This window comes from Dermochelys coriacea, chromosome 2 (genome assembly GCF_009764565.3).
Source record: "Dermochelys coriacea isolate rDerCor1 chromosome 2, rDerCor1.pri.v4, whole genome shotgun sequence".
In the NCBI taxonomy this organism is placed as follows: Eukaryota; Metazoa; Chordata; order Testudines; family Dermochelyidae; genus Dermochelys; species Dermochelys coriacea.
In genome coordinates this window covers 11,787,232-11,859,320 of record NC_050069.1, presented here as the reverse complement: position 1 = coordinate 11,859,320, position 72,089 = coordinate 11,787,232, and the positions used below count along the sequence as shown (strand labels likewise).

Sequence of the window (72,089 nt, the reverse complement as noted above, 5' to 3'; positions counted from 1 at the left end):
CTCCTTCAGCGGCAGTGAACAGAAAAGGGTAATTATTGAGTGATCCATCCCCTGTTGTCCAAGCCCAGCTTCTGGCAGTCAGAGGTGTAGGGACACCCGGAGCACGGGCTTGCGTCCCTGACCATCATGGCTAATAGGTTCATCAATGGCTATCCTTCATTAACTTCTCTAATTCTTTTTTAAACTCAGTAATACTTTGGGCCTTCACAACATTTCCTGGCAATGAATTCCACAGGTTAACTATGCATTGTGGGAAGAAATACTTCCTTATGTTTATTTTAAACCTGCTGCCTATTAATTTCATTGGGTGAACCCTAGTTCAATTGTTATGTGATGGGGGAATAACACTTCCTTCTTCACTTTCTCCACACAGTCATGATTTTATAGACCTTTATTATATCTCCCTTTAGTCATCTGTTCTAAGATGTAGAATCTCTTTTTAATCTCTCCCCATATAGAAGCTGTTCCATACCCCTTAATGATTTTTCTGTACCTTTTGTAATTCTAATATATCTTTTTTGAGATGAGGTGACCAGAACTGCACAAAGTATTCAAGGTGTGGGCATACCATGGATTTATATAGTGGCATCATGATATTTTCTGTCCTATTATCTATCCCTTTACTAGTAGTTCTAACATTGTTAACTTTTTTAACTGCCACTACACCCTGAGCAGATGTTTTCAGAGAACTACCCATGATGACTCCAAGATCTCTTGAATGGTAATAGCTAACTTAAACCTCATCATTTTGTATGTATAACTGATGCTATGTTTTCCAATGTGCATTACTTTGCACTTATCAACATTGAATTTCATCTGCAATTTTGTTGCTCAGTCATCCAGTTCAGTGAGATCCCTTTATAACTTTTCACACTGAGCTTTGGACTTAACTATCTAGAGTAATTTTGCATCATCTGCAAATTTTACCACCTACCTGTTAACCACCTTTTCCAGATCATATATAATTTATGAATATGTTGAACAGCAGAGGTCCCAATGCAGTTTCTTGGGGACCCAGTTATTTACCTCTCTCCACTGTGCAAACTGTTCATTTATTCATACCCTTTGTCTTCTATCTTTTAACCAATTAGTGATCTATGAAAGGACTCTACCCTTTGTCCCATGACTGCTTATTTTGCTTGAGAGCCTTTGGTGTGGGACCTTGTTGACCACAAGAATCCAGAATCTGGGGTTCCAGAAAATCTTAGATGTCTTTCAAAAGAACAGTTTTTGAATTGTTTTATTTACCTTCTGGTTTCTGAGCCTTTAGGGTACACTTATTTCACCTCTCCAAGCTTTTCTCTGCCACCATAAAGGCCAACAACTTACTTTTTTTTTAATGCATGCTAAGAGTCTCATGGATCTGCTATTGAGTCCAGCTTTTGAGGTTTTCCAGAAAATCAAAAATCACTTGACTTGTGATCAGGTTGTGCGAGTTAGCAACAATGTACTATCATGTTTACCAGGATAACATCCCATACCTATGTGTTCAAGCGCCCCACCCTTTAAAAATTAAAAGAACCTGCCTCAAAAAATCTCTTCTCCCTCCACCCAAACATGAAATGGGTTCCAAAGCAGGAACACAGTATTCTATGGGCACAAGATCTAGAACTAACAATATTTAGCCTTAGACTAATGTAAAGTCCAGTATTTTCTGAACCAGTAAGGCTATAAATAGATGATGTCTCCTGTTGAGAGCAGTGATTCCTACTCTCTGCCTCTAGTCTTCTAGTCAGGTAAAATGCAAGATACTGGTCTGTAATATCACAGCACTATAACTCAAGGAGGATCTTACCAATATTTTAAAAAAGTTCTAATTATTACTAATTTTCTCTCCTATCACTGATATAGCTGGACAGATGGTAATTAAGGTAACCAGGATTCACATAAGTGCTGTACCCATGAAATATTTTCTAACTTTTCATTCAATTTTAGAATAGGTCTTCTGCAAGATGGATGGCATATGCAAAGTACGAGGGTAAGGGCTGCTTCTGAGTAATGGGGTCTTCCAAAATGTCAATGACATTGTAATGGTCTGAAAGAAAACCTACCACCTCTAGACACACACATACAGAGCTCCTCTTATCCCACATATTTGGTGATGATAGCCTGGTGGTAATTCTCCTCACCTCCACTCTGACCACTAACTAATCTCCACCAAGATCATTCTAAATTTCCAAACTTGCAGCTTCAAACAATGTCCCACATGAAAAAAAAAATCAGCCTGCTATAAAAATGCTTCTTTCACAGCGTGGAATTGCCCCATTAAAATTTCATTGAGCCTAGGATGAGCAAGATTCAATCATGCACCAACTAGTTTGAAGTCCAATATCTCCACAACCCTGCAATGCTAGGAAATGAAAGTTTTTCCAATGGCGCTGAGGACATAGGGCACGTAGGGGGTACATGTTAAGGAATAAAGGAGGCCATCTGACAGCAGGCTGGTGGGTTAAGTTAGTTTCAGGAATTCAGACAGAAGTCCCATCCTGCTCAATTCTTCTCAGGTGAGAAACTTCAGCCTTTTATAATTAATTTTTCATGTGGGTTTTCTATGCCACAACTAGAGAGAAATATAAAAAGAGGCTGAGCTGGATGTCTGGGTCTATGGGCTCAGCATTGTCCAGTTAGAGCCTGAAATATTTATCATGTTTTTAATTGAAATAAAATAAGAGATAGCAAGTAGCTATCTATAATCAACACGAGGATTCCCTTATGAGTAGAGCTGGTTGGGAGTTTTCGTTAGAATAAAAGAAAAGGAGTACTTGTGGCACCTTAGAGACTAACAATTTATTTGAGCTTAAGCTTTTGTGAGCTATAGCTCGCTTCATCAGACAAAGTGAGCTGTAGCTCATGAAAGCTTATGCTCAAATAAATTTGCTAGTCTCTAAGGTGCCACAAGTACTCCTTTTCTTTTTTGCGAATACAGACTAACATGGCTGCTACTCTGAATTCTGTTAGAATGATTTTCCCAGGGAATATCAAGATTCTGCAAAACTAAAGTTTGTCCATGGGAAATTTTTGATTTTGCCAGAAATATTTGATTTTCCATCAGGGAAGGGAAAAAAAAACAAAAGAAGTAATTCATGTCAGGTAGATAAAACCAAATCAAAATATCTGGCTTTATTGACCTGACCTTAAATATTTTGTTTTGAATAAGTTCAGTAAAACATTAGACTGCATGGCTTATTAGTACATTGCCTTATGGGAGTTGTAGTTCAGGCCCCCATTCTCTCATAGGGAACAGACTCCCTAAAGGGCTACACATGACTCTGGGTGCATGATGGGAGATGAGACAAAAGCAAGTGTTGAAATGTTGGCATATTCCCTTGGACAGAAATTCTGAATTTCATGCATCTCTACTTGTGAGTTTGTTCCAGCTCCAGCTACAACTTCCCCTCAGGGCTGCAGGGACCAAGTAGGGGTAACCCTGCAGAGACTCCAAGCCACCAATGACAGCTATAGCTTGGACATTCAGGTCAGAGAGTACATCTCTGCTTCACACCACATACAATCCCCACCTCCCTGCAGACAGTATGGAATCACTAAGTGGAGGAGGTGGCATTGGCAGCAGCCAGCTTCTCATGCCCATGCTGGCAGGAAGGTAAGAAAGGACAGCCCAGGGGCTCAGAGAAGAACAGACTGAAAAGTAGAGCTCAAAGGAAAGATGGAAAAGTTCCCCGCTGTGTCCCAGTCACCCCTTGAGCCTATTGCCCCAGACGCTAATGTTCCTCTCCCCCACAACACTTTCCCCTCAGCCTGTTCCCCCTTGAATTCCTGCAGTGTGCAAGACCCCACACGGGTCACACTTTTCCATAAGGATAGGCCACATGGCCCCAGCACCTCCTCGGCTGAGACATGAGCTCCAGCACTCCTGTTTCTCGCCATGAGCTCTGCCCAGCAAGTCCCATTGAGATAGATTCCTGTTCAGAGACTTTTATCCTCTACAGGGACCAATGCATATCAGCAAGTAACTGCAGCAACTCCATTGCAGCCTTTTCAAAACAGAGTAGGGTTTATTAGTCAACTGGAATACAACACCAGGAAGTCCTTAGCTTAGCATAGGGCAGCAAAGGTTAAGACATAGTCCATACTGGCTAAAGCCAGGGCTCTATGCTGCTGTAGGAACCATCTTGCTTTCCTTTCTCTCTTTGTTCCTTTGTCTAAGGCCTTGTCTACATGACAGCGTTTTGTCGACAAAAGTCAGCTTTTGTTGACAAAACAGTGGGGCTATACATTACAATACTCCTTCCACCGACAAAACTCTCCTGCTTTGCTGACAAAATAAAACCACCTTGACAAGAGGTGTAGTGCTTTTTGCAGCAATGTTGTATGAACGAAGTATCAGCGTAGACACCGTGCTTGGTTATGTTGCTGTAAATGGCCTCCAGGAGGTGTCCCACAATGCCCATTCTGACTGCTCTGGTCAGCAGTTCTAAATCCACTGCCCTGCATCCAGGTACACAAGCATCTGCCCATCTCTCTTTTTAAAGGCCTGCGAATTTTTGAAATTCCACTTCCTGTTTGCTCATTGTCAAGAGCTCACATCGCATCTTTCCAGCTGACCATGGCGGCTCCATGCAGCAAATGCTCTCCCGCTTGGAGCACAACTGAGTTGTGGATCTGTTGGCTCTGTGGGGAGAGGAGGCTGTACAGTCCCAGGTCCACTCCAGCCATAGGATCTTTGATACCTACAGTCTGATTTCTTGTGGCATGTTGGATAAGGGCTATGAATGGGACACGCATCAGTGCTATGCGAAGATAAAGGAGCTGAGGCATGTATACCAGAAGTCAAGGGAGTCAAAACCATTGCTCTGGTGCTGAAGACCTGCCACTCTTATAAGGAGCTAGATGCAGTAATCAGCAGCGACCCCACCTCCACCACCAAGAGCCCTGTGGATACTTGGGGGTGGGAAGGCTGAAGATAGCCAACAGCGGACTCAACCCCAAGGATGGAGTGATGGATGAGCTGGGACTGGCAACATGGTCATCTGGTACCATGCCAAGCCAGGACCTTTTCTCGACCCAGAAGGATTCAAGCCAGTCCCTGCACTCCGTCTCTGGTGTGCATGATGCAGGAGAAGGGAGCTCTGTTAAGTGATCTTTCTGAGTTGATGCTGCTCAGTTATGAGAGGTAGAGGTGTCCTTCGCTTTGTTATATGCTAGAAGTGGGTTAAGAGTTAGAAATGTACAAAACTAGCTGTATCTGCATGTGCTTCACGTTCCCCTGTGCAGCTATGCAGTGGGGCAGAATAGTGTGTTAATACACACGGAGATTTCATGGGAGTCCTCCCGAGAGATCTCTAGGAAACTTTCCTGGAGGTACTCGCCAATCCTCTGCTGAGGGTTCCTTGGCAGAACTGCTTTGTACCTTCCCCTATTGTAGAACACTTTCCCACACCAATCAGCAATCATTTGTGCAGGAACCAAAGTGGCACACAGCCGAGGAGCATAGGTACCCAATCTGAAGCCACAAGAATGCAAGAGATGCCTCTACTTACCCTCAGCAGCAAGGAGCTCTTCAACAATAGGGTGAGCAGGTGCAGAATGACCATTGAATGTGTGTTTGGCAGATTAAACGCGCACTGATGCTGCCTTTATGGCAGGTTAGACTTAAATTAGGAAAATATTTCCATGGTCATAGAGGCCTGCTGTGTGCTGCATAATATTTGTGAGGCTAAGGGTGAAAATTTCCCCCCGGGGTGGAGTGTGGAGGTGGATCACCTGGCTGATGATTTTGAGCAGCCAGATAACAGGGCCATTAGAGGGGCACAACAGGAGGTTGTGGGGAGGTGGTATTCAAATCAGGGACGCTTTGAGGTACCTTTTTGACAATGAGCTCCAGTAATGTGTCTTTCTATACATCACTCTGCCATGCTTTGTTAACTTGCCACTTCGCATGAAAATTTTGATGATAGCTTCCCAACCGTGATTTGTAATCCTCAATAGTTCCAACTGCCACTGTGTATTAATTCCAGCTGCAACCACTGTATGTAGGAGACAAAGATTGATTATCTTTCAGAGAGTATGTTTTTATTAAATACCAATTAACCACACACAGAAAACGTTTGGTGGAAAGGGAGATAAGAGTGCAGGGCAGTGTCTTGATGTAGGCTCTCATAGCTGGGTGTAACTCCAGCTATCATTTTGGAAGCTGTGGTGGAGTGAATGGGGTACTGAGATAAGCTGGGAAGATGCAAGGAATGCATGGGAGGAGTTTGGGGAGAGCACGCCAAGCAGTATCGGCTGCAGAGGAGGGAGAAGCCGTATGTATTCTGCCTGCAGCACGATAAGGCACTTCAACATCTTTGTTTGCTCCTCCATCACTTTTATCATCAACCCCTGGCCCTTTAAAATATGCTCCTGACTCTCCTTCCTGTCCTGCCTGTCTAGTCTGATTTTCATTTACAGTCTCTCTCCACGCCCTGTCTTCTTGTTTTTCTGCATCTGAGGATTGGAGCACCTCTCTAAACATGTCCTCCTTGCTTCTCCTCAGTGACTTCCTTATCTGGCAGAGGTGCTCCACTGGTGTGTAGGGGGTTCCCCTGAAGGCCACTTCTGCTGAAGCACAAGAAACAAACAAAAGCATGATATTTCGTGCACTCACAGCATCAAATCATGATAGTAAAATACACCTCATTTAAAATACAAATCAGTTTCTCACTGTCCCTTAGCTAGCACACAGCTCAGCGAATGCCCTAAACATGCTGAATTCGGCTGATGGAGGGCACACTCAAGATGGGGCAAAGGGTCTAGGCAGTTTTTTTAAGGAGACTACTGCAAGCGACTAGGGACAATATTGCAAATTGCCACCATTTTCCACAGGCAGGGGTAATTGAAGGTCATTTTCCACAGGAAGGGGTCTTCCTGCTGTCCAGATTTCCCATGTAAGGGCCAGGCAGCATTACAAGCCTTTCTTCCATGAAAGCTGCAGCAGTTAGAATATATTCATAACATTAAACCCAATGAAGTGTGAAAAGGCAGGTGCAGTCTCGCATACAATGCCCTCTTTTGGAACTGCAAGACATCCTTTGAGTTCACCTGGGTCTGCCTTAATATCTTCAGCCCTGGCTTACAGGAAGGGTTGAAACTACTATTGTTCTTCCTGTCTCCTAACATGGAAGAAAGGGGACATTCAATTAAATTGAAAGGTGGCAAATTCAAAATGGAAGAGGAAACACTTTCCCACTCAGTTGGATAATAAAACTGTGGAATTCACTGCCACCAGATACCGCTGGGGACAAGACTTCCATGTGATTCAAAAATGCAGTGGATAATTATATGAACAAATAACCAGATTTATAATAGCTAATGCTAAAAGAAGAGTTTTGGAAGAGATCTAAAACCTCATGTTTCAGGGTCTAAGCCAAGACCCTCACGGAGACAGATTACTCCCTATCTGCCTACTTTGGGATTTCGTGCACCTGCCTCAGACGCATCTGGCACGGACCACCATCAGACACAGCAGACAGGACTATATGGATCATGAGTCTGAACATCAGTATGGCAATTCCTAAATTGCACTATTTCTTTTAGGAATGTCTTGTGATTAGCTGCCACCTGTAGCAGCACTAGCAGAGGAGAACCTGTTGGATGAGGGATTCCCTCTTCCATTCCTGCCATCCATGTGGTGCTCTTCAGGTCCTGCACGGTTAAAGGCAGTTGATGGTTCAGCGTTCCTAAACCTGAATAGATTCTTCAGGCTCTGAAGCTCTTTGGACGCTTCAGATTGGTGGTACAATGACTTAGTGTAGGAACCTAGAGTCTCTCTATGGGATTCACAAACAGGTGTTAGAGAGTCACAACCATCTTGTCCTTGCTACTGGTAAGAGGGCTCTGGCTAGATGGGGAGGGTAGAGTCAAGGTGATCCTGATTTGGAAGAGGGTGTCTTGCTATAAAAGAGTTAAAAACCACTGTCCTAGCCTCTTGCTTCTAACTTCCAGGATTGTTTAAACCAAATGGGGAATGAGTTTGATGGGCTGGTCCTGGTCCCTAGATGACATTGTATTTTTTGTATCACAGATCTTTTCACATCACTGATCAGAGGCAAGCCAGAGCTAAAATATCCAGAGCGTTGCACACTGGAAAAGCAATGCCATGGCAGCACTATGGAGGAGGGCATACACACTGCCCACCTGTGTTATACCGGACTCTAGCCAGTGTGATGGTTATTAATTATTTTTATTACTGTAGAACCTACAAACCCCAGTCATGGCCAAGGATCTCATAGGGCTCGGCATTGAACAAGTCCATGGCAAAAGAACCCCACCTTTTCATAAACACTAGATTTTCATTCCTATTTTTTTTAAGAAGAAGAGATCTTCAGGCTTATCATTCTCATTGGTTTTTCCCTTCCTGCCAGATGTTGCATCTAATGACTGTTGCTGTCCTTGAGAAGACAAGAAGAGAGGCGACATTAGCTGGGTCAGGCTTTGAACTCCTCAATGCTGATGTCACAAACTGTTTGCTGATGAGGTGATGTGATGCTCTGTGACCCAGGGAAATAAGACTCTTGGCATAAGGAACAGAAGGTGAAGCAGCTTGGGAAACAGAGCGATCAGTAGTCTAACGACTCAAAATCTAGCTCATCTAAATGGTGCCGATTCCTGCATTACACACAAAAATTTGATCCCTAGCACCAAACAAGAGCCCTTGGCAGATTATAACATTTAATTTTGGACAGAGAATTTTTGTGTGTGTCTGATGCCTAGACTATTTTTATTGAACTGGGGGATTTATAATGTAAGTAACTTACACTGCTTTTGATAAGTATCGCTTTCAAATCGGATTATACTTTGCAGTCACACAATGTTCAGGGTAAGACCGTGTCAGACTGCAAGATAAAGATTCAAAGAGACTCCACCGTGCATTAGCTCTGGGGAGGAGCCAGGGTCGAAGAACAAGCATGAGTGTAAAGGACACCGGTGACAAAGGGGAGTTATGCTTTTTAATTCAGGCTCAGACAAAGAGGAGATTTATCAGATGTCCCAAGATGATGCCACAGACAGACAGGGATGTTTGTGCGACAGGCAACTGTTCCCGGTTGCTTGTGGCTTTCTGGCTCAGATCTGATCATCTACCTTTCTGCTGCTCTCATTCAGATCCTGAAAATATCTCCCACTTCCTTGCAATGGGTGAAAGGCTACTGCATTCACCTCTCTGCCAGGAACCATCCTTCTGGCTTTTTAATCGTCCTTTGGGTACTGTACATCTCCAATCAAAAAAAGCAGGCTGCTAGGGATCTGTGGATATCACAAACAACTATCTGTAGTGAGTGGGCCCAAAGGTTCCCCTGAACAGGACACTCACTCACCATTGCTAAGAGCATCTCGCTAGCTTCACAGAGAAGCCGGAATTTAAGATAGGGAAACAGAAATCTATTCTGAGCCCCTCCTGCATGTGGTTCATCACAGATACATCGACAGGGTGAGCCAGCCACAAGCTGCTGCTGCAACATCCTTGCAGTCAACCAAGGGTAGCAGCACAAGGAGAAGCGATGACACCAAGAAACTCCTAATGAGCTTGTCGCTGGGGATGGGAGGAGAGAAAGTGTCATTTCCCCCTGAGTTAAACCAAGGCTGTGTTATTCCAGGAGCTAGTGAAAGCCCTATCCAAAGGAGTGGTACTCTCCCCTCTCAGGCATCCCTTCGCTGCTCATCCTCTCTCTCTCTTCCATCTGTGCCCTTTGTCTGAATGGCAACACCCAGACTGTTCAGGGGACATCAGCCACAATGCTTACGCATCTCAGACAAAGACTGCATACACACAAGGACATGTTAGTGACAATCTCTCATCTTGAGACTGACTGATGACCTATAGCACAAAGTGTATCACTTGGATGTTATAAGAACACAAAGACTTCCCAGGTCATCAAGTCCAGTCCCCTCCTATTGCAGGCAACAGATCAAACGCACTGGGTTCAAGTCCCAACTCTGCCACAGACTTTGTGTGAGACCTTGGGCAAGTAACTTAACCCAGTGGTTCTCAACCAGGAGTATGCATCCTCCTGGGGGTACGCAGAGGTCTTCCAGGGGATACATCAACTGATCTTGATAGTTGCCTAGTTTTACAACAGGCTATATGAAAAGCATTAGCCAAGTCAGTACAAACTAAAATTGCATAGAGACAATGACTTGGTTATACTGCTCTAAATATAACTCAGTCTGGGGGGTTGCAATTTATTTTATAATTATATGGTAAAAATAAGAATGTAAGCAAATTTCCAGTAATAGTGTGGCTGGGACACTTTTGTATTTTTATGTCTGATTTTGTAAGCAGGTAGTTTTCAAGTTAGGTGGAACTTGGGGTACACAAGACAAATTCACCTCTTGAAAGGGGTACAGTAGTCTGGAAAGGCTGAAAACTACTGACTTAACCTCTCTGTGCCTTGGTTCCCTATCTGTAAAATGAAAATAGCGGTAATTTCTTTATTCCACCTATGTCTGTTTATTTTAAGATTGTAAGCTCTTCAGGGCAGCTGTGTGTACAGCTCCTACCATGATGGGACCCAGACCCTGGCTCAGGGCCTGCAGGAGTACAGTAATAACCATATGCTTCTCTTTCCAGCATGTACAGGATTTTTATATTTGTTGATTTGCTCCTTTATGGCTGTGTCAGAGAGTGAGTGTGATTGGAGGGGGGGATGAGCGCACAACGTTATTGAGGGAAATTATGTTTTAAAACTAGAGTTATTCATTTAGATCTGCATGCACGTAGACCAATCATCATTTCTCTTGTGAGAGACAGTCAACAGTCCAACTCTGCAAAGAGAAGTTTTCATTTTCACCTGCAGGAGAGAGCATCTGACAAGAATTGGAAGGTGGTTCTTCTGTTAATTACGCCTAAATCCAGTCCAAAATATGGCCAACAGTGTTTTCACAAGTCCAGAGATTGTTTATGAGAAACATAACATGTAGAGTTCAGGCTATTGTATTACCCCAGTGGATGCTGATGTCTCCTAAGACAGGGAGACTTCCAGAATTCACCACTACATCAGACAGCATCTTGATCAGAAAAGGAATACTTGTGGCACCTTAGAGACTAACAAATTTATTTGAGCATAAGCTTTCGTGAGCTACAGCTCACTTCATCGGATGCATTTGGTGGAAATACAGTGGGGAGATTTATATACAACACAGAGAACATGAAACAATGGGTTTTATCATACACACTGTAAGGAGAGTGATCACTTAAGATGAGCCATCACCAGCAGCAGGGGGGGAAAGGAGGAAAACCTTTCATGGTGACAAGCAAGGTAGGCCATTTCCAGCAGTTAACAAGAACATCTGAGGAACAGTGGGGGGTGAGGTAGGGGGGAGAAATACCATGGGGAAATAGTTTTACTTTGTGTAATGACTCATCCATTCCCAGTCTCTATTCAAGCCTAAGTTAATTGTATCCAGTTTGCAAATTAATTCCAATTCAGCAGTCTCTCGTTGGAGTCTGTTTTGAAGTTTTTTGTTGAAGGATAGCCACTCTTAGGTCTGTAATCGAGTGACCGGAGAGATTGAAGTGTTCTCCAACTGGTTTTTGAATGTTATAATTCTTGACGTCTGATTTGTGTCTATTATTCTTTTACGTAGAGACTGTCCAGTTTGACCAATTGCTGAGGGGCATTGCTGGCACATGATGGCATGTATCACATTGGTAGATGCGCAGGTGAACGAGCCTCTGATAGTGTGGCTGATGTGATTAGGCCCTATGATGGTATCCCCTGAATAGATATGTGGACAGAGTTGGCAACGGGCTTTGTTGCAAGGATAGGTTCCTGGGTTAGTGGTTCTGTTGTGTGGTTGCTGGTGAGTATTTGCTTCAGGTTGGGGGGCTGTCTGTAAGCAAGGACTGGCCTGTCTCCCAAGATCTGTGAGAGTGATGGGTCGTCCTTCAGGAGAGGTTGTAGATCCTTGATGATGCGTTGGAGAAATTAATACCAGCATTAACCCCCACTTGCCCCTGAAGAGGTTAGGTTTGCTCCCTGCCCCAGCAAGAAGGGAAAAGCTGGGCACCACCACCACTGCTGAGTCATTGATTCTTTTCTCTACACATCCTGGGTACCATGAGATGTGGACACAACACCCTCTGCCTCCTCCATGATTTCCCAAGACCTCTGTCTGCTGTGGGAAGCAACAGTCCAGGAGGGTCACCTGACAGAGTTTCCTGGGTTTCCTCTGTCCTTTACCATAAGGGGACAGGATGTCCCAGGATGGTCCATGCTCCCTGTCTCCATCATGGAGACACTAATCTTTATTTTCAGGGGTGCTGTGAGGAGGCTTAGTTAGCTAATGTTTATAGAGTGCTAAGTATTAATTATTAAGTCAGGCTGCCCCTGAAGGGAACAAAAGACTCTGCCTATCTGGAAAACAAGACAAACCATTCTTGGAAAACTCCCACAGCCTCTTTGACAGATGTGCAGTGTGACATGGCACTTGGGAAACTGGAACCATTTTTTCCTTTAAGTCTCTGGTGTAGAGAAACAAAGTCACATAACTAATTAAAATCACAGCTGGCTACGGTGCCACTGAACAGCACGATGCTTTGCAATGAAGAGCACAAAGCATTTTGCTTTGCTAAAGGACATTGTGCATAGGTATAGGATTTTCGAATGAAGGATATAGCTACCAATCAAGCACTACATATCTTTCCACAGATTGTTTGTATGCGCAGGTAGGGGTGGGCAAGTGGAGAGGGGTGCATATGGGGCAGAGAGGTGGGGAGAGGATGTATATTGCCTTTTGACAGTTATTGCTTCTGGATTAAGGTAGCAGCCAGAGGGCCTACTCATGTCAGGTCTCCATTATACCGAGTGCTATATGAGCAGAGCCAGAGACGCTCTACCATGAAGATTATACAATATTTAAAGAAACAAGAGCCAAACTTACTGTGCCATGCCAGCATTAGCTCTTCCTGTTTAATTCTAGGTTTCTCTTCTTAGATGGGAAGCACCTATTGGCATGAACCATGCACCCTCTCTCTCATCTAACGACCATATTTATATAATACCGATCACCACAGTAACTCTTCTCGGCACAGCGCCAATTATCTTGTCAGTGCTCAAGAACTAAAGAGACTCATCACAGCACTGAAGCCAGGAGATCAACCCGTCTCCTGGTGAGAGGTAGTTAGGCATTATAATCTTACCAAAGGATTTTTATAACATAGTTAGATAGGGCCTATAGCAGGCAACAACCCTGAACCAGCCTCTCCCAGCAGGCCCTTTAAATTACCCCCAGAAACGTTAAATGACATGTTCAGCAACCAAACTGTCTTTCTCCCCTGGCACACCTCCCCCCCGCCTTCCCCCCGGGGTGGAGTTCACACATACTCTTCTCTGCAATCTGGAGGTAGAATCCAAGTAATTCAGGCTCACTCACATACCAGCAGGCCTCTTCTATCAAGCATCTCCTCTGCTATGAGGGAATCATAGAATCATAGAATCATAGAATATCAGGGTTGGAAGGGACCCCAGAAGGTCATCTAGTCCAACCCCCTGCTCAAAGCAGGACCAAGTCCCAGTTAAATCATCCCAGCCAGGGCTTTGTCAAGCCTGACCTTAAAAACCTCTAAGGAAGGAGATTCTACCACCTCCCTAGGTAACGCATTCCAGTGTTTCACCACCCTCTTAGTGAAAAAGTTTTTCCTAATATCCAATCTAAACCTCCCCCATTGCAACTTGAGACCATTACTCCTCGTTCTGTCATCTGCTACCATTGAGAACAGTCTAGAGCCATCCTCTTTGAAACCCCCTTTCAGGTAGTTGAAAGCAGCTATCAAATCCCCCCTCATTCTTCTCTTCTGCAGACTAAACAATCCCAGCTCCCTCAGCCTCTCCTCATAAGTCATGTGCTCTAGACCCCTAATCATTTTCGTTGCCCTTCGTTGTACTCTTTCCAATTTATCCACATCCTTCCTGTAGTGTGGGGCCCAAAACTGGACACAGTACTCCAGATGAGGCCTCACCAGTGTCGAATAGAGGGGAACGATCACGTCCCTCGATCTGCTCGCTATGCCCCTACTTATACATCCCAAAATGCCATTGGCCTTCTTGGCAACAAGGGCACACTGCTGACTCATATCCAGCTTCTCGTCCACTGTCACCCTAGGTCCTTTTCCGCAGAACTGCTGCCGAGCCATTCGGTCCCTAGTCTGTAGCGGTGCATTGGATTCTTCCATCCTAAGTGCAGGACCCTGCACTTATCCTTATTGAACCTCATTAGATTTCTTTTGGCCCAATCCTCCAATTTGTCTAGGTCCTTCTGTATCCTATCCCTCCCCTCCAGCGTATCTACCACTCCTCCCAGTTTAGTATCATCCGCAAATTTGCTGAGAGTGCAATCCACACCATCCTCCAGATCATTTATGAAGATATTGAACAAAACGGGCCCCAGGACCGACCCCTGGGGCACTCCACTTGACACCGGCTGCCAACTAGACATGGAGCCATTGATCACTACCCGTTGAGCCCGACAATCTAGCCAGCTTTCTACCCACCTTATAGTGCATTCATCCAGCCCATACTTCCTTAACTTGCTGACAAGAATGCTGTGGGAGACCGTGTCCAAAGCTTTGCTAAAGTCAAGAAACAATACATCCACTGCTTTCCCTTCATCCACAGAACCAGTAATCTCATCATAAAAGGCGATTAGATTAGTCAGGCATGACCTTCCCTTGGTGAATCCATGCTGACTGTTCCTGATCACTTTCCTCTCCTCTAAGTGCTTCAGGATTGATTCTTTGAGGACCTGCTCCATGATTTTTCCAGGGACTGAGGTGAGGCTGACCGGCCTGTAGTTCCCAGGATCCTCCTTCTTCCCTTTTTAAAGATGGGCACTACATTAGCCTTTTTCCAGTCATCCGGGACTTCCCCCGTTCGCCATGAGTTTTCAAAGATAATGGCCAAGGGCTCTGCAATCACAGCCGCCAATTCCTTCAGCACTCTCGGATGCAATTCGTCCGGCCCCATGGACTTGTGCACGTCCAGCTTTTCTAAATAGTCCCTAACCACCTCTATCTCTACAGAGGGCTGGCCATCTCTTCCCCATTTTGTGTTGCCCAGCACAGCAGTCTGGGAGCTGACCTGTTAGTGAAAACAGAAGCAAAAAAAGCATTGAGTACATTAGCTTTTTCCACATCCTCTGTCACTAGCTTGCCTCCCTCATTCAGTAAGGGGCCCACACTTTCCTTGGCTTTCTTCTTGTTGCCAACATACCTGAAGAAACCCTTCTTGTTACTCTTGACATCTCTTGCTAGCTGCAGCTCCAGGTGCGATTTGGCCCTCCTGATTCTTTCCTACATGCCCGAGCAATATTTTTATACTCTTCCTGGTCATATGTCCAACCTTCCACTTCTTGTAAGCTTCTTTTTTATGTTTAAGATCCGCTAGGATTTCACCATTAAGCCAAGCTGGTCGCCTGCCATATTTACTATTCTTTCGACTCATCGGGATGGTTTGTCCCTGTAACCTCAACAGGGATTCCTTGAAATACAGCCAGCACTCCTGGACTCCCTTCCCTTTCATGTTAGTCCCCCAGGGGATCCTGGCCATCTGTTCCCTGAGGGAGTCAAAGTCTGCTTTCCTGAAGTCCAGGGTCCGTATCCTGCTGCTTACCTTTCTTCCCTGCGTCAGGATCCTGAACTCAACCAACTCATGGTCACTGCCTCCCAGATTCCCATCCACTTTTGCTTCCCCCACTAATTCTACCCGGTTTGTGAGCAGCAGGTCAAGAAAAGCGCTCCCCCTAGTTGGCTCCCCTAGCACTTGCACCAGGAAATTGTCCCCTACGCTTTCCAAAAACTTCCTGGATTGTCTATGCACCGCTGTATTGCTCTCCCAGCAGATATCAGGAAAATTAAAGTCACCCATGAGAATCAGGGCATGCGATCTAGTAGCTTCCGTGAGTTGCCGGAAGAAAGCCTCATCCACCTCATCCCCCTGGTCCGGTGGTCTATAGCAGACTCCCACCATGACATCACTCTTGTTGCACACACTTCTAAACTTAATCCAGAGACACTCAGGTTTTTCCACAGTTTCGTACCGGAGGGAAGAGGCAGATTATATGCTGGCCTCCTTTCCAGAATTTGCCGATTGGCTAAGAGCTCTGCCCCACCCGGTTCTACAAGGCTAGTGGTCCTGGGCCCTAAGGAGAACAGCATATGGGTGGATTTCTGGAAACCAACTGTTAACCACTTCTTCTCTCCCTCTCAATAGCTATTTCTCTCTGTCATTCCCTGGGTCTTCTGCAGAACTGGAATGGAATAGCCTGATCCCAAAGACATCCCCATGTGGCCTTAAAGTGCCAACATCATTACAGGGCCCCAGCCTGGACTCAGAGGGTGTGTTACCATTGACTTCAATGGGAGCAGGACTAAGGACATAGGTCAGAAGCATCTCAAAGAGATTTACTATGCCATGATAGGCATTCTTTCGCCCACCATCAAAATGTAACCATCTCTGATGTGCGCACCAGAACTATGTTAGAGTTTACAAAAGGAAGTGAAGAACACTGTATCCAAATGCAGCTACAGGCAAATTCTACATAGGTAAAATGTTAATATACCAAGTTAAATATCCAAAGTCAGATCAGGGCTAGTATTCCTCGTCTTGCAAGAAGTGCCATGGGACCTGTAAAGATCCTGAGTGGTCAGGATGACTTGAATTTTACCTCTCATCCAAAAGACGTCCCCCCTTCTCATATAGTCCTTTCCCTCTCTGCTGAGACCATCAATAGAATTGCCAGTTTGGGCAGAATTTGTGACATTGACAGACCTGCCTGCATTAAGCTAGACTGACACTGCAAACTCATTTCACAAAAGCTACGAAGATATCATCAGACTAAGTGACACTCGGTCACAGACAACCTAGGTAGCTGCATTTAACCCAATGACCTGAAAGTGACAAGTAAGTGTATTTCATTAACAATCCCCTAGGCCACCCAATACCACCCTGTGCAATTTCAGAGGGAACCATGAACCCATCTGTAACCAGGCCTGTCCATATGCACTGACCTAAGGAAAGCTGGCTACAAAAATACCCCACAAGTGATAGAAACAGAGATAGAAAAACAAAATAAAACTGCATGAAGAAGGAAGGAGCGTAACAAGATCCTCTTTTCATGTGTACAAGCCGAACTTAGATTTACTGTCACCAGTTAACTGGTTTTGTACAGCAGCCATTTATGTGCAACAGATAGGTAGTAAAAAGAATTATTTGATGATGATCCCATTGCCTTCCCATTACTGGCCTGACCTGAGAAGAAGCCACTCCCCTATCCATCAAAGCTGTGACCACTCTTACTGAACTCATTTTTCAGACCACTATCAGCCAGCCTTGGCTATTTTTACTCCCAGATTTATAGGTCAAATTCAGCCCCTAAATTCAATTTTCTTCGATGAAAGCTTTTCACAAGTTTCTCCCCTGCACCCTTTGTTTTCTGTGAATTATGTGTTATCTCCTCTGTCCCAGATATAAGTCCTGGATGGTTATCTGCAGGGAGATCATATTGCCAACCTACTCCTTTTTAAAAAACCTGTTGAACTTTTTCAGCAATAATTATTTTCATCCAAACCTCATTTTAACATTTAGAAAAATTCAGAACCTGGAGAAATCTGTGCTTTTGTGGGTGTGGTTATTTTGTCTTGTCACTGGACCTTGGATCAGATTCTGATCTCACTTACTCTAGTGTGCATCTAAATTTCAGTGATGCTACTTATAAAAGATAGTGCTCACTGTTGCTCTGTATTATTATTATTTCAGCTACACAGCAGCAAGTAGAGACCTAGATCTGAGTCCCATTGTGCAAATACAATCTCACTGTAGAACAACAACTCATGGGCCAACATGTCCCCTTGTGGCTGGGCATAGCAAGCTCCTTCCCTGGCACCCCCTGATGACTGCTACTCCAGACCTGCAGCAGACTGTTTCTTCTCATGACTCAGCCTTCTGGCCAGGTCACTTAAAGTTCCCCCTCAGATCGCTTCTGGGAGAACAGAAAGTCCCACCCACAAATAGCTCTTTGACCTTGTATCAGGTCTTCAGCCCCTGACTCTGGGATTGGGGGTCCTTCCACCCCTTTTCCTAAAGCTCCAGGATCTCTCTACCTTCCCAGGCCTCAAACCCTCTCAAGGTTCACTCTTCTTTCAGGACAGAGGCTCATAAGGCTCCTCGGCGGAGTCCCCCACAAATCCCCACTGAAAATATAAACTTAAACCACTTCTGCCTTCCTCAGGCTTGAAATTTCATCACTCTTAAATTTCCCCTGTGCTCCATTCCTCAGTTGAATGCCAACTCCCAGGGCTGCCTCACCTGGAGTCTTGCCCTTATTTCAGGGCTTTTATTAAGATGATGTTAAAATAAAAAGAAAATGGTACAGAGTTTAAGCATAGAAGTTTCTGGTGATCAGAGAATAACATATAGATTATCCAAGGGTGCGAAGTTCGGTTTAGGATCGGATGGCGTAAGGAATACATAATCTGCAATATCCCCAATGGGGGGGGGTAAAAGGTTAATGGGTCAAAGTACAGACATTGAGATATGAGGGTATGTTGTTCATATAATGGCTATGGTGAGGTTTGAAGTATAATGAGTGGATACGATGATGAGGATGGATTTACCCTCATTTGGTGAGATTTAATGTTCAGTGAGTTTATGGTTCCAGTTCATATGGTCCAATGGAAAAAGTTTCTTGGTCCCTTCCTCGTAGTTGATGCATGATCTTGCTCCGGCTTACCCCTCCTGGTACTTCAGTGGCCGGTGATATGTTCGATTTAGATGTCCCTGGACTGTCAGATGGTGTCCGAGACCTTGAGGCACCACATGAGTCGTGCATAGCGTCCACTGATCCCTCAGGTCCGCAGCACACACTCGTTGCAGGAGTCCCAGGCACCCAAAGCTCCGACGATCAGGGCGTCCATCTGCACCTCGTAGCCCTTAGCTCTCAGGGTGTCGACCAGGGGGGCATACTTTTCCAGCTTACAAGTTCAGGCTTCGTGAAAAGCCGGGGTCCTGTTCTCAAAGGAGACCATGATGTCGACGAGGATGATCTTTTTCTGGGCCTTGTTGGTGACGACCATGTCAAGTCACAGCTGGCTGTCGGTACTGGGGATGGCGCAGTTCATGACAACCTCCCCCAGGTGCGGTGCAATGGCTTTCACCAAGCAGTTCTGGATGGTGTTGTGGCACAGCTGCCAGGCTCTGGAGTAGGGTTTGCAGCTGCACAGGACATGGGGCAGGGTCTCGTTGGAGTAGCCGCACTTCCTGCAACACTTGTCTTGGTTCCCCTGGCAGACAGCTCCATTGAGCGGGACGCAATTGAGCCGGGCATGGTGGATGAACCACCAGTCAGTGAAACGGGTGAAGCCGCCCCCGGCGAGGAAGTGGTTGCTGGCGTCCCACTTGCTGGTCAGCTTGAAGGCTTTATCTGTGGCTTTCTCTAGCTCTCTTTCCACCTCAGTCCTAACAAGCCCTTCACTGGAGCAGCACTCCCAACCTCCTTCCTCTCTCCTGGAGCTTTCCCCTTCACCAATGAGCTCTCTCTCTGCACACCTTCCTGCCCTTTCTCAGGTCTGTCCAAAAACTGCAGTTAAGCCACCAAAATCAGGATCAGCTGGGAGATAGCTCCTGCATCACAGGCAAAACTAAGATCGACTCCTGCTAGCCAGCCTGTTACACTAGATAAAACAACATGGACAAAAGGTTGCAGAGGAAACCAAAGCACAGAGAGATGAATTTACTTGCCCAAAGTCAAGCAGTCTTATTCACTGACTCCCACACCAGTTCCCTATTCACTAGATCAAAATGCTATGCGTGCTGAAAATGCATAGATTCAGGTTTGCATCTCAGAGTGTGTTTAGTCACATCACAACACAAAAACAGAGGATTTGAAATAAAGCCTGTTCTGATGAAATGTAAGAGTAACAAAACAAGAACGTACAAAAGTAAAGAGAAAGCTCAGTGTGTGTGACTCCTTGGACACCCTCTACTGAGCTCGGAGAACAAAATAGTTGCTGGACTATGCACATACGGGAAATGTTTACCAATGTAAAGGTACCATATACAGAACGCAAAGACACTACAATGATTAGATTCAATATGGAACAGATCTCTATATTCAAATCTCTCCCCTCAGAACCAGAAATCTGAAGGGCTTGGATTTGAGGTGCTCATCTCTACTAACTACATATTGGATTATTAAACTAATTTACTTTCATCGTTTGTGCTATTTATTTATGTTGTGCATTTCACTCAGCTCAGGTGGTACAGCTAGATTGGTCTCTTTCATATAAACCCCAGATGGCATGGGAGATTAGCATGGAGATTAGCACACTAAAATGGAAATCTGTAGAGAACTAATTTCTGGTCCTCATTGGTCAACCCCAAGAATTCAAAAATCCAGAGTCAGGGAGAGCTCAAAGGGCCTCGTTCCTCGATGCATTAAGGTCCATTAGCGCTGGTGCATCTGATTTAGTCAAAGGGCTAGTGGTCTTATATTTGAAAGGGTAATACAGCATGTAGAGAGCTATAAACCAGGACTGTACCAAGAGCTTGTGAGTAGGCCAACTGAGACCAGGCTTTACCTACTAGTGTGAAATCTGCAGACGGTTATTTAACAATAGCCCCCAAATGTCTTAAGAATTGCTACCAAGACAATATTAAAATTGGCTAATATCCTGTTCTTCTTGCTGTTCTTAGCAGGGAACAGAACTGGGACTCAAACATACACCTGGATATTGTTGCTTCGTGTGTATTGAGCTTTTTTCATGTAACCCTTCTGCCAGGGGGTGTCAGCAGCAACAAGGGAAGAGTTAATTAGCGACTGGCTCCTCTTAACATTATAAAACAGAACCAGCTCATGCCCCACTCAGAAATCTGGGAAAACTAAACATGACCCTTGGGCACCTCTAAGAGACAATACTTCCCCACTCACAGGCAGTGAGTATAACAAATGAAAACTATTTTTAAAAGGGGAATGGAACTCAGCATTAATGTGAGCAAACACTACAACAATGGTTTAAAAATATGCAAACCCTAAGCAAACACCCACCGCACAGTATCTTGGGCAGTATCCTTTGCCTCAGTTTCCCCACCTTGCAGTATGAAAGTCTGTTAGACATAAATCCCTTTAACACCCCACTGCTCTTCCCCTCTGCTGCATTCCACTCACAGTTGATTGTCTGAAGTCAGGGAATGCCCAGATTCAGGGGTGCATTCAGGTGGATTCAGCTCCCACCTCTGAAGGGGGGCGGGTCAGTCAGTGACAGTAGAGGGAACAGAGCACCACACCCAGGAGATGTGTGGGTTACATGAGCGTCTCTGAGGGCAGTGCTTGGAATGGTAGGAGGCAGTTTTTAATAAGTGAACGGGAGGTACAATCTATACCAGTGGTGGGCAACCTATGGCCCGCGGGCCCACTGGCAGGCCACGAGACAGTTTGTTTACATTGACCATCCGCAGGCACAGCCGGCAGAAGCTCCCAGTGGCCTCAGTTTGCCATTCCTGGCCAACGGGAGCTGTGGGCGGCCGTGCCTGCATACGGTCGCTGTAAACACTGTCACGCAGCCCGCCAGCGGATTACCCTGATAGGCCACATGCAGCCCGTGAGCCATAAGTTGCCCACCACTGGTCTATACTGATCAGTGTGTGCATAATTCTGACTATTCCCAGAACACCATAGGCTTACACAGACTGCCTCCCAGGCTTGATCTGAAAATCCTCTAGTCTCAATCCCCCTCGAACCCAATAATGGAGCTTCTGACCAATGACTGAATTTCCCTTTGTTTGCCACGCTAGGGCTCTGTTGGGTTTTGAGAAGCTCTGAAAATGATAAGTAAAATAAATGGGAAAGCAGGTGAACAGGAGAAGGAAATCTGGAGGTGTTAAAAAAGCAGACCAGCAAGGGAGGAGCTGCTCAGGGTACACATACTGCCTATTGCATAGAAACGTACAAAGGAGTTACATCCTTTTGTAAGGAAAGGCAAGGAGCCTGGGGTGTGCTGCTAGCAATCCACCCAAGCTTCACTTTTCACTCACCTGGCTTCCTTTTAAGTGTAATCCAACAGGCAATTTCCTGTATTAAGTAGCATTATGATTAAAGCTCCCAGCTGAAGGGCATTCCAGGTACTCTGTGGGAGAGTCATCCTTGGGCTGGTGCAAAGCCCGAGGGAAGGTGGTTGTTCTGTGTTTATTCATCTGCCAGGGACCTCTGCAGCCCAAGGCACAGATTAGGGCCTCTAGTGCACAGAAAAACCCAGGTGTAGGATTGTCGCAGCTATTTTTCCTCCTACTCCTACAGGCTGCTCTCTTCTCACCCCTGCCTGTCTGAGAACTGGCCTACAGGCCCCAGAAGAGTTGATATGTGCTTTAGAATCATAGAATCATAGAATCATAGAATATCAGGGTTGGAAGGGACCCCAGAAGGTCATCTAGTCCAACCCCCTGCTCAAAGCAGGACCAAGTCCCAGTTAAATCATCCTAGCCAGGGCTTTGTCAAGCCTGACCTTAAAAACCTCTAAGGAAGGAGATTTCTACCACCTCCCTAGGTAACGCATTCCAGTGTTTCACCACCCTCTTAGTGAAAAAGTTTTTCCTAATATCCAATCTAAACCTCCCCCATTGCAACTTGAGACCATTACTCCTCGTTCTGTCATCTGCTACCATTGAGAACAGTCTAGAGCCATCCTCTTTGAAACCCCCTTTCAGGTAGTTGAAAGCAGCTATCAAATCCCCCCTCATTCTTCTCTTCTGCAGACTAAACAATCCAGCTCCCTCAGCCTCTCCTCATAAGTCATGTGCTCTAGACCCCTAATCATTTTTGTTGCCCTTCGCTGTACTCTTTCCAATTTATCCACATCCTTCTTGTAGTGTGGGGCCCAAAACTGGACACAGTACTCCAGATGAGGCCTCACCAGTGTCGAATAGAGGGGAACGATCACGTCCCTCGATCTGCTCGCTATGCCCCTACTTATACATCCCAAAATGCCATTGGCCTTCTTGGCAACAAGGGCACACTGCTGACTCATATCCAGCTTCTCGTCCACTGTCACCCCTAGGTCCTTTTCCGCAGAACTGCTGCCGAGCCATTCGGTCCCTAGTCTGTAGCGGTGCATTGGATTCTTCCATCCTAAGTGCAGGACCCTGCACTTATCCTTATTGAACCTCATTAGATTTCTTTTGGCCCAATCTTCCAATTTGTCTAGGTCCTTCTGTATCCTATCCCTCCCCTCCAGCGTATCTACCACTCCTCCCAGTTTAGTATCATCCGCAAATTTGCTGAGAGTGCAATCCACACCATCCTCCAGATCATTTATGAAGATATTGAACAAAACGGGCCCCAGGAACGACCCCTGGGGCACTCCACTTGACACCGGCTGCCAACTAGACATGGAGCCATTGATCACTACCCGTTGAGCCCGACAATCTAGCCAGCTTTCTACCCACCTTATAGTGCATTCATCCAGCCCATACTTCCTTAACTTGCTGACAAGAATGCTGTGGGAGACCGTGTCCAAAGCTTTGCTAAAGTCAAGAAACAATACATCCACTGCTTTCCCTTCATCCACAGAACCAGTAATCTCATCATAAAAGGCGATTAGATTAGTCAGGCATGACCTTCCCTTGGTGAATCCATGCTGACTGTTCCTGATCACTTTCCTCTCCTCTAAGTGCTTCAGGATTGATTCTTTGAGGACCTGCTCCATGATTTTTCCAGGGACTGAGGTGAGGCTGACCGGCCTGTAGTTCCCAGGATCCTCCTTCTTCCCTTTTTTAAAGATGGGCACTACATTAGCCTTTTTCCAGTCATCCGGGACTTCCCCCGTTCGCCACGAGTTTTCAAAGATAATGGCCAAGGGCTCTGCAATCACAGCCGCCAATTCCTTCAGCACTCTCGGATGCAATTCGTCCGGCCCCATGGACTTGTGCACGTCCAGCTTTTCTAAATAGTCCCTAACCACCTCTATCTCTACAGAGGGCTGGCCATCTCTCCCCATTTTGTGATGCCCAGCACAGCAGTCTGGGAGCTGACCTTGTTAGTGAAAACAGAGGCAAAAAAAGCATTGAGTACATTAGCTTTTTCCACATCCTCTGTCACTAGCTTGCCTCCCTCATTCAGTAAGGGGCCCACACTTCCTTGGCTTTCTTCTTGTTGCCAACATACCTGAAGAAACCCTTCTTGTTACTCTTGACATCTCTTGCTAGCTGCAGCTCCAGGTGCGATTTGGCCCTCCTGATATCTTTCCTACATGCCCGAGCAATATTTTATACTCTTCCCTGGTCATATGTCCAACCTTCCACTTCTTGTAAGCTTCTTTTTTATGTTTAAGATCCGCTAGGATTTCACCATTAAGCCAAGCTGGTCGCCTGCCATATTTACTATTCTTCCGACTCATCGGGATGGTTTGTCCCTGTAACCTCAACAGGGATTCCTTGAAATACAGCCAGCTCTCCTGGACTCCCTTCCCTTTCATGTTAGTCCCCCAGGGGATCCTGGCCATCTGTTCCCTGAGGGAGTCAAAGTCTGCTTTCCTGAAGTCCAGGGTCCGTATCCTGCTGCTTACCTTTCTTCCCTGCGTCAGGATCCTGAACTCAACCAACTCATGGTCACTGCCTCCCAGATTCCCATCCACTTTTGCTTCCCCCACTAATTCTACCCGGTTTGTGAGCAGCAGGTCAAGAAAGCGCTCCCCCTAGTTGGCTCCCCTAGCACTTGCACCAGGAAATTGTCCCCTACGCTTTCCAAAAACTTCCTGGATTGTCTATGCACCGCTGTATTGCTCTCCCAGCAGATATCAGGAAAATTAAAGTCACCCATGAGAATCAGGGCATGCGATCTAGTAGCTTCCGTGAGTTGCCGGAAGAAAGCCTCATCCACCTCATCCCCCTGGTCCGGTGGTCTATAGCAGACTCCCACCATGACATCACTCTTGTTGCACACACTTCTAAACTTAATCCAGAGACACTCAGGTTTTTCCACAGTTTCGTACCGGAGCTCTGAGCAGTCATACTGCTCCCTTACATACAGTGCTACTCCCCCACCTTTTCTGCCCTGCCTGTCCTTCCTGAACAGTTTATAACCATCCATGACTGTACTCCAGTCATGTGAGTTATCCCACCAAGTCTCTGTTATTCCAATCACGTCATAATTCCTTGACATCACCAGGACCTCCAGTTCTCCCTGCTTGTTTCCAAGGCTTTGTGCATTTGTATATAAGCACTTGAGATAACCTGTTGATCGCCCCTCATTCCCAGTATGAGGCAGGAGCCCTCCCCTCACAGACCTTCCTGCCTGTGCTTCCTCCCGGTATCCCGCTTTCCCACTTACCTCAGGGCTTTGGTCTCCTTCCCCCGGTGAACCTAGTTTAAAGCCCTCCTCACTAGGTTAGCCAGCCTGCTGGCAAAGATGTTCTTCCCTCTCTTCGTAAGATGGAGCCCGTCTCTGCCCAGCACTCCTCCTTCATGGAACACCATCCCATGGTCAAAGAATCCAAAGCCTTCTCTCCGACACCACCTGCGTAGCCATTCGTTGACCTCCACGATTCGACGGTCCCTACCCAGGCCTTTTCCTTCCACGGGGAGGATGGACGAGAACACCACTTGCGCCTCCAACTCCTTTATCCTTCTTCCCAGAGCCACGTAGTCCGCAGTGATCCGCTCAAGGTCATTCTTGGCAGTATCATTGGTGCCCACGTGGAGAAGCAGGAAGGGGTAGCGATCCGAGGGCTTGATGAGTCTCGGCAGTCTCTCCGTCACATCACGAATCTTAGCCCCTGGCAAGCAGCAGACTTCTCGGTTTTCCCGGTCAGGGCGGCAGATAGATGACTCAGTCCCCCGGAGGAGAGAGTCCCCGACCACCACCACCCGCCTTCTCCTCTTGGGAGTGGTGGTCGTGGAACCCCCAACCTCAGGACATCGCATCTCATGCCTCCCAACCAGCGGAGTCTCCTTCTGCTTTCTCCCCCCAGACATATCATCTGGTCCACTCTCCGCATTGGTACCTGTGGAGAGAACATGAAAGCGGTTAGTTACCTGTGTCTGTGTTACTGGAACCCGGACATTCCGCTTACCTCTTCTGGAGGTCACATGTTGCCAAGCTTCTTCACTGGCCTCTTGGCTCCTCTGTGCAACCTGCTCTATATCTTTAGAGCTTTGTGCCCCTAGAAGGCTATCCTGAGTTTGGTCCAGAAAATCCTCAGTCTCTCGTATACAACGCAGGGTCGTTACCTGTTGCTCCAGACCTTCAATCTTCTCTTCCAATATGGAGACCAGCTTGCACTTTGTACAGACAAAGTCGCTTCTGTCCTGTGGAAGAAAGACAAACATGGCACATCCAGTGCAGGTCACAACAGCTGAACCCCCCCCTTCCATATCACCTACCTACTATGAGCTTCCTCAGAGACGTTGGCAAGATGTAAGCCTCACTGGGCTCACTCCAGGCGAACTCCCAGGCAAACTCCTGCTGTGAGCTGCTCTGCTGTCCCCGCTGCTCAGCTGGTTCGCGAGGCTCTGGCTATTTTTAAACAGCCAGGCTTCCCTGACGCAAACACACAGACACCCTAATGCCCGCCCCCTGCAGGCTAGCAGCCAATCAGACACTCACTCAGGCTCTCTCCCTGCCCTCCCAGCAAACACACGCTCGGATACTTCCTCAGCAAGCAACCACACACACTCGGATACTTACCAGTCCCAGGCAAACTCCTGCTGTGAGCTGCTCTGCTGTCCCCGCTGCTCCGCTGGTTCGCTGCCGCTCCTTTGCAGCACCCAAGCTACTGCAAAAGGGCCTCTGTTAAACCAAGTATCATTCTCCATTGCCCTGCATCTTGTGCTTACACTTCCCCTTTGCAAAGTGCATGTAAAGTGCTACCAGCTCAGAATGGAAGTGTGTGCACACCCATTTTGTACTGGTGTCAAGACTGCCCACAGGCAGGGCAGTGGAGAATCAGGCCCATATTTCAGCAATACAGGTTCATATCTGAAGAGCTAAGCAGGACATGAATCAGTTCTCCATGGGATTCCCCCTCACATTTTGCCATTGATATAGTGTTGTGGTTAAAAAAACAAGCTCTCTGATGGGTACACACTGTGCCTCGAAGGGTGGGATTTATTCCTTTGGCCCAGAATTTTCGAATGAGTTTGTTCCAGGCATTTTACTGCTTAGCAGCAGCTTGTGTCCTGATTATAAATATCAGAAATCAAATAGGGGCTGTTTTAAGAGAGCAAAGCTCTATAAAGAATTATGCCTAATAATTTCTACTGTAACCACATCTCTTGCACTTTCAGAGTGGCTCAGAATTACAGTTTAAATAATGTATGCGGTGGCAGTGAGCAGTAATCTCCAAGCAGGAGAGAGCACTGTTTCAATGACACACATTATGCCAAGCGATCGCTCGCTGGTGCTGCGGCATATTATCCCATCATGAGCTCAGAGCACCGGATGGACCTTAGGATCCTGTCCCTGCATGGGGATTACTTTAAAAGCTGCTTGAAGGTTCTATGTGGGGTTTCCCCCTCATCCATGACAGTTTGGCAGGGGCAAAAGACCATTTTGATGAGTGAAGCTCAAAAGCAGCTGGGTTTAGAATCCTAGGAGGACCCTGGCTGGAGATCTCCAAGAACCTTAACTAACTGCCCACAAAAAATGTTCTCAGATTAAATGACTTCCCAGCAGCATCAAGTGTCCCTCCTCCCTCCCATGTGTATCCCAGCATTCAGTCTGGTGCTGCTAGCTCTCATCTGGCCAGCTGTGTACTTCCCAGGTCTCTTCCACTGCCTCTTTGGGCCCCTCCAGTGCCTCTCTCCGGCCTGTGTGCCAAGCCGCACTAGTGCTCTCAGACTCTCTGGTATTTCTGCCCTCCCCGCAACGTCCCTATTAGTTATTATTAGTATGTCTTGTACTGTGGTAGCACCTCAGAGCACAGGAACATATTCTGCTAAGCACTGTACAAACAAAAAGACGGTCCCTGTGCTCTCACCTTGCCAGTCCCCAGTCTCTCCTCCTTCTCCCATCTCATCCTCACTCAGCACTCACTGCTCTCCCCGTCTCCTCTTTCCCAGCATTGCCGTGGAAGGCCTTATGCAGTCTGGTTTCTAACATCTCAAGCACTTAGTTCCCTGGGGAGACTGCTCCTCAAGAGAATTACTCTGGCTGCTACGAAGATTTCCTCTAATAGTCAGCCTATGTCTGAGGAACAAGAAGTTGTATGGCCCCCGAGAGTGCCCAGGAGATGTTTTATTATTCTGCAAGGGTTACTTCTTTGCATTCCAGTGCGGGGAGCCTGATCCACCTCCTTTCTCCCCTGTGGATATGTTGCCATTGGCTAAGGATGTATTTACTTCTGATACCATCTACGCAGAAAAAGCCTACAGACCCTGGGACCACAGAAATCACTGAAGTGATCAGGGAACATAAAAAAACATAAAGCCCCATCAGACCCTAAGATAGCATGTCTATTTTATTGTATTAAGGGTATTAGTTATCATTTGTATTTGGTAGCACTCAGTGCAGATCAGGGGCCCCATTGTATAGGTGTTGTACATGTGGAATCCCTTAGCGGCACCCACACAGCCTGAAATAAATAAGCTTCAGCCCCCTCAAAGTGTATCTTATTCATTAAAGTCCTTATCTCGCCCCAGTGCTGAGCCAAATAGCCAGGCTCTGCATGGGAGTTGCCTCTGGGGCAGGATGGGCCAGGATTTCCTGTGTCAGACCAAGAGCTTCAGTGGCTGTTATTCCACTGCTAGTCTCGGCAGTGGTTTCTACACACCCTATGCAGAAGTAAATGACTTACAGTGATCCCACTGTGATATACCGGGGCACAATCCAGACTAGTGGGGGTGGGGGGATGGCTGTGTCACCCCAGCCTTGCAACCTTGGGTGCCTTGCTGTAGTAGCTCCCACCTGGGCTGCTCACAAACAGCCTTCCAGCATGCAGCACACCCAGATCCATACCTGAGCTCTATGTTTAACTGCAGATTGCCAGCTACACCCTGGCTCTCACCAGCCTTAGTTATACTACAGAGGATCCTAACACTCCCCTCTCCCACCCCCAGTCTGGATCTTCCTCCAGAAATGTATGTCCTGTACTGCCCAGCACTCTCCTGATCAGTACAAATATATTAAGTCTGTTATTCCTTTAAGGGAATAATGTGCCAGTTTATTACCTTAAATAGTTACCCAGACACTTCAGTTTAAACACACTGGATTAGATAAACAATAAAACAAGTTTATTAACTACATTAACTCTTTGAGAGAAATTTTAAATGAGTAATAGATAATGAGACATAATAGTCAGAAATGACTGCAAGAAAAATAAAGGTAAAACACTTACTGGTATCTACTTAAGAAACTATCTGAGTTGCAAAGCAAACTTTCTCACTACATGCTCCTTCAGATTACTGACCAAGCTTTAGGTCAGAAACCTCCCCTCAGAGTCCAACAGCTGTTTCCTTTCCTTTTCTCCAGGGTGAATGTGATGGGCAGGAAGAGACAGTGGGGCTACTTGGGGTGTTTGTCCCTCCTTTTTGTAGTTTCAGGCACCTCTTCAAAAACATTTCCAGCTGAGACCCAGGAGACAAAGAGTCTATGTGGAAGGATGTTCCCTGCTAGGTTTTTTCACCTGTTTGAATTTCCTTTGTTTTCCTTCCCTGATTGATGACTCTGTTTACTGCTTAAATGCAAATTAAAGGAAGCACACATTCCCTCCTTTGTTTAGGACAGACCTGATTTCTGCTGTGGGGTTTGGAATATGTGTTAATAACACCATATATGGAAATCTTATAACTTCATATACAGTGTTGCCATCATATGTTATCAGGACAATACTGGCCAGCAAAATGAGAGTTTTCAATTGATACCTTATGAGGCATACCTTGTGCAAAGATTATTACAATAGTGCATAGGTTGTGAATAAAGGGGTGTGTTCTGTCACATCCACCCCACATCTAAGCTCTCCCTGTGCACAGATGTGGAGGTGTTATCTGGGGTTTTCAGAACCCACAACAGCGGTAACTTAAAGGTTTCACTCCAGGTGGTGCCAGGAATAAATCAATGGGAACACAGCAATTTCCGTCTGATAAATGATTAATACAAGTAAGCGTGTTCTTATCTAAAACTAAAGTTTTTTAGGTTTAAGCACACACAGAGATAAGCAATAAGATTAGGACATCCCAAATATCGTTACTTACCGTCTGAGGTGGTTTTGTGTAATCACCAGCCAGGCTTCCAGGGGCCCTCTTTCTGTCCAGCTGATGGGAAGTTTAGATGTCAGCTCCTTCCCCAAAGAAAAGCTCCCTCGGATGGCTCCGAGGTATTTACTTTTGCCTAATCTTTTCTAACTTACTCTAACAAAACACACAACCTATAGTGACCTATATGTGGATCAGCATAATAACCTCTACTGGCTCACCAATTCTCCTAATTTCAGCAAACTACTCATTACCTCAAAACAGTTCTAATATTTCTAGCCATAACAACAATAAGTCAGGGGCACCTAAAACCCAGGTAGCTATTCACTCACTTTCCTCCATAACTTTCTATCCCATCCTCCCCTTCTAATGAACAAACTGCAAATATGCAGCTGTCTGACCTTGTCTTACAAAGGCGTAAGATTATTACTAGCTATGTGATGTTTGGTTTTCAGTCGGCAGTGACTGTACATACAAAACGGCTGACTCCAGTACTGTCAAGTTCTGGGGTACATGCAGGAATGTCAAATTCCTCGGCAGCATAGGGAGTCACTGGAGAATTGGTCTTTATGACACGTCATGCAGGATGCTCTCACCCCTGTACTGGAGCTGCACCAATTCAGTGGCAAGAGGGTCCTCTGCAACCATGGAGAATGGGACAAGATTTTTCCCTTAAATTATGGTGTTTTCAAGGTTGAGCTGGTATCTGATTGGCTGAAACCCACAGTAGATCAATCAGAATGTAACAGACCATTAATGCACTTGTTACTCTCGTTACACCCATTGTTTCATGTTCTGTGTATATAAATCTCTCCATTGTATTTTCCACTGCATGCATCCAATGAAGTGAGCTGTAGTTCACGAAAGCTTAAGCTCAAATAAATTTGTTAGTCTCTAAGGTGCCACAAGTACTCCTGTTCTTTTTTGCGGATACAGACTAACACGGCTGCTACACTGAAACCTATCCAATCAAAAGTTTCAGCTCTTGGTAATAAAACGACGTCACTGAAATAGAGTCATGGAAATAGAACTTCAACACCAGGTTATTGTCACATCCAACAATGAACAGCTTGGCATTTATTTAGCCAGAGGAAAGATCATCCCAGCTGTGATGCTGGCAGGCCAGGTGCGAGCTCATGCCAAGGCCTCAGGCATTAGCTAAGAACTGACAAACTTGTAGCTGGAGAACAGACCAATTCACATATATGTCAGTGTTGCTCAAAATAGGGTATTTTATAATAATATAAAATTATATAGTATAGGAATATATTCAGTGTTTCGACTCTATAGAATGTTAGTAAATTGCTACATGCATTAATCATTTTGTAATGTCTGTATTCCATGCTATAAGAAAATATGTAAGTTTTGCTTTATAACTTTGAAAATCTTAGAATCATAGAAGTGTAGGACTAGAAGAGACCTAAATAGGTCATTTAGTCCAGGACCCTGCAATCAAGGCAGGACTACACAAAAACTAGACCATTCCTGACAGGTGCTTGTCCAACCTATTCTTAAAAATCTCCAATGGCAGAGATTCCACAACCTCCCTCGGCAATTTGTTCCAGGACTTAACTACCCTGACAGTTAGGAAGTGTTTCCTAATGTCCAACATAAATCGCCCTTGCTTCAATTTAAGCCCATTGCTTCTTGTCGTGTCCTCGGAGATTAAGGAGAACATTTTTTCACCCTCCTTCTTGTAACAACTTTTTATGTACTTGAAAACTGTTATCATGTCCCCTCTCAGTCTTCTCTTCTCCAGACTAAACAAATCCAATTTTTTCAATCTTCCCTCATAGGTCATGTTTTCTAGACCTTTAATAATTCTTGTTGCTCTCCTCTAGATTTTCTCCAATTTGTCCACATCTTTCCTGAAATGTCCTTGCCAACAGAGAAACTAACTGTGATGTGGACATGCACCCACAGGGAACCGCACTGAAACATTCAGCTCATTTCATACAGGCCGCTAAGCAGTCATCAGATGCTAACAACTTTCAGCTAATATGCACATGACTCAACTCTGAACCAGTGACCTAGAGATGAAAGGCTCTGGACCCCATTAGCAACCTCCTGAACTCTCCAGTCTTTTCATGGAGATGATTTGCAGATTTATGGCATCTTAATAAACATCACCCTTCAGGGCGCTCCTATTCTTTCTCCCTGAGGTCTGGGTGTCCTTTCTCGCTTTCACAAGCAGTCAGGAATTGTCGCTTTAATTACATTTTATTTGCTGAGGTTAATAATGTGTCAGCCCTTAGGTGTCATGCGGGTAGGATCTAAAAACATCTCCCCCACCTGCTCATAGCACTGCTTCCCTGTCTGTGTGAGGAATTAGCTAGCCCCCAGCGCACTGCCACACCCAGAGTCTCTTACCCAAGCAGTTTTATTTCTCAGACATAAGCAAAATATCTGCACTGTTGCTCAGCCTACCCTGGGCTACAGCTCCCAGGGGATTTTCCCCTTGGCCTCTCTCAGTCCCTCCTGATTCGGGCTCATTGCCAGGTTCTCCCTCACTCTGTTAATTAAGCACTGCTTCCTGGCGCTATCTTCCTGAAGACCTTTTTCCCCACTGCCTCCCCTCCCAGCAGGCAACCTCCCCCAGGGAACTTCCTGCTGTTCCTGCTCCCTAAGCATCCCCCTTCCTTACTGACTGCCGGGCTCTTGATAGCCCCAGGTGCTGCCTGATCCTGTGAATTGGCCCAACTGGGATCACCTGTTCTAGCACAGGGGAGCTAAACCTGCTTCCTTGCAAGGAGCCAGCCATCCTGTGACAGTCCTTTATTCTGTATTCAATTGACAAGTATGTGACCTTTATGTTCAGCCTCCGTGTGGATAAATATTACTAGTATTGGTTCTCTGAAAATCTATAGCCAGGGATGAGGAGGGAGTCTCTGTTTCTCGCTCTCTCCCTCACGTTCTCTCTCCCCACAGTACTCTTTATACGTCACTGCTCTCTGCAAGCTCTTTCCTAATTCCCCACATGCCACAAAAATTTACCAACTATTAACCTTGAAAAGAAGCCACCTTCCACTTCCTGTCTTTTTTTAGAACAATTCACTGAGCCTTGCATCCATCTCATTGGACTGGCTTTGCTGGCTGAGGTTAATTTCTGCAGGGACACTGTGAGAGTTCCGATCCTTCCCTTACAGCTGCGACAGAGAGCTAGACGATGCTTTTTTGTGAACTCGGGCCCAGTTTTCTTCCTTCTCTTCCCTTTGCAGGACACCACTAATTCGCACAAACTTCCTTAGAAATTATTGTGTGTATGTGGTGGGGGGAGGGGGGAATTCGGGCCACTGCAGGATGCTGCCAAACGTGGTGTTAATGATACAGTGGGTAGCATTCTTCCTCCTGAGTCATTATTAAAGCAGTGCCTCAGCCTAGACTTTACAGCATTGTGCTGTTAGGCTGTCAGTTTTCAGATGAGATTACTTTGGTCCTGACCAGCTGTGGTCCTCAAAGATCCATGGCACGCTTCGCCAAAACACAGGTAAATCCCAGTTTCCTGGCCAGATTCCCAGGGGAGTCAGCAGAGGCTGCCGAGCGACACCGTTTTTCTTCGATTATTCCTCTAACTCAGCTTGTCTTGAACTAGTGATCTCAAGGAACAGGACTATATGGGCATATTCGGCTTATACTGCCAGCCATCTAGCCCCCTCCAGGGGAGTGTTTCTTGTTTTCTTTTGACTTCCATAAGAGGGCATTATTCACCACATTGTTTACAAGTTGGGTTATGCCCATTGAGCTACTGGTTCCCTTCTCTATTCAACTATAGAATTGATTCATGTGGTTTTAAGATATTTTACCCTCTTTCAGATTCAGTTAGCCCTCGTGGTGTCACTGTCTGCGTTGGGCTTCCCCTCTCACAGAGGGTCATGCGGCAGTACACTCTTCTTCTATTAACACATTGCAAAAGGCCCTTTACACTGTTATGATGGAGGTTGGGTGAAATTTCAGGGCATGCCTATACTTAAAACAGTGTATTGGTGCAGCTGCACCAATGCAACTTGCGCTGCTGTCGTGCTTTATTGAAGATGCTCTAAATTGTCAGGAGAGAACACTCTCATCAGCTTAGTTAACACCTCTTCCTGAGGGGCAGTAGGTATGTCGGCGGGTGAAGCTTTCCTGCCAACATAGTGCTGTCTACATGAGGGGTTAGGTTTGTATAACTACATCACTCAGGGGGGCGGATTTTTCAGCCCGCTGTGTGATCATCCAGATCATTAATTACGATGTTGAACAAAACTGGCCTCAGGACCAACCCCTGGGGCACTCGCTTGATACTAGCTGCCAACCAGACATCAAGCCGTTGATCACTACTTGTTGAGTCCGATGATCTAGCCAGCTACGATATGGGTCTGTAGTGTAGACCAGACCTCAGTGAAGCTGGTGGGTGTGACAGGCATCCTTCATTCATGAGAAATGTAAAAAGCTGTTAAGGTTTTGGGAGTAAGATAGCTGAAACAATAGGAGCTGCCAGCCAGAACACAGGCCTCCTCCAAGGCCAGTCAGAAACTGAGGTAGGTGGGCAGAGGGGTATTGCTGGGTAGTGCTTGATGGAGGTGTGTGTCTGTGGGCAGAAGCAGTCAGAAACCCAATGAGACAGCAAAAGGAGCACTTGCAGCCTGACTCTTAGCAAAAGCTAAGAGGAGGCTTTTGAGGAAGAATGCTGGCTGGAAAGAGGTTTGGAACTATAAGCAAAGAAACCACCTCCTGTTCAGTTCCCACTGTTAAGAGAAACAGGACTTTCTTTTTATATAAACAGGATTGCATCAAAAAGAAACCCTGGATTCATCCTCAATTTCTCCTCCTAAGAGAAACAATCCCCAAGACCCTGGATATTGGCTAACCACTTGGGTCAAAGGGGGTAACAATACACTAGCTTGCTTAGGCCCTATAGCACCACAATCTCATATTGGCACAATCACAGTCTGCTAGTGGCTAGAGTGTACATTTCACCCAAAGGATGTGTACCACCCTCCTAGTGAAACAGGTTTTCCTAATATCCAACCTAGACCGCCCTCACTGCAACTTGAGACCATTGCTCCATGTTCTGTCATCTGCCACCACTGAGAACAGCCTAGCTCAGGAGTGGGCAAACTTTTTGGGCCGAGGGCCACATCTGGGTGGGGATATTGTATGCAGGGCTGGGACAGGGGGTTGGAGTGCGGGCTGTGGTAGGGGGTGCGGTGTGCAGGAATGGTTTCAGGGCAAGGGATTGGGTCAGAAGAGGGGTGTGGGGTATATGAGGGGACTCAGGGAAGGGGGTTGGGGTGCAGGGTGCAACAGGGGGCTCAGGGCAGGGAGTTGGGGTGCTGGAGGGGTGCGAGGTGCAGGCAGGGGGCTTAGGGCAGGGAGTTGGGGGTGGGGTGCAGGAGGGGTTTGGGCTCCAGCCCAGTGCAACTTACCTAAAGCGGCTCCGGGGTGGCAGCAGCGTGCACCAGGGCCAGGGCAGGCTCTTTGCACACCTGCCCTGGCCCCACGCAGCGCTGCTCCGGGAAGCAGCTGGCACCACGTTCCTGCACCGCCCGTGGGGGGGGGGGCACAGGGCTCCGAGCGCTGCCCTTGCCACGCCTCCATGTACCTCCCCCAAAGCTCTCATTGGCTGCAGTTCCCCGTTCCCTGCCAATGGGAGCTGCAGAGGGCAGTGCCTGGAGGCAAGGGCAACGCACAGAGCCCTCTGCCAACCCCGCCTCCCCGGAGCCCCCGGGATGTGGTGCCGACCACTTCTGAGAGCGGCGCGGGGCCTGCAGCACCATGGGGGGCAATCCCATGGGCTGGATCCAAAGCCCTAAGAGGCTGGATCCGGGCCGCAGTTTGCCCACCCCTGGTCTAGCTCCATCCTCTTTGGAACCCCCCTTTAGGTAGTTGAAGGTTGTTATCAAATCCCCCTCACTCTTCTCTTCTGCAGACTAAATAAGCCCAGTTCCCTCAGGCTCTCCTCATAAATCATGTGTCCCAGTCCTCTAATCATTTTCGTTGCCCTCTCCTTTCTGTAGTGGGGGGCCCATACCTGGACGCAATACTCCAGATGTGGCCTCAACAATGCCAAATAGAGGGGAATAATCACTTCCCCTGATCTGCTGGCAATGGTCCTACTAATGCAGCCAAATATGCCGTTAGCCTTCTTGGCAACAAGGCTACACTGTTGACTCATATCCAGCTTCTTGTCCACTGTAATCCCCAGGTTCTTTTAGCCAGTCGGTCCCCAGCCTGTAGCGATGCATGGGATTCTTCCGTCGTAAGTGAAGGACTTTGCACTTCTCTTTGTTGAACCTCATCAGATTTCTTTTGGCCCAATCCTCCAATTTGTCTAGGTCATTCTGGACCCTATCCCTACCCTCCAGCGTATCTACATCTTCCCCCAGTTTAGTGTCATCTGCGAACTTACTGAGGGTACAATGCATCCCATTATCCAGATCATTAATTAAGATGTTGAACAAAACTGGCTGCAGGACCAACCCCTGGGGCACTCCACTTGATACCGGCTGCCAACTAGACATCAAGCCATTGATCACTACTTGTTGAGCCCGATGATCTAGCCAGCTTTCTGTCCACCTTATAGTCCATTCATCCAATCCATACTTCTTTAGTTCCTTACTTTGTTGTTCTATTCCTTCCTTATCATTGTTTCAGATACTAGCATTCCAGATACCAGTTTGTGAAGGTACTTCCCTAGCTGGTACTAAGACATAGAGCAAATGTATCTTGATTTTGCAAGTTTCCTACCTGCTTGTGCCAAATGCTTACTTCAGCAAATCCAAGGAGTTATGGGATACTCAGCATAAGTGAACAGTATTACGGTATAGGCCAGTTTAGGCTATATCACTGTTACAATATTTGTGCTTAATGTTATTGGTGCTTAATGCAAACTAATATATAGTGTGGATACTTGATATATGATGACATACACATAGAGAGAGATCTATGGTAGCCAGCATGTATGAGTCAACAGTTCCTTCCACCCCCATCCCCAGAACTCTAAACTTCAGCCACAGGCAACATGCCTGGGAGTAGTGTTCTTGGAACATGGTATATGAGTGCATGCATCTTCTAGCTAAGCAATTACAGAGATCAGATGAAGAGCCATCCATCAGCTAAACACAGCAGTGGGTGATATATGCTGAAGAAAAGACTGAGCCAAAAGGCTGGTAGTTGTAAATGGGAAATGATCAGGGCACTGCAATTAGGTGTCGGAAGGCTACGCTGGAATGTATAATTTATATACAGCGCTGCCTATACAGCTATGTTATATCAGAGTTGTTGTGTAAAAGACACTGTTGCATTTGGGGGTCTTCACACATACACGTGGGCGCTCTTCTCCCACGTGTTCACTTTCTCTCTTTATCGGTGGAATTTAGCGCTGTTGGAAGGTGCCTAGTGGACAGTACTGGAGGCTAAAGTCCTCTGTTCATGGAACAGGTAACACATGCTTCCCCACCAGTGTGCCCCTCTGTATATCAGAAAGCTGTTCTATACATGGGCCTCTGTGCTGACACTGCCCTTACAGGGAACCTTTTAGCCTCAGTTAGGATGGCACTTTTATGACATGGATCCTTGTCTGCTAACGATCTGTTTGTCTGCTACTCTCATCACCAAAGCCAGCATTCTCTTCAGCTGGGACCCTCTGGGGGGCTCGAGGCAATGGTACCGTGGGAAGCATCAGCTCCTCTGGGCCCACTTCTTTGACCCAGCAGTCTGACCTGCCTAGAGGGGCTTCCTTAGAATCGGGGGAAGCAGGTGATGATGCTGTAGAGAGAAGTTGCCTCTCTGCCCCTGCTCTCTTCACACCTTCAGCACACGTTGATCCTCAAACATATGGAGCGGAGGGAATCCCTTGAGGCCAGGGGATGTAGGAAGTCAGCGTTGTGGAGCTGCAGCTCCCTCTGTGCTGCTGGATCAGGCTTCCCACCTCTTGTGGAACCAAAGAAGACAATCCAGACCTAAAAAGAAAAGAAGTACTTGTGGCACCTTAGAGACTAACAAATTTATTTGAGCATAAGCTTTCGTGAGCTACAGCTCACTTCATCGGATCCAAATGCATTCGATGAAGTGAGCTGTAGCTCACGAAAACTTATGCTCAAATAAATTTGTTAGTCTCTAAGATGCCACAAGTACTCCTTTTCTTTTTGCGAATACAGACTAACACGGCTGCTACTCTGAATCCAGATCTAAATATTTTCTTCTTGGCTCAAAATATATTGCCACGTGTCCTTGACAGCCTGGCCCTGATGGCCCATGAGTACTGTTGGGCATATGTCTATCACAGCTCCTAGGCTTTTGCTGTGTTGGGGGGGGGGGGGCGGGGAGAGAGGGGCGGCTGTTGCAAACAGACTGTATTTGATATTGCTGTTTCTCTAGTAATGAGACAGCTACACTAATAATCATGTTCTTCCAGCCCCAGCAACAGCTTATGCTGTGAGAATTAAAGTGCATAGTGTCCCGTGTGCTCCCCCATCTGTCACATCACAGTCTTGAGTGATTAATGTCTGCCTGCATTTACAAGAGTCAGAGTAGAGCCCGCCTTGGGAGGCCACAATGCTGCAGGCCAAGGGTTTGAATCCCAGTGGTATATGTGCCTATATGAGCAAACACGACACTCTCCCATGGATCGTCAGTGTGCTGGGAGAAGGTCCCCTGGGGCTGATGGCTGGAGGTGGGGGGAGGAACAGTCTTACGATAGGCTGCTTCTGAACCCTGGTCTACACTGGGGTGGGGGGGGATCAATCTAAGTTACACAACTTCAGCTATGTGAATAATGTAGCTGTAGTCGACGTACTTAGACCTACTCACCGTGGTGTCTTAACCAAGTGAGTAGACTGCTGCTGCTCCCCCATTGACTCCGCCTGCACCTCTCGCAGAGCTGAAGGATAGGAGTCAATGGGAAAGCGCTCGGGGGTCGATTTATCGCTTCTAGACTAGACACGATAAATCGATCCCCGCTGGATCAATCGCTGCCCGTCGATCCAGTGGGTAGTGTAGACATACCCTGAGTCACTGAAGTCAGTGGCAATTTAATACTAATATTAATAATAATAGCTAGCTCTTATATGCAGTGCTGTTGTAGCCGTTTCAGTCCCTGGATATTACACAGACAAGGTGGGCAAGGTAGTATCTTTTATTGGACCTAGTTCTGTTTGAAAGCCTGTGTCTCTCACCAACAGAGGTTTGTCCATTGAAAGCTATTACCTCCCCCACATTGTCTCTCTAGCGCTTATACAGCACTTTTCATCAGTAGATCTCCCATTGGCATCAATGTAAATATCTATTTGGGAATAAGAGAGACAAAGTGGGTTAGGGAATATCTTCTATTGGCCCAGCTTTTGTTGGTGACAGACAAGCTTTCAAGCTGACACCAAAGCATTTCCTGGCTCGCAGACTCACTGCTCCTTGGAATATGATAATACTAATGATATCCTACATCCATGGACCAGCTGAATCACAGAGCACTGTATGAGCTGGACATCTGTGGGAGCAACTTCACCAGCCATCGCAATATAAGCCTCTAACCTCATGTACCAATAGGAAAATATTCCTAAATTCAGGGGATCCCCGAGGTATTATCCTAATTCAAATATAAGCCTCCTCCTTTCAATTTTTCTGGACTTGTGCTCCTCCCTATGTCATCTCCTTACCTGGAACTGTCTTCTTGGGGTAACCTCCCCTTCATCAACTCGGAGAGGCTACTACCTTCTCAGATACGCAAGCAGCAGCCAGTTGCCTCTCATTTTGTGGGCAGCAGTTAATAGGCTCATCTGTCCCTTAAATTCTATTATGGGGCTGAAGGTATTAACCCCTCATCTTATTAGACTGTAAACTCTTTGGGGCAGGGACTGTCTCTCTGTGTCTGTAAAGCACCTAGCATGATGGAGCCCCATTCTTCATTGGCCTCTAGGCACTATCATAATAAATATAATAAATAATAAGGCAGCAGTGGAACCAGGAAACTTCCCCTCCCCACGAGTCCCACAACTGCTGCCTTTTACAGCCATGGGACTGAGACAACAGAGAATTCACAGGGTCTATAGGTAGTTCCCCAATGCATTCATTCAGGAGGCTGGGCAGGCTTCACCATGTGATGACCATTGTCTGAATATGGGGTAAGTTGACTTCCAACAAAGACTGAATTTGAGAGGAGACCAGGCCAGATAGCTACTTAATGGCAATGATGGGGGATAAAGGCAACTGTGTTGTTACCCAGAGACTATAGACTCATAGACATTTAGGTCAGAAGGGACCATTATGATCATCTAGTCTAACCTCCTGCATAACGCAGGCCACAGAATCTCACCCACCCACTCCTGCAATAAACATCTCACCTATGTCTGAGCTATTGAAGTCCTCAAATCATGGTTTAAAGACTTCAGGGTACAGAGAATCCTCCAGCAAGTGACCCATGCCCCACACTGCAGAGAAAGACAAAAAAAACCCAGAGCCTCTTCCAATCTGCCCTGGAGGAAAATTCCTTCCTGACCCCAAATATGGCGATCAGCTGAACCCTGAGCATGTGGGCAAGACTCACCAGCCAGATACCCAGGAAAGAATTCTCTGTAGTAACTCAGATCCTGCTTTGGTCCTGCTTTGAGCAGGGGGTTGGACTAGATGACCTCCTGAGGTCCATTCCAACCCTAATATTCTATGATTCTATGATTCCATCCCATCTAACATCCCATCACAGGTCATTGGGCCTCTTTACAATAAATAGTCAAAGATCAATTAATTGCCAAAATCATGTTATCCCATCATACCATCTCCTCCATAAACTTATCGAGCTTAATCTTGAAGCCACATAGGTCTTTTGCCCCCACTACCTCCCTTGGAAGGCTGTTCCAGAACTTCATTCCTCTGATGGTTAGAAACCTTCTAGTCTAATTTCTAGTCTAAACTTCCTGATGGCCAGTTTATATCCATTTGTTCTTTTGTCCACATTGGTACTGAGCTTAAATAATTCCTCTTCTCTCTGGTATTTATCCCTCTGATATATTTATAGAGAGCAATCATATCTCCCCTCAGTCTTCTTTTGGTTAGGCTAAACAAGCCAAGCTCCCTGAGTCTTCTTTCATCAGACAGGTTTTTCATTCCTCGGATCATCCTAGTAGCCCTTCTCCATACCTGTTCCAATTTGAATTCATCCTTCTTAAACACAGGAGACCAGAACTGCACACAATATTCCAAATGAGGTCTCACCAGTGCCTTGTATAATGGTACTAACACCTCCTTATCTCTACTGGAAATACCTTGCCTGATGCATCCCAAGAACGCATTAGCTTTTTTCACGGCCATATCACATTGGCAGCTCATAGTCATCCTGTGGTCAACCAATACTCCAAGGTCCTTCTCCTCTTCTGTTACTTCTAATTGATGTGTCCCCAGCTTATAACTAAAGTTCTTGTTACTAATCCCTAAATGCATGACCTTACACTTCTCACTATTAAATTTCATCCTATTACTATTACTCCAGTTTACAAGGTCATCCAGATCCTCCTGTATGATATCCCGGTCCTTCTCTAAATTGGCAATACCGCACAGCTTTGTGTCATCCACAAACTTTATTAGCAGACTCCCACTTTTTGTGCCGAGGTCAGTAATAAAAAGATTAAATAAGATTGGTCCCAAAACCGATCCCTGAGGAACTCCACTGGTAACCTCCCTCCAGTCTGACAGTTCACCTTTCAGTATGACCCACTGTAGTCTCCCCTTTAACCAATTCCTTATCCACCTTTCAATTTTCATACTGATCCCCGTCTTTTCCAATTTAACTAATAATTCCCCATGTGGCACCATCTCAAACGCCTTACTAAAATCTAGGTAAATTAGATCCACTGTGTTTCCTTTGTCTAAAAAATCTGTTACTTTCTCAAAGAAGGAGATCAGGTTGGTTTGGCATGATCTAGCTTTTGTAAAACCATGTTATATTTTGTCCCATTTACCATTGACTTCAATGTCCTTTACTAGTTTCTCCTTCAAAATTTTTTCAAAGACCTTGCATACTACAGATATGAAACTAACAGGCCTGTAGTTACCTGGATCACTTTTTTCTCCTTTCTTAAAAATAGGAACTATGTTAGCAATTCCCCAGTCATACGGTACAACCCCTGAATTTACAGATTCATTAAAAATTCTTGCTAATGGGCTTGCAATTTCATGTGCCAATTCCTTTAATATTCTTGGATGAAGATTATCCGGGTCCCCTGATTTAGTCCCATTAAGCTGTTCGAGTTTCACTTCTACCTCGGATATTGTAATATCTACCTCCATATCCTCATTTCCATTTGCCATGCTACCATTATCCCTAAGCTCCTCATTAGCCTTATTAAAGACTGAGGCAAAGTATTTGTTTAGATACTGGGCCATGCCTAGATTATCCTTAACCTCCACTCCATCCTCAGTGTTTAGCGGTCCCGCTTCTTCTTTCTTTGTTTTCTTCTTATTTATATGACTATAGAACCTTTTACTATTGGTTTAATTCCCTTTGCAAGGTCCAACTCTACTTGACTTTTAGCCTTTCTCACTTTATCCCTACACGTTCTGACCTCAAGGGATGATTGGCTTGCACCAAGTGGCAAATACAGATGATAGATAGATAGACAGATTTTAAACAACACAGGGTGAGTATCCCCAGCCCCCATCCAAGGGCTTTATCACCTCCTCCCCCACATAGTGCTCAGTACAAATGCTACCAGAACAAACACTACACTATATAAACTCAGAGGAGGGAATGTCTCCTCCATTTGCTTGGGCGAGACTGTTGGGGCTCGTGAACCCTGCTGGCCTGGTGTCCCCAGAGGCTGAAGTCCTCCATTGCTCTACAGATCAGGCTGAGCAGAGGCAAACACAGTGCAGCTTCTTGCCGGTGTGCCACAGCCCTGCCCTGGGGGACCGATGATCGGGATGAGGGGATAGTTTTCTCCCAACAACCTGTTCAGTCCTTGATCTCTTTTGTGAGACTGTCAGCAAGGACACTACATGCAAAGGTATTTTTTTATGTGGACACCTGTCCACTAATTCCATTCATATAGGTGATGGAACGGCTGTGAAATGGTAATCACTTTGTCACAGCTACCCATCTGACCTGGACTGAAACAGTCAAGTTAGGGTCAAAATCTGCTCTTAGTTACACAGGTGCAACCGCCATTGGCTTCCATGGGAACTTACATCCATGTAACTGAGAGTAGGGTTTCCTCTACAGGGCAACCTGCCTGTCAGTCCTGGCCACCCGCCAGTCCTGCAAAGCCTGCCATTTGCTGAAAGCCCCATCTCCCTCCCTGCACTAGCCTGGGTCTGCTCTGCAATTTTTCATGCAAGAATTGACCGGCTGAATCCTGGGAAGTCACATGGCCTGGTAGGTGATATTAGCCCTGCAAACAGTCCAAAGAAAGAGCCCACACAAGCCTGAGAACTCACATGGGTCTGTAAATGCGGTGTGATTTGCTCTCTCCCCCAGGAGAGCATGCTAATCATTGGCTATAGCAGCTGTATGTGATTAATTTAAGTAATTTAGCACCCTGCGATTCACACTGAGACGGAGATCAATGATTTGGATGTTTCCTGCGTTATTACTATCATTACAATTACCTCCCACAGACACTTGTGCTCATGTTAACGAACCAGAGGCCATTAGCTTCCCCGTCCACCACCTCTACATACTGTGAAGCTGTGAAAGGCTTCCTCCTCGGTGACCAGATCTCATTGGCTGTAACACACGGGCAGGTGAGTTTACAGTACATGAGAAAGAACCTGTTCCGTGTGCCTCCAGGGAAGATAAAAAAGTGAATCTTATTAACCTTACAAGTAAACAATGCCACGGGCTTGATTCTGATCCTATCCTGGTATCAATCAGGCTGATTCCAGTGAGGGCAGTGGAGTTTAATGGGTATAAAACCAGTGCAAGTGAGAGGAGAATCCGGCCCCGGACGCAAAAAGAATGGTGTAATTTACATGGCAGGTATAAGTGACTTCTAAACAAGGTGGGTAAATAGCAAGGGTGTGTAATTTATGCTGATTTGGCATTCCGTGGGTATGTTCCTCAGGAGGAAAATTCAACCACAAAATCAGTGTGAGTTGTGCCAGGGCTGGATTTGCCCCTCAGTTTCTGTCCTCGCAGAAAACAAGCAAATCACTTGCATTCAAGCAAGAGTGGGAACACACAGAGGAAAAAAAAGGCAATTTATCCAAATCTCTGTCAGCCAAGAGGCTGAAATAATAGGACATGCTAATACTGTATATATGGATCGCAATCAGTTGGCTCCTGCTGAGGGAACACTGCATTTTTTTCCCTTCAGCCAACCAAAATGGTCTTGTAATAAAATGCTGGAGCCATGCCTTCCAGAGCCTTTCTTGCCTGCCTTTTGCACAATTTACAGTGTCATGCAGTTTGAAGGCATGTGACTGTAACCCCGTGTTTGCCTGTTAAACATTTATACAAACATAGGAACGGACTTCACAGATCAGACCAGGGGACTAGCATCATGGTTCCAACATCAGTCACTCATAGAAGCTTCAGAGGAAAATGCAAGAAATCCTAAACTGCAGTGTGTCCCAAACAGTGGGTCAGTTCTAGATGGGTCATCACAACCAGGGTTGGATTAACCCATTACTGGCCACGGCCTAGGCAAGCACACAGCTCTCCCAGACCAGTGCAGAGGGAAGGCATTGGGGGAAGGGAGGGTGGGGGATGGGTTGGAGATCAAGCACTAACCCCACAGCAGTGGCTCCTGTCCCATGGGCTGGCTCCCCACTCCAATCATTGTGAACTGGCACATGGGGTTACAGCACCCCTCAGGTCTGGCCCAGCTACCTTTCCATCATGATTGGAGAGAGGGTGCGGTCACCAGTGCCATTAGATCTGGCCTAACTGAAAGTTTGCACTAGGTCACAATGACTCAAATTTGGTACAGCTGCCCCTCCATCATGACCGGGTGTGGGAGTGAGGGCCCTGTGTCAAACTGGAGTGGCGCTGCAATACTGTGCACCAGGTCACTATGCCCAGAGTGGATAGCCAGGCCCACCCCCACAGGACAGGAGCAGCCGCTGCAGAAAGATGACAGAACAAGGAGCAATGGTCCCAAGTTGCAGTGGGGGAGGTCTAGGTTGGATATTAGGAAAAACTATTTCACTAGGAGGGTGGTGAAGCACTCAAATGGGTTACCTAGGGAGGTAGTAGAATCTCCTTCCTTAGAGATTTTTAAGGCTCAGCCTGACAAAGCCCTGGCTGGGATCATTTAGTTGGGGTTGGTCCTGATTTGTGCAGGGGGTTGGACTCGCTGACCTCCTGAGAGCTCTTTCAACCCTAATCTTCTATGATTCTATGATGTGTGTGAGGTGGGCTTGCTCTCCAAACACTTCCACTCCCAGTCTTTCCACACCAGACTGGGATTAGGGTTGCAGTATCGGGGCAGAGGGTGCAGAAATTGTGGGTCACAAAAGACAAAATGCTGTTGGCAGGTCACCTGCATAAAAAGTTTGGAAACCCTTGTTCCAATGGATTATCTTGAGTAAAGGAGACATTTCTTCCTATCCCCAGGCACTTAGTATTAGGATTATGCCCTGAATCATGACTTTTATATCCCTTATGTATTTTTATCCTTTTTAATGTAACTGTGGTTGTTTTCTTAATCCATAAAAGTGTCTAATCCCTCACTGACTTCTGTTAAACTCTTGGCCTCAGTACCATCTTGTTCCAGCAAGATCTGCTGGTTATTGTGGGTAATGGGTTTTTTTTTAAGTTTCCATGTATCAGTTTTAAATGTACAGTCTTTCAGTTAAATTGAATGTCACCTCATTCTTGAATATAGAAAAAAGGTAAATGGGAGCACCTCCTTTCCCTTCTCTGGCCCATTCATTATTCTGCACACATCTAGCATGTCCCTGCTTATTTGTCTCTGCTGAATGAAAGCCTTTCCCAAGGGAGTGACCAGAATTGAACACTCTATTCCAGGTGAGGCGCATATGGAGCGATTGTATTCTGGGTTCTATTTTTCATACCTGGTAATGTTTGTTTGGATTGTGACTACCACTGCACCCTGAGCGGATGTCTTCATTGTGGTGCAGAATGGTTGCATTCCTCCACTGGGTCTTTCAAAGATAGGGCCAGCAGATTTGTCCATGGAGATGCCAGGAAAGGTCAAGTTTGAATGGTTCTGGGCCAGATTTTTAAAAGGTATTTGGGTGCCTGTAATGGGGTTGGCACCCACCTCTCACAAGTACCCCCTTCTGATTGGGCATGATTGAGTTCTTTAGGTCTAGAGACCCCTCTTGTGGTTCTCAGGTGGGTTTTCAGTGACTCAGCCCTCCAGCCAAGTCACACTGTCTGCACATTAGCCAGCATAAATCCCTTCCGGGATATAAAGTCCATAGGTGCCTATCTCAGTACCCTTCTACTGGTGTCTCTCTCTAGCTCTCCTTGGGCTTTACTCCTGAAGTAGTTCAGCCCTGGTATGGGGCTGTATCCCCAGGCTCAGTCCTCACTTAGTCCCTAGCAGCCAGCCAGGAGCCTCTCGCTCCCCAGGTCCCTGCAAGCAGATTTAGCTGTCCACAGTCCTTCCTTCTCCTGCACCATACAACAACTATCTACTGCTCTCTTCTGCAACTCCTTTTATATGGCCCTCCTGGGCCCTGATTGGCTGTGTCCCCTGCAGCCACTCTAGCCTGCTTGGAGGACCTCTCCACTGCTCCTTTCCTGGAATGGGTGTGGCAGAACCCAGAGGCCTCTAGTAGGGGGCCTTTGGACCTAGTCCACCCCATCACAGTACCTAAAGAGGCAGAGAGGTTTTACTGGCCTGGCTGTCTCACTCCCATTGATTTCAATGGGAATTAGGCACCTAAGCACTTTTGAAAATCCTACTAAGGCCAGATCCTCACAGGTATTTAGGTGCCTAACTCCCTTGATTTTCAAGAGTGCCTTATTCCCATGGGAGCCAGGCACCTAGGTGCTTTTGAAAATCGCAGTAAGCACTTAGCTGCATCTTCAGGCACCTAAAGGTCTTTAACAACCTGGCCCTCTAACCAGTACTCTTTATTCCTGAATTGAATAATTACACTAAAAAGTGTTTGCCTGCACATGGGAGTGAATAAGGTCCAACAACCATTTCCTCTGCTGATTTTGGCTTCTCTGTTCAGCCTGGATAAACAGAGGTGCTAAAATATGCCCCCAAACCTACCAGTGACAATCACCCCAAAGAGAACAAAATTCTTGGCCCTAGTTGTAAATGACGACACTGTGTGATACGGCACAAAAATCACATCTTAAAACAAGATTGTGTGGGTGGTGTTTATTGCCACTATTAAAGAGGTCCTCCTCCTTTCTGTACCACAAGGATGCCAGTCTAGCCTCCCAAAAGATGAGGCCCATTCCATTGTTTAGCTATAGGCCAAGGACAGAATGGCAGATATATATTGAACAGCTGTTAGCTCACTGGAGGGAGATTGCCAGATCCATGTGTTTGTTTGTAAGTGAGTTTAATCCATTCATCACCTTTAACGCCAGAAGGAACCACTATGATCCTCTAGTCTGACCTTCTGCATAGCACAAACCACAGAATCTTGCCCAGTACTTTCTGCATCAAGCCCACAGCTTCGGTTTGAGCTCAAGCATGCCTTTTACAAAGATAGCTAGGCTTGATTCAAAGAAGGCAGTGATAGCAAATCCACTATAGCCCCAGGTAAGTTGTTCTACTGATAATCACCCTCACTATGGAGCTATTTCTTTATCTGACCAAGTAGAGACTTGTATTACTGGAGCCAAAGGTAATGTCTTTGTTCCTAGTTGCTATACCACTGTGGCTGGCTCATTTAGTTGGGGTTGGTCCTGCTTTGAGCAGGGGGTTGGACTAGATGACCTCCTGAGGTCCCTTCCAACCCTAATCTTCTATGATTCTAGGGTTGTGGTGTCTATGAGAAAGAAGGGTGTGTTCATTTCTATGATTTATTTTTCCTACTATTAGTGTAACAGCCCTGGAAATGAAACTCTCCAGTCGCCACAGAACTGCTGCACCCCAAGAAGTGACAGTGCTTGGATCCCACCGTGATGGATGTGGCAGAAGAGGAGGGCAGGGGAGACTCTGACCAGTTGGCATACCCCAAGCCTCACCTGGAAGGGACCACCGCTAAAGGGTGATTTATTCAAAATGCCCATTCAGTCCTTTCCTCACTGCTGAGACTGACAACAAGGGTGCCTGGTGTGGACACTTCCCACTAGGAATTGCACTGAGATCCCAAAACCCATTTCACACAGACCACTGCACAGGCAATAATTTGGAGGGTGAAATCCTGTCTTCAGTGATGTCGGTGGAAGTTTTGCCACTGCTTTTCATGGGGCCAAGATTTCACACTTGATCTATACACTGGCAGCCTAGAGGTGAAAGGCTCAGTTGCCCATAACTAATTCCAGTCTGGCTAGACTTTTACACTTTTCCCATTAACTTTCCTTTCAATCTGGCTACATCTGATTCACCTGGTCACAGCATGAGCAAACATTTGATAAAGGTTCATATTTCACTCTGCATATACTTTTGTCCAAAAAAGCCTCTATTGCAATGCAAAATATCTTCTGTATAGGACATCTCTGTTGATTTTCCCCTTAAACTTACTGACTAAATCTTATTTTGTATATTATGATTCGTGTGTGTGTGTATATGTCTCTGTGTGTGTGTATATATATACACACACACACACATATATATCTATCAATCCATTAATATATCAATACATTCATTATATAAATCTGAACATATATAAATAATATATATATTTATACGTAGTACTAGATATATATGTATATATACATATATAAACATATATACATACACTGAACATCTACTGGTTGCTGATGGACTTTTCTTTAACAAAATAGGTCTCATCAGCGTATTTTACGTCTGCAATGCAATTTTACAGGAAGTTAACATTTCCACATTCAATATAAAAGAAACTCTATACATTTGAAAACGTGCCATAGGATTTTTAATGAAAAAATTAGAAAAGTGCATTTATTTTACAATACTACAGTAAATGAGTCTTTTTTTTTTGTAAAGACATTGTAAAATATATACAGGGTTGCTTAGTGCATTCATTACAAAAGAAAGATGCAATCCCTTGCATAAATTACATAATGTACATCGGTTCGCTGTCTACTTGGACTTGTAAACATTTGTGTGATACAGTTTTCATTCTTGACATAAGCTGCAATAAATCTCAGTTTAATTTGACTGTTGTTTCATTCTGCTAACTCCAGTACGGCATTCTAAGGCCATGAGTGAAGACATCCTCTCTGGTAAGGGAGGAGGACAGGAAAAGAAAAAAACCCACAAAAGATTAAAATGCTTTAATTTGGTTCTCTGTAATCAGGTTATCACTGGCTTAACTCCATTACTTGATGCTTGTGACCTCCTCTATCTCCATCGCTAGGGCCAGCTCAACAACCATTGTGAAATTAAAAGTCTTAGATTAGGCCTGATCATTGACTCAGACAAGACAGCTTCCTGGAGGTAAAGGTTCAGTACAAGACACAGCCAGTTGAGAAGAGTGCTCCTGTTTCTTAGTGTCCACACTCTACTCTTGATTCTCTGTGCACTGCACATGAAGTTTACCAACCAGTGGAGAAACTTATCTTAAATGCTATCTCAAACTGTCAAGAGCCTTTAGAATGCCGCCAAAATACCATCACTAAGTCCTCCTATGCACATTCCAAAAAAGTACTAAAATGTACCCAAAAAGTGTCTAGAGATCCAAAAGAGACACAGCGGCAACACACACACACAAACACACAAGCGCTCCTGTTTGAGCACAAAAGCTCAGTTTCCCAAGTAGAGTCCACAATTCAATTTCTTCATGTATGTGTGTTTGGAAGAAATCCAAAAATTTCTCCTTGGGTCACAAATTGAACACTTTTATCCCTGTTTCTCATAGATAAACAGTTTGTTGAAGTAAGAAATTGCACCTTAAAGAGACAGTATCCACATTTTTTTGGCCTGCTGGAAACAATCTGACAATTTGATTTCTCATTATCTCCCATATTGACCATTTTGGCTCCAAATTATTAGTTTCTTTGCACTCATATCACTAAGATCAAACATTTTCATCAAATATTCCTTGATAACAATAACCAGACAAAAGAATCTTAAAAAGCATCTGGAAGAGGCAAGAAGAAAAAGATTATACAAGAATAAACTTATATTGTTCATTTCCACAGTTAACCCCACACTCGCAAAGAGAAGCATCTGGATTATTGGTTAAATAGCAAATTATGAACATTCTAAAAAGCAAAAACAAATTGTGTTTGTTTTCTGAAGAACCAGCAAGCCTCTAATTATTTGAGTTTGTTGGGTATTTGGTAAAGAGGAGTATGGTGCTAGATAGGATGCATTCTATATAATGATTATCTTTCTCTTATACGGTCCAATCCAGCAGTCCTCATGCACCTAAAAACCCCAATAACTTCAATGGGACTAACCAATCTTAAGGTCTGCAGGGTGGTGCCTGTACACTGGCAGTGGATTTCCAGTAAAGCCATCTACGGGAGCAGGGGTTCTCAAACTGTTTCATAGCATTGATCACCTCTGAATAACTGTCTGTCTCTTGGCTCACCTCTCCCATTCATGATTGTGTAGACCATCTCCACTCACACTGACAACTAACTAACGTCAACCTAGCAACCACAGCAATTGTTTATATGGAACAGTAACATTCAGTCAGTAATGTACCTGTAAGTCGATTTATTTGCAATGAGTAGCACCATACTGTGGGACCCCACATTAGGGTCACTCATATGCTAAGAATATAAGAATCTAGCATTAATCCATCTGCATTTTGATGTATGGTTCATGGCAACCTCTGATGCGCCAACAATTCTGCTACATTCTGTATAGGTTCTCATGCCACCCTCATCACTTTCGTATCTGAGTGCTTCACTTAGGAAATCTATTGGACAATTCAAAAGAAACGTACACACAGGCAAAACCAGAGAGCTGGAATGAAGGCCCTGTCCCTGACCAGTACACATGCTGGTTTGAGTTCTACTTTTTAGAAGAACTCTTCTTTCTCTTTCCTGTTCATGATACAGGACAGGGGCCAAACCCTGCTCACTTTACTCCCATGAGCAGTGGGATTGAAGTCGATGGGATGATTCCTGAAAACAGGTCGGCCCGGGTTCAATCCCATCTCCAACTATGCCCTCCTTATTCTCAAGCAGGCCCTGGAAGAATATTTAGCCTAGTTGGGACATCAGTCTCTGGGAGGCACAATACACTCACCCATTTTATTACAGCTAACCTAATTAAATGCCATTATCTGATTAATTAGCCTCTGTAAAGGTCAATTTTGATTATTGTTGTACAGTTGAAAAATCCAAATGTATCAAAAATGAAGATCATTGTGTACCGAATTCTGGGCAGCTCCCCTCCCCCAAACTCAGGATGAGGAGCACTTTAGTGGATAAGTAGTCCTACTCCCTCCAGTGGCATAACACATGAGGTCACATCCAGCAGCATCTGTCCCTTTTTGAGGAATACAGATATTCTAGGCTCGGGGTAGATTGTGACTTTGCCACAAAGCCTGTGAATGGAGCACTGTATAGCCGCACCATCCCAAGGGCTGGGCAGGGAATGTCTCTCTCTGAGACACAATTTCCACCTTGCTTGTTCCCAGGGTTGTCTGCACTGTAGATGCCAACACTCCCCATGCCAACTCCTGCATTTCGGGGGAGGAATAGAGCCAAGGTTCTATCCGCCTCCTACCCACCTATTTGCTGCTTTCACTCCCCTCCCTCTACAAGCTCCTCTACCAAAGGCACAGACTAAAATATCTTGTCCTCTGGGCCTACAAATCGCATCTAATCAAAGTGTAAGTAGGCGGCACACAGACAGGTTTGTGCAAACTGCATTTCCTGTTTGATTCCCTTGTTTTGGTTTTTAATCAATCTATATATTTCTTTTGCCAGTAACAATTAGAGTGGAACATTTCCTTCCCCAGTGTGCTTTTCTGTAATATAATACTCTTCATTAATACGTAATGGGGGAAAGTACAGCATGCAATGATCCTGGTTGTTAATATGCTTCTGTTAAATGGCAAGCTAATGAATTAGTGCAGAGGTAGACAAGGATGCTGTGCACAGAGAAAGCCAAAGAGGGACACTTTCTGTAAAATGGACCCTTTGTTGTTCCTCCCCACCTCAGCCCCAGATACAATGGTCTGGGTGGAGGAATGACTGCAAGCTTTGTCACATGCCGGATAAACAATTTATCAAAGCCAGACCAGCAGCAACAGAACTGGCGCATGAAAAAGATGCATTAAGGAGCATGGTTTCAATTATTATGCTTGCTTAGATCCACTTGTGAATTAGCAAGCGATGATAAATTCTATCGCGCTGCTGTTTGTTCTGCATTTCTCAAAGTGAGCCCAGACAACACAGCTTGGAACTGCGAATATTAATTATCAACACAACGATACCATTAATTTTTTTTAATTTGCTGTGGGTGTTGATGTGTGGCGGTGATCCATACATGGTCAGGATGCAAGGTGGAAGAAGGCTGACAAGAAAATTAAGTAAAAATGAAACACACTGGGATTTTTGTTAATTACAATATTCATCTGTCACATCTGCAGAAGGAGAGATGACTGGAGATTGAGGCTCCAGGGATAATTTTGCCATCCTAAAATTAGCCAGACAGATTTGTTGCCAGGATTCCAGGATTATAAAGCAAAAACACTGCAGCACACGTTGTACAATTGGACTGTTTAGTTTTCTTTAGGACTTTCTATAGTGCTGTTGCCATCATTATAGTGGTCAGGAAGGACTGTGTAATGTGAAGCATTAGTTGTATATATTATTATACAATGGTGTATAGAGATTGAGCCACATTCTGATCTTGCTAACACTGGTGTTAATCAGGATTAACGGAATTGTATTCAAATCATCTGGGTTACTCTAGTGGAAAACAATTGTGAGATTAAAATTAGGGATATTGGGTCAGATTCCTCTCTTTTTTACACCAGTATAACTCCATTTACTTAAGTGAAATTACTCCTGCTTTCCCAAATGTCTACTTAGCAACATCAGCACCAACTATAGCATGTCCAAATCCAAACCTTATACATTTCAGGGACTGATTCTGGCCTCTCTAACTCCTTTGCCAATTAGGAGTAATTTAGCTGAAACAAGTGGAGTTACCTGTATAAGTGTAATCAGAATCAGATATTCAATTTGCTAAATTCAAATTTCACACCGCAACTTCTCCAAAGAAGTGCAGACTTGTACACACGAGTCACTCAGAAGTCTATATAAATATACAACTTTCATTAGATTTCTCAGCAATTTTGGAGAAACAAATGTGTATTTACATCTTTGGAAAGGAACAACAGAGCAATGTTTCCAGGGCAATTAGGGCCTTCAGGGATAAACCATGCAGAGGAAAAACTCCCACTGACCTCAATGGGATGTCACAGTGCTTCAGACCCCAGTTCAGCAAAGCACTCAAGCCCCATTGAATTCGTGTACTTAGGTTCTTTAGTGAGCTACAGCCTCAGTTAGGGATATAGGATCAGAACAACAATATACAGTAGTATAATATACTTGAAAGAACAATGCTGCAGTGGTAAAGGGATGGAATAGATGATTCAGTATCTGTTCAATCCCTACTTTCTATAGAAAAGATTCTTCTATATGCAGGAAAAAACGCAATAGGGAACAGGAAGCTCAGCAAATTCCCCCCTCAGGAGCTACCACTGAAATGGCTCATTGTAGGGTAGGGTCTGCATCCCACAAAGTAGACAAAAAGTATGGCCATCAAAACCCAAGCATCTCAACAGATCTGAAATGGTCCAGGCCATCCCATGCGGAGATCCTGATCTTCCATGACGCTCCTTGTCTACCATCTTGGGCCCTCTACAGCAGTGCAGTTCCTAAAGGAGACCCTGAGCCTCCAGGCTGGCCTCTGTCCCAGAATTCAATCCCCAATTTGGGGTGAGGAGGCTGTCATTGTGGAGAGGAAGATAATGTTAACCAGGTTACATCTGGTTCTAACAGAAACAGACCAACTCTGGGCTATATTCCTTCCTGGTCACGTTAAAAAGATTATACCAGGGATGGGGGTTAGCTCTGGAAGGTGCCGCATAGAGGACACCTCACAGAACTGGGCCTTATGTGAGGCAAAACACACAACTGCTGTCCTCAGAACCACTGCATTGGGATTTCACATGGAAATTATATTTGTGCTCAAGTTGCATGCTTGAGATCTTTGTTTATTTTTGCCTTGTTGATACTTATTCAGATGCAAATTCCTCTGCCATCCTGGTTACAGTCCAGCAAGGAGTAAGATCAGTTTGTGGGGGCTCTACTTCAGCCTCTAAGTTGTGATTAAATAGGAACAGGGTCCCAGCGTGCATGCCAACTGTAATCTATCTCTCTGTCTAGTGTCATGCTATCTGTTTTGCCCTTCATGTATCCTGATGTTGGCTAATGCTTTCCATACAGTTTATCTAGCTGAGTTTTCTAAAATGAAGTTGGATATTAAAGTTGGATGGCAGGCACGTAATGACGGGCAACCTTTCTTTTCTGATTCTGGAAATATTATGCACCCTTAGTTGCAAAATTAGTAACACTGTGGTTCTGATTGTAATTTGGGTACTATTCCAGTTAATAATAGCCTCTCATTAAAATATGCATTAAAAAGGCCATTAGTAATGGAGACATTCCAGCACATCTCTCTGTTCCGACTTCCCCCAGTAAAGGCTTTAAAGGTATGTTTTAATTAGACTCTGATATTAACAGGAATATTACACAAAGTAAAATCAGGCCATAAACCTCTATTATTGGCTATTTCCATCATCATTCCTCTCTCCGGCCTCCACAGACCAAATCATTTCCCTTCTCCGGCTCTAGCTCCACTGATTGGCACGTTCCAGCTTTTAGCACCTGATGATGCCTTTTTTATACCGGCAGGGACAAAACCCTTTCAAATCTTTCAGAGCAAAGATGAATTCCCTGGCTGAGACCTAATTCTTAGGGTTGTTGGTTCCTATCTCAGTGTTCTTTCAATTGAAGTACTAGGACAACTAACCAGATGACCTACAATATAGTAGATTAACTTGGTCCCTTTCCTTTTATTTGAATGTATTCAGTTCTAAATTATCTGTCGCAGAGGAGTCCATGCAGAAGAAAGTCCTTCCCTTAGGTTTAATATTCATCTTTCCCATTTGTTAATAACCTAAAGGCTATTTCAGAGTCTTGAAGTTACATCCAAAGTTGCCTTCCATAGGCATCTCCTTAAAAACACTCCACTGTGGGCATCTCTGCAAACCTCACAAACAACGTTCTAGCGAAGCAGCCCCGGTTAGATCAGCCAGTGCAATTCTTACATAGTAATAAAGACTAAGCGGAGAGTTATGCCTGCACCGTTCTGTTAAGTTTCCTCTCTCATTTCCATATCACAGCATACTCAGTCAAAGCTATTTCAGGCCTGCACTGATCAAACAGATTATATAACAACTCTATTATCCTCTCATATTACATATTATCATCAAAGAGAAAAAAATCAAAGTCAACTGTGGGGAGCTAAAATGGTGTTGTTTTGATAAAGATCACATTGGTGTGACATAAATAGACTAATCTGATTTATTATTATTTCTAATGCTTAATAATGTGGAGGAGTGGGGGAAAAGAGGCACCTGAAAATAAGAATGCATTGCAAAATGATCCTGCAAGTCTCTATGTATTGTGAAGACAATGTTTAGTTACTTTGAGCATTATGAATTCTTGTTATAATTAACTCCACTACTGAATGCCTGTACCCAATCAGAGCTTTCCATACAGTGATTTCAAGGGTGGGAGGATAAAACTATTGGTTTTGTTTCTTTCAAAATAAAACAAAAATCTAGGAAGCAAAAAAAAAAAGATTTAGCTCAAGAAATGTAGCTCAAACAAAAGATTCCGTACAATGAAAAATAGAGTGACACAGAAACAAGCAAGAGTTTATATAGAAACCAGAGAGCCAGAGATGGAAAAGACACATCAGATCTGTCCATCCCCCTTTACAGGGTGAATGTTATGATTAATCCCCCACTGAAGTCAATGTGAATTCTCCTGGGAGTCAGGCAAGCAGGATTTGGCTTTTTTGTGTATGATTGAGTTCCATATAATGTTTCCTCTAGTGCTTTGTTCATTCCACTTCTAAATTCTACATACAAAGCTGGACAAATATGGGAAAAAGCATTACAAAGGGTATTTTAATTAGATTTCATTGTTATGGTTTTATTGTTATTATTGTTTGTCTGCAGATGTTCGTACAAGTGAGTTTTTCTGTGTGAGAATGGTCACAAAGCAAATGGTCCAAGATGATTTATGCTGGAAGTGTTTGGGCAGCCGTCACTTTGATTCTTCCCCATCCACTTTACAAAATGTTCAGTCAACCAATCAAGGAACAGAAACGACACCATGTCATTTGGGCGATCAACCATGTACCATAGAATCATAGAAATCTAGGGCTGGAAGGGACTTAAATAAAACATTAAGTCCAACCTCCTCTCCTGAGACAAGACCAAGTAAACCTAGACCATCCCTGAGAGGTGTTTCTCCAACTGTTCATAAAAACCTCCAATAATTGGGATTCCACCACCTTCTTTGCAAATCTATTCCCTTATAGTTAGAAAAGTTTTCCTAATATCTAACCTAAATCTCCCTTGCTGCAGATTAAGCCCATTACAAACCATTGATAACTACTCTTTGAATATGGTCTTTCAACCATTTGCAAACCTACCTTACAGTAATTTTATCTGGACCACATTTCCTTAGTTTGCTTATGAGAATGTCATGTGGACTGAATCAAATGCATTACTAAAATCAAGATATATCACTTCTACTGCTTCCCCCCATCCACCAGACCAGTAACCCTGTCACAGAAGAAAATTGGGTTGGTTTGGCCTGATTTGTTCTTGACAAATCCAGGCTGGCCATTCCTTATAATCTTATTATCCTCTAGATGCTTACAAACTGATTGTTTAATAATTTGTTCCAGTACCTTTCCAGGTATCGAAGTTAGGCTGACTGGTCTATAATTCCCCAGGTCCTCCTTGTTTATCTTTTTAAAGACAGGTACTATGTTTGCCCTTCTCCAATCCTCTGGGACCTCACTCTCCTCCATGAGTTCTCAAAGATAATTGCTATGGTTCCGAGATTGCTTCAGCTAGTTCCTTAAGTGCCCTAAAATGAGTTCCATCAGGCCCTGCTGGATTGAATACATCCTACTTATCTAAATATTCTGTAACCTGTTGTTCCCTATTTTGGCTTGCACTCCTTCCCCCTTGTTGTCAATATTCATTGTGCTGAGTATCTGGCCATCGTTAACCTTTTTTAGCAAAGACTGAAGCAGAATAGGTATTAAACACCTCAGCCTTCTTCAAGTCATCAATTATTACCTCTCCATCTCCATAAATAACTAATCGTGAAGAATTAAAAATAGATGTGCAACAAACAGCGTGTGACTATAACCCATGGGCTGAAATATGTTTACAAAAAGACCCAGCATTTGAGCTGCAATTCAAGAGCATTTGCCACAGATCAAGGAAGCATAGTGCCAAGGTAGCTTTAAACTACCTTCATGCATCCCTTTAGTCTACACCAATATACACTGGCCTGGTCTCTAGGCAGACTTAGCCATGTGTGGACTGCCCTAAGTGGTGTCAGCTACCAGCAACAACCAGAAAATCACCTAGACATTTTTATGCCCCAGCCATATCTCCCTTTCCCCCACAGAAAGAGGCATAGGAGCAGCTATATCCCCAAGGCTTCACATTTACTGCTTGATTCTGGGACTGCCTCCTTCAATTGTCCCCTGCTTTCTCTACCCAAAGCATTTTTTGTCACCCAGTATCAGAGAGTGTACCGCAAAACACATGCCTACATTTTCATCTAGTTCAAGAAGGGGATGAACATACAGACAAGAGAATTCAGCTAACTATACTATGAGTGCTCGTACAAAAGGGGTCTTAGAAAGATTTTATATAAGGGACTGGTTTCAAAATGTAAACAAAGAGACATGAAGATCATATTTAAGATAAGAATACCAGAAAGATTTTGGACAGATTTACGGATCTTTCAGGCAGAAAAACATATCCTAAGGCACATAGACACCTTCTGTCTAAATGGTGTCCCACAAGACAACACACTCTCTCTTTACATTCAGAGATCTAAGGTTAAAAAGGAGTGTTATAATTATCTAGTCCGTCCTCTTTCATCACACAGGCCATAGGAATTTGACCCAGTAATTCCTGGACCAAAACAATAACTTCTGGTTGAGCTGTAGCATGTCTTTTAAAAAGACAGTCTTGATATAAAGACTTCAAATGATGAAGAATGCATCACTTCCCTAGGTAAGCTGTTCCAATGGTTAATTCCCCTCACTGTTAAAAATGTGTACTTTATTTCTCATCTGAATTTGTCTAGCTTCAGATGGGAGAATCTATAACTTCTCGGTTAGAACACATTACAACATTGAACTTCTATAATTCAAAACCTTGAAGAACTTTTGACAACTTAGTTCCATTTGGTGAGAAAAGAGATTTTTTCCCTTAATAAAAAAAATCCAACATTTGTAAAAGCTTTTCAAGTTTTTGAAAAAAGTTCTCCAAGCCAAATTCTCCCCCCAAAGGCAAGCAGAATTTGAATGTTCAGAGCTTTGTGAAACCAAACCTTTTGTTGATTTTCTTGGATTCCTATATTTATCAGATATGCATATTTTGTACATACAGATTATTCCTTAGTAACAGAAGAGGACCACAATCATTTTCACTTTTGGGCGGCTCTTAGAATAGCATCACAAACAAAAACATATGTAACAGTGAGTCTCAGAAGACCAATAGATTACATGTCTTGAAAGAGATATCTAATTGGTTATCATAGAGGTGGGTCACAGAATGTTAAGACTGCTTTCCAAATGTCCACTGGTTTCAAAGCTTCTAACATCATCATAAGCCTTAGAGTCTATTGGGTGCATAGAGCATGTCACTAATAGGCATGTTAATTATGTACCCACAGTACCCATTAACACTAGATAAAAACGTATTTCCCATAAATTAGGCTAAAATGTTCATTTCAGTTCATGGTCACTCAGAACTCTAGTTTAATGTTTCACACATGTTATTGGAGGTTTTAATGTGGAATACCAGCAAGATTTAGCAGAAATTCTCAGAAGAGGAAGTCATAGAAAGCTTTCAAAGTTGTGGATACTTGTGTGTTATAGCATACTGAAATTACAGACTTTGACTTTGCTGAATGATAAAAGCCAGAAGAAGAGAGTTGAAAGTAGAGGTCATTACTATCTTCTGCCCATTAATGCCCCTGACAAATAAACCGTAGGAAGGCAGTCAACATCCCATATGTGCACCCAGCTGTTGAGGTCAGATCTGAAATGGAGGTTTGCATGAATTTGAGAAAACGTATTATCCAGGTACACTTAGAACTATATATGGGGGATTATTGCTTTTATACGGAAAGTATATACGAGTGTAATAAGCAAGAGAGATGGTTTGTGCCAGATAGATAATGCTTTTTTGTACTTTAACCCTGAAGGCATTTTAAAAAGTAAGATTATTAATTCAGCCACACCACTGTACCCTGATATGGGTCCCGATCCTGCCTCCATTGAACACGAAGACAAAACTCCCAGTGGACCAGATCCTGCTTGCATTCATCATTACAAACTTCCACTACCATCAATGGGAGTTGGACCAGGACCTAGAATATGGTTCTGTAAAGTCAGTTTGGTTCAGATCATTAGCTGGGTGGCAAATGATCCCAAAGGAAAAATTTCACTTAGTGATATCATCAGCCTTCACTCCATCAGGCTAATGAAATCTGTTCCCAGTTTAACCCTTCAAAACACCAGAGTGCAATTGTTCTTGCCACATGCAGGCACATACTTATGCCTTTCAGACTAGCCAAAAAGCAAGACCATATCTACTACTGCAAGTTCCCAGTAGGCCAAAAACCATCAAGATACTGTTCCTTGAATTCTTCCTGAGACCAACAAAGGCTTTCCACTATTTACAAATCAAAAGCATTTAGAGACAATCTTCATTATGTTTTTATTTATTTAAAACAAGGAATGCCTTGTCACTATTATATAGGAAAAAATATACATCCGCCTATTTATACCCATCCTCATCCAAGCAGTTCAAAAAATATAATTCCTATTCATGCAAGTAGTTGCTGCACAAAAAAATAAAATAAAATAATCGCCTTCATAATAATAATAAATTTTATAAATTAGAGCAAAGTAACAAAAAGAAACTCTATAGTTCCAACAATTTCCCCAATTTCTCTTAAAAAATTCTACTTGCACAACAAATTGTTGGATCAATAGCAAATGGTGAAAGTAAATGTAGTTAAATCAATGATATTATTTGCTTTTGATTATTAATTCCATTGCTAGTTTTTCTTGTGTTTTTTTATAATGCATACCAGTTTTACAAAGTGCATGCTTTATTTTTATTTTATTTTATTTTTAATTTTGAACTGGCAAGCTAAAATGATCCATCTTTTCCTGTCTCTTTTTTTATGTTAATACAATCTAAAATCTAGCATTCAAAAATTTATCATGATACACCTGGTATATTGACTGCTTATGACACATGCTTGAGTTGGCAAAAACAAAACAAATTGGCTCCCCCGTCCCCTATTCTTTTGGAAGCAGTCTAAACGTTAAAAGCAGGCTGCAACACAATTGCTTCAAGGGAAAAAAAATTAATACCTGATGCATTTTGTCACATGGCACTAATTGTGGAATTGCACATACACGCACTCAACACACACGCGCACACACACACAGCGACCTGCTTGAGAGGAAAATAGTTTATTAGGTCAGGAGTGCCAGTGGCACATGAAGGCTCCCAGCTTTTGTGTGCAACTTTGGATTTGGTACCCACTTCATGTCAGCTCAAATTCTCTGAAATCCACCGAGGGGGTAATGTAAGGCATACTTTTCTGGAACAGTAATAATCCATGCTTCATGCTCAAGAGCTGAGTCTCAGAGGAGGACTGGCTTTTTCTATTCCCTTTGGCCTCACTCCGTCTCACTCAAGAAACAAAAAAGGTAATTGGGGGAAACAAGTAAAGCAAAAGAAGACAAATCACTTTAAATGGACTTTCGCCTTTTCATCAGCCTGTGGTTATCTGTAAAGCTGTGCAATCCAGGTGAGATGGAGCTAACCGGAGATGGGAAAAGGCTGTTTTTTAATGTGCTTGGTGAGATCTCTTCTATCTTGTAAGAGATGGAGTGAAAGTACTGAGGATTCAGCTTGGAGCTGAACGAATTTTGGTGCGACACCATCCTGCTGGTGTACTCATGGGACCTGTAACACATGCAGGAACAAACCGACTGAAGGTCTGTTACTTCGGCCTTGTACCGTGGCCGAACGTGCTGGCTGTCCTCTTGGATGTGGATAATCATGCTGTTGCGGTTCCCTGCCAGGGATGCCCGCTCCTCGGCATCCCGTCTCTCGTCCTCACTGTTCATGGTTAAGAACCTGAGAACAACCAGATTTAGAAATGCCCCAATGACTGTCAACCCCACTAGAATGTACATAAAGCTAAAAGCCACATAGAGTGGCTTCTTTTGGAGGGCCCCTTTGGTCTGCAGGGCCACATAGTCGCCAAACCCTATCGTAGTCAATGTTATAAAGCAGTAATAGTAAGCATGGAAAAAGCTCCACTCCTCATATTGGGAAAAAGCTGCTGCTCCAATGCAGAGGGTTCCCATGCAGGAGAAGAAACCCACAGTGACCATGTTTTCCATGGAGACATCAGTGCTCCTCATCCCACAGCACTTTTTGATCCGTTTCAGGAGGTACTTGACAAAGGTGTTCATGCGCTCGCCGAGGCTCTGGAACATGACCAGTGTCAGTGGGATCCCCAGGACAGCATAGAACATACAAAAGGCTTTCCCGGCATCTGTCCCTGGGGCAGCATGTCCATAACCTGGAGAAGGAAAGGAAAAGACAGGAGAGTCAGCACGGAGGGGTAATTCCTAAAACTTCCTCATCATACCAGCAGCGCAAATCACCAACAAAAATAACTCAAACACCCTGTCACCCCCCAAGTCTTCCCCAGGCAGAATACTCTCCTCAATGGAGAAGTCAAAGCCACCTCTTTCAAAGTCTTTGGAAGGCACAAGTGGCTCCTACTTTAATAAGAACTTCTTTGCTGCCGCAGCAGTGGAAGAGTTCAGCTTGGGAGTTCCTGAGAACACTGCCATGATGAACTGCCCCTCTTGTAACAGGGGGCTCCCAAAGCCAGCGAAAACCTAAGATGTGCATGTGCCTGAGGAAAAGATGGGATGAGGAAGTGAAGAATCTATTTTGTTGTGTTCCAATTTAAATAAAAGCCTTGTCCTTGTAAGCAAGCAAGAAGGGTGGCAACACTGCTTAATGGCAAACAAAATTATATACAGAGTTCATTTGCTGGAGAAGTTTCACTTACTTCCTGAAGGATTTACTATGCTGTATAGCATAACATTCAACCTCCATAACTGGAAGTGGATGTCTTCACTGGGGCATTTAAAAAAATCCAAAACACACCTGATACCTGTCATTGGAATGTGGTCTATTGCAAAGGCAGGGGATTTTGATGACCTCAAAGGTAAGTATTCTCTGGCAGGAGTGATTCAGCAGTATCCAGAGAACCATCAGAGATAGAGATACCATCCCAAACCTCTCTCCAGTTTGGTGGTGGAATTTTAACAAGCTTCTCCTAGGGACCTTGTGACAGACACTCATTGCTGGAAGATTGTAGGGTTTTGAGGGGAGGGTTAAGGCTTACACTATTTTTAATTACAGAGGAATGCACAATTGACTCAGCTCCTTCTACAATTACTAGAAATGCTTGGAACTATTAACTATATCAGGTGACTTAGGTAGTCCAGGACCGGGTATGTGGTATGATTCATGTTATATTAGTAGGGATATAAGAACTGGTTTGCATTGAGTGAGAACCTACCCAAACCTTCACCCAAACCAATGTGACCTAACTTTTTCACCCCACATTGTTGTACAAATCTGTACTACCTGCTAGGAGTGGGAGTGTGAAAATACCTAGATCCCTGCGCGGATACAAAATTTGTATCTGCACCCGATCTGCAATCTGCAAACAAAGTGCGCGGATATCCGTGGATATAAAGCAGATATCCGCAGTTTTGCAGGGCTCTAAAAATACCTCAAGAGAGAAAGTTCTTGCAAGAATTCTTGTCCAGTTTTGCAGTCCTAAGAGGTTTCACAGAATCTAAGTGTCCTATTCCCCACTCCATTATTTTGGGGAATATGACTCTTCTAGAATCAATGGAGATACACAGGTGTAAAGCTGGAGTGGAGAATCAGGTCTATAGATGGTCATGACTTAGTGAGCCATCTAATCCATCTCTTTGCCAGTGCAAGACACACACAGGAGGGTGGGATAAAGGTCTCAACTTTTAGATACTTATCCACACTGAATTTAATCTCTCAGTGTGGAATTCACTCCCATGCAGAGAGATTGCACAAGGTCTTACTCACCACCTATTTTCCACTTAAGTCCTCGAAATAGGATTTAAAGTGGAATGTAGATGGTCTCTTGGCCCCCCACATAGGAGTGAATTTCTTTTCACATTTCCCCAGTCAATATTGCAGCCCTACTCGATTTTCAGCCAGCCTCTTGGCCCAAAAACTACCCATTTGCAATGTGCACAGTATGAATTGCAACTAGCAGTCAATTAGGTACACTGCTGCAGGTAACAGTAGTAAATTGTCCTGCACTTGGCTATGGATACAATGATCTATTAATGCACTTTCACCAGAACTCAGTACTGAATCCCATGCAAAGTAGAAAGAAACACTGGTCTAGAAAAAGAAACAAAAAACCAGAAACTACATCTTCAAAAAGAAAAGGAGTACTGGTGGCACCTTAGAGACTAACAAATTTATTAGAGCATAAGCTTTCGTGAGCTACAGCTCACTTCATCGGATGCATTCGGATGAAGTGAGCTGTAGCTCACGAAAGCTTATGCTCTAATAAATTTGTTAGTCTCTAAGGTGCCACCAGTACTCCTTTTCTTTTGGCGAATACAGACTAACACGGCTGCTACTCTGAAACCTACATCTTCAAAGAGCCAGTAACAACCTTTCTTAACTCAACTGCTACTTGCTGGCAGCTGGATGGTGATATAAAAACAACTCTGCAAAAGAAAAAATAGAAACAAGTTATTTTTAAGATTACAAAAAGAACAAATTGATTCACCTGTTGTACCAGACCTTGTTTTCAGCTCTTTACAATGAGCAGCTTCCAAATTTCCTGGGGGAATAAATGCCTCCCATAGATGGATGCTGGATTTGTTCCACCTGACTATCCCTCAATAAAGGCTATAATTGCCTCTCATTACTAAGATCAGCTTTTGAACTACAGGGATGTTAATTAAAGCAAGGACATCTTCCCATTTTATAGCTTTAGTTACAGCTGATAAAGAGGAGGAAAGCTTCAGAAAATGTGATTTTCCAGATGGTGACAGCGATGGCAGTTGGTAGAAACAGCTTTCACTTTGGGCTCTAAAGAAAATGGTTAGGGATGAAAAAAGTTTTCCTTTGAAATTGTCCAATCCCACTCCTTAAGGATGCTGAGGGACAATTTGGAAAGATTATAATAAATTAATATTATGCACTTACAGAGCATCTTCCATCTGAGTTTCTCAAAGTACTTTACAGACCCTGTAATTAATTCTGTCTTACAATACTCCTGTGAGATAGATAAGCATTAGTAGCACCATTTTACAGGTGGGAAAAGTGAAGCACAGATAGATGGTGACTTCTCACAAGGTTACTCAGCTAGAAAGAGAACGCTTACTATATAACTTTAGCCATTAGACCATACTCACTGCATCAATGTAGGTTTATACAATCTGATATATCACAGTTTGAACACAAACACATAGGACAGACAAGGCCTTTTTTATTGAGATGGAATCAGACCTTTAAAACAGGTACACGAGGGCTACGCAAAGCACATTTCTTTAGTGCAGACAAGGCCTTGGAGCATGCGTAGCTCTGTGGCACTGGCCTCAGAGATTAACAGTGAAATGCTCTGAACTTTATGAAGCAAAGTCAAAATTCTCATGTGCTTCAGTGGTGCAGAATCAAGCCTTAAACACTGTAAATCAGCAAAAAGCAAATTGTATCAGTTAAGTTCTTTACGTTTTAATAATGTAGGTCTAAAATTTAAAATGGGACACTGTCCCTTTTAAGTTCAAACTTCCTCAGAGGCCCAATGTCAGAAGCGAGAGAGGGATCAAAGTTTGCCAGAAGAAAGTGGAAGATAAACAGTTTTAGTTTTTCTTACCTGTAAATAGTGTTTCTCCAGTGGATAAGGTCAGCCTCCAACTAGATGGGTTTTACTTACAACAAGCCTTGATGGACACAAGCGACCACTTCAGTAGCAGAAGCTGACTGCCTAAACAGGGTGTCTAGAGACTCTTGTTAACTTCCCCGGCACAAATGCCACTGCACTTTATTCAAATATGAAGAGAAGTACTTACAAGTTGGGAGATAAGAGACACTGGGCTGAAACGAGCCTGGTTACAGAAATAAAGGCATCTGAATACACATGATATGGGGTTTTCAGCTTAGCTCATTTTCACCACCCTGAGAAGGGGGTGAAGGTTATGCAGAGGACCCTAGGACCATGATATTGAGAAGACATCCATTTAAGAAGCTAAGGGAATGAAGAAAACAGGGAACTTGGGCATCCACAAGAAAGGAGAAGAGGTCCATAAAGGTGACACACCATGTCTACACCAGGAAGTGGAGCACTGCAGAGAAGACAGCTCCTTCTGCCAGGTTAGAGTTTCTGCTTATTCTGAATGTGAGCAAGTTTGATGTGCCTGGGAGATGAGCAGTGGATAGAGCAAAGAGGTTTTGCTCTGCTCAGCTGAGCAATAGGATCAAACAGTAGAGAAGCCCAACCTGTGGAGCCTTAACTTGGAGCAGGGCCATATCTATCTAGATATCTAGAAGGCTCCCATCACAGCAGTATCTGGAATGGCAGAATGCAAGGGCATGGTTAACAGCAGGCAGACATATCTGAGTTGGTGGACTGGGAGACATTTAAAGAGACATTACCAGATGGAACAGGGGTGTACAAATGACTTGTATTTCACCTTGAATGGCGGGAACAAAGTGGCTTCTGTACCTGTTCTTTCCCTGTTACGCCCAGATGTTTGCTTAGGCTTCACTGATGGGATTCTTTAGTTAGTCCTGGTTTGGAGAAGGAGAGTCAGGCATGAGGAACGTGTCGTGTCTCAAAGTGTTATCCCTGTTTTGGGCCTATCTATGTCAATTTCAATTTCCTTCCCAGCTACGGCTGAGGTGATATGAAGGGTGTTGGGTTCCTCAAAACAGTCATGCAGAATGGTTGAGAGGTTTAGTCATGAGAAGCAGAGACTCGGGTCACCACAGCCTCATCTCAAATCGGTCACTGAGTTGCTTTCTTCTTTGCTGGCTCTGGGGATGCTTCTGGTACTCAACTGCACACATACCTAAGGACAATTCTGGAAAATCAGCAAGATCTAAACACTCTTGTTTGCTCCGGTTATAGCAGAGTATAACTTGGGAGTCTTGAGGCAACCTGCTTTGTTCCATTAAGTTGGCTGTTCCATTGCTTGCTTGTGCTCTTTTAAGTGTAAGGAAAAAGGAAACCAACTTAGTTGGAGGCTGGCACTGTCCAGTCAGGGAGAAATACTTGATTAGCTTCCTTTCAAGCTTCTAAAAGAGTAGTACAGACACGGTACTGGCATCTTAAAGTCCCACTCATCCAACAAGGTGAATTCCATTGAATCACATTGAGTTCCTGTGAGGAGAAAGACATTCTCAGGACAGCTGGGAGTATTAAAACACCAGCACTAAGCAAACAAGGAAATGTAACTGTGATTATGCATCTTATCACCTGGAATAAGCAAGACAATGATAATTGGTATAATAAATTAAAAGGGAAACAAATCCTAAACATTCCCAGTGCAGAGTGACTACGCTGTGGCCACCCCATTTAGACCATTAGCAGTCCAGGGCAGCCTCTGCGACTGTACTCTGTGTCCTGTGCTCTCAGTGGCCAGGCATGGCTGCATCCTAGGCCCTCATACCAGACCAAGCACATGATCAGTGCTTAACAAATCATCATATTAAAACTGAAATGTACAAACAACAAGCTCTTTGGTATTTGTAATCAGTGTCAAACCCACGGTGAAGCTGCAGAGCTGCTAGGTTCATTCACATTTACAGCAGCTTTCAGACCATAGATTCATAGATACTAAGGTCAGAAGGGACCATTATGATCATCTAGTCTGACCTCCTGCACAACACAGGCCACAGAATCTCACCCACCCACTCATGCGATAAACCTCCCACCTATGTCTGAGCTATTGAAGTCCTCAAATTGAGGTTTAAAGACTTCAAGGAGCAGAGAAGCCTCCAGCAAGTGACCCATGCCCCATGCTACAGAGGAAGGCGAAAAACCTCCAAGGCCTCTTCCAATCTGCCCTCGAGGAAAATTCCTTTCCGACCCCAAATGTGGCAATCAGCTAAACCCTGAGCATATGGGCAAGATTCACCAGCCAGATGATACAGAAAATTCTTTCCTGGGTAACTCAGATCCTACCCCATCTAACATCCCATCACAGGTCATTAGGCCTATTTACCATGAATATTTAAAGATCAATTAATTACCAAAATCATGTTATCCCATCATACCATCTCCTCCATAAACTTATCGAGTTTAATCTTAAAGCTAGATAGATCTTTTGCCCCCACTGCTTCCCTTGAAAGGCTACTCCAAAACTTCACTCCTCTGATGGTTAGAAACCTTTGTCTAATTTCAAGTCTAAACTTCCGAATGACCAGTTTATATCCATTTGTTCTTTTGTACACATTGGTACTGAGCTTAAATAATTCCTCTCCCTCTCCAGTATTTATCCCTCTGATATAATCATAGAGAGCAATCATATCTCCCCTCAGCCTTCTTTTGGTTAGGCTTAACAAGCCAAGCTCCTTGAGTCTCCTTTCATAAGACAACTTTTCCATTCCTCAGATCATCCTAGTAGCCCTTCTCTGTACCTGTTCCAGTTTGAATTCATCCTTCTTAAACATGGGAGACCAGAACTGCTCACAGTATTCCAGGTGAGGTCTCATCAGTGCCTTGTATAATGGTACTAAAACCTCCTTATCTCTACTGGAAATACCTTGCCTGATGCATCCCAAGACTGCATTAGCTTTTTTCATGGCCACATCACATTGGCGGCTCATAGTCATCCTATGATCAACCAATACTTCAAGGTCCTTCTCCTCCTCCGTTACTTCTAACTGATGCATCCCCAGCACAGTTCTTGGTGTTAGTCAGGGGGCAGAATTGTTTCCTCTGGAGAGTAGGTTTTGTTTCCTCTTTCCCTCTCATATCATTCACTGCGGTGACGGACACCTGGCATCTCTCAGCAGGCCATCTCTTCTTTGACAACAGCACGTGCAAAAAATGAACTGAGCCAACCCCGTGACTCAACCCTTTCTTACTCATTCTGGCTGCAGCTCCGCAAGGCAGATAATGAAACAGGAATGATGGCATCTGCAACTCAGACAGGGAGGCATAATTCAGATAAAAAAGCCAGGCTGATGTCACAGGTTCACTTCAGAGGTGTATCTACGCCAGGGAAAGTGCCACAGAGAATTATTGGCATTTTTCTGACATCAGCACCGCCGCTTCAAATGGGAGGGAGAGGAAGCCGCATCCTTTGCATTATAAAGACGAAAACAGGTCTGCATCAGGGTTTGGCAATGGGGCTCTGGAGTTGGCTCCGCTACCAGGCTCGCGGTGACCAAAAGCCATTCCCATCTGCTCAGTAGCAGGTGTGAAGGGAGCTGGTGGGCTATGCTCGCTTCCCCATAAAGAGCGAAAAGGAAAGCATTATCGCAACCAGCAGTCTCAGCAGACCGGCTAAATACTGAATGGACCATGGCGATTGACCTCTCTTCTTGCCCTCGGAGATGACCCCTTCGGGCTGGAGGTGCACTGCATAGATGCGTGCATAGCTGCTGTCCATGGAACACATTTGTTCTGGACAGACTTCAGTCCTTGCGACTGCCAATGATTTAAAAAATGACAATAAGTAACAGGCCCCGCCCAAAACCAGCACTGCAAACTGTTACAGCCCAAAGGACTTCCCAGCACCAGTGGAGAGAGATGAATTGCAGACCCACAACTTCACTTTCCCACAAACTGATCCTAATTATTAAACACTGTTAATCCCCTGATAACAAATCAAAGGGGTTCACCCAGCGGTGAGCTGGCACTGGTTCGCACCAGTTCGCTAGAACTGGTTGTTAAATTTAGAAGCCCTTTTAGAACCGGTTGTTCCGCGAGGGACAACCGGTTCTAAAAGGGCTTCTAAATTTAACTGGCCAAAAGTGGCACCTTAGGCGCTGACACCATGGGTGCTCCAGGGCTGGATCACCCAAGGAGAAAATTTGGTGGGTGCAGAGCACCCACCGGCAGCTCCCCGCCCCACCTCCGGCCCCAGCTCACCTCCGCTCCGCCTCTTCCCCTGAACGCGCCGCCCTGCCCTGCTTCTCCACCCCCCTTCCCGGCTTTCCGCGAATCAGCTGTTCATGCGGGAAGCTGGGGCGGGCTGAGAAGCAAGCGGCGGCTTCGCACTTAGGCCCAGGGAGGCGGAGGTGAGCTCGGGTGAGGGGGGCGCGAGGCGGGCCGCCTGCGCCGCAGCAGGTAACCCGGGGGGGGCCTCGCAGGGGAATCGCTCCCCGCCCCAGCTCACCTCCGCCACCCTCAGCCTGAGCAGGAAGCTGCCGCCTGCTTCTCAGCCCTCCCCAGCTTCCCGCCGAACAGCTAATTTGCGGGAAGCCAGGGGGGTTGGGCGGAGAAGCAGAGCGGGGCAGTGCATTCAGGGTAGGAGGTGGAGCGGAGGTGAGGTGAACTGGGGCCGGGCGTGGGGCAGGGAGCTGCCGGTGGGGGCTCTGCACCCACCAAATATTCCCCATGGGTGCTCCAGCCCCGGAGCACCCAGGGAGTCGGCGCCTAAGGCACCACTTTTGATGTGATCAGTGGGGACCTGCTCCCCCATAGCTACACTCCCCCGCCCAGGAGCCAGAGGGACCTGCCGGATGCTTCCTGGGAGCTGCCCCAGGTAAGCACCACCGGGACTCCCCACCTCACCCCCTGGCAGGTGCCTCTGGCTCTTAGGGATGGGGTGGGCAACCACTATGGTGGCACACAAGACCCTCCTGCCCGGTTCTGAGGGCAGTCAGGAGACAGGGGTGGGGGTGGATGGGGCAGGGGTCCTGGGGGGGGGCGTCAAGGAATGCAGGGAGTTGGATGGGGCAGGAGTCCCGGGGGGTGGGGGTGGGCCAAGACCCCCCTCGTGGGGTGAGGAGAGAACCCATTGTTAAGATTTGGGCAGCTCTTCACTGGGTTCACCGTTCTTTTTCCCAGACAGCCTTTCAGTGAAGAAATCCATTTATTCGGCAGTGCTATCATCCCCTGCCATAATGCCTCAAGCTGTGCTTTCATTAGCACTCTCTTTAAAAGAATGGGGCATGCTTGTTATTGGATGGGAGACATCCAAGGAAAATCCGTGTGCTGGAGGAAGCAGAGTTGTGTGAGGACAAGTTTCCCTAGATGCCAACACAAGCCAGTGACCCAACATGGTGCTGGGTGGCGCTGTGCTCCTGGAGCATCCATCTTTCCCATCTTTTGACCACCTGTGGTTATTAAACATCCCAGGCAAAAATTTCTGCAAGATTGGAGTGCTAATCCCAATTCCTGGCTGCCTTCCTGTTTGATTATAGTCTGCTGAATTAAATTTCCCCTCCGAGTTTCTGATGGCATTATTACTCTTCCTGTCCGTTGCATAGCATAGCTGCTGCATTCCACCCTAGATGTGGCTACATATCAGTGATGACTGGAGTGGTATCCAAGCCAACTTAACTATTCAGTGACCCAGAGAAAGAAAAATAAACAAATCAGATTCCTGTCAGAAAAGCAGCAGCTCTCCATCCAATCTGTGCTCTGAGCCTGGTTCGTCTGGATGAAAGATGCCTTGTTAATATAGCCATCCTCCCTGGCATTCAAGCACACAGTCTGGAAGTTATTTTTGACTCCTCTCTCTCCCTTGTCCCATATATCCAAGCCATCTTTTTGTTCTGTATTTGTAGAGCACCTAGCACAATGGAGCCCTGGACCATGACTAAGGCTCCTAGGCACCGCAGGAATACAAATAAATACAAAATAACAATATCCAAATCCTGCTGCTTTTTCTTCCTGAACATCTCCAGGATCCACCCTTTTCATTCCTTTCCTACAGCCAGGTTCAAGCCCTCAGTATATCTTGCCTCAACTACTGCTACGTCCTCCCCTCTGGTCTCCCAACGCACGCATTGTCCATGTATAAAATGCAGTGGCTAAAGTCATATCATACCACAACACGATGGCTCTCTCTCTGTACAGGGTGACATGGTGACATATAGCGATATCACACACTGCTGCGAAGATGTCATTGTCACAGACAGGAACCCTGCAGAGTTTGGGGAAAGTCCACTGCAACCTTTATCTCGGGGGGGTGACTGTCAAAATCTTAGAGGTATCCCCTATGAAGATACCTTGTATGAGGGTGGCTCAGTTTATAACCACTGCTCGTCTTTCCTCTGCTACTGTACACCCCGTCTTCCCCAATAACCATCCTTCCTCCCAGGATGCTTCCTACAATCCACTCTGATTCATAATATAAGTCCATATACACTGTTTGGAAATTACACCGAACAGTTCATGTTATATCAGGGTCCACAGGGCGCAGCAGGTGACTTGTGTGGCTTTGTTCTCACTGGGAATCTTTCTTGCTGAACTTGAATCAAGTTTTTAAGTTGCTCACATAA

At 44.9% G+C, this 72,089-nt stretch overlaps 1 protein-coding gene across 1 annotated transcript; it reads right to left on the bottom strand.

The window, feature by feature from the left end:
• Positions 1-60,219: 60,219 nt before the first annotated feature.
• On the bottom strand, positions 60,220-64,523 carry KCNK9 (potassium two pore domain channel subfamily K member 9). The gene is made up of 2 exons (XM_043507304.1): positions 64,414-64,523; positions 60,220-62,124 (listed from the first exon to the last, which is right to left on the bottom strand). Exon 2 carries the CDS (start codon positions 62,075-62,077, stop codon positions 61,283-61,285), a length of 795 nt encoding a protein of 264 aa, XP_043363239.1. The 5' UTR covers positions 62,078-62,124; positions 64,414-64,523; the 3' UTR covers positions 60,220-61,282.
• Positions 64,524-72,089: the final 7,566 nt, after the last annotated feature.

Coding starts and splice junctions, on each gene's coding strand:
- KCNK9 (XM_043507304.1), bottom strand. CDS start 62,077: ATGTTCTATGCTGTCCTGGGGATCCCACTGACACTGGTCATGTTCCAG.